Source organism: Falco biarmicus, chromosome 1, assembly GCF_023638135.1.
Source record: "Falco biarmicus isolate bFalBia1 chromosome 1, bFalBia1.pri, whole genome shotgun sequence".
NCBI classification, from domain to species: Eukaryota; Metazoa; Chordata; class Aves; order Falconiformes; family Falconidae; genus Falco; species Falco biarmicus.
In genome coordinates, this window is record NC_079288.1 from 60,035,377 (window position 1) to 60,107,465 (window position 72,089).

Below are 72,089 nucleotides of genomic sequence, written 5' to 3' on the forward strand. Positions count from 1 at the left end.
TACAAAGACAATATTGTCTTAAGCCTCTGCATTTTGTGATTAGCTTTAGTTCTTTTCCCCATTTTTCCCTCCTATGGGTCATGTATGAAGATCTGAACATCTCTGTCAATAATAGAGACATTACAGACCAAACTAGGTGGAAGGAGGGTGGCATAGCTTTTGGAAAAAAAGAGATGACCCCCCAGCTGGAGTAGACAGACACAGATCTTATACAGAAGTGCCCTTATGTCATAGTCAACTCAATGTACAATTTTTCCATATAAACCTAAGAAAATTATTAAAGTTCTGTCTCTGAGAGAGCTTTTTGTTGCTGTGTGTCACATCTTCCTCAAAAAAAAAAATTTTTCCATTCTAAAAATCACATGGAACTTACAGGTGTGAGGAGGAGTCAAGTAGATTGCACCTTGCTTCATTGTCACCCTAAATACATGCTTCAGAAACAGCTTCCCTTTCTTGGGAAAGTAAGGTATGATCATTGTAAAATTATGCTGAACAGTTTGTCCTTTGACTTTTTAATCTTTAGACTGTTGATTGCACCATAGATATAAGCTCTGATAATTCAGCTGGCAAGTGCTTTGTGTAAGCCCAACAAGTGCTCTTCTCGGCTGAGCAGATATTTTAATAGATTTAATTTAAAAGAACTTCATTGAAAGTCCTGTGTCATTATGAGAAACAAGCCAATAGAATGAGAGCCTGTCATGTAATATGAATTACACATGTTGGACTACAAATAATCAAGATTAATAACACATTCTTACCTGCCTACATGGCTATGCCGATATAACTGTTCTATCACCACATTTTGTTTTCCCTTTCCACTTTCTAGTGCCCTACTTTTTTCTTGTGTCTAATACCAGCAGATGCACTCTCTGGGCAAGAACCACGCCTCTGCTCCACCTAAAACCATTAGGCTGCTCTTGAATGTAAGTGTATAAATAGAAAAAGTTCTGTGCTGTGAGGAAGAAGCATCAAACATCCTATGTCTAAGCATTCCCCTCGGACGTAGTAATAAATGTAGGCCTGCACTTCTCTGTTCTACTTCTTGGTCTCCCTGTAGTGAATGGAAATGTTATTGACTTCAGAAGGAACCAAAAATAGCCTGAAAACAGCATATATAAGTAGTAGTATGTGTTTCTAAAAGACATTAGGACAGAGGCTGAAAAGTTGTCTTTTACATCCATTTTTGTTTATTAGGTTTGTTTGTATTTTCTGTGGTTTCTATTGCCAGAAGCTCTTGAAAAATAGTTATTTTTTGTAAAGGAGGATTTATCATTGTCTACCACTGGGGTCTGAGGAAAAGGAAAAGGAAAAAGTGAGACAAGAAAGAAGGCTTTGCAGGAAATACCTGGCTGCACAATATCCTGTCCTGTAGCTTCTCCTGCAAAACACCAGTGCTTACAGCAGAGGCAGCAATGCTACAAATTTACAAGTGTATTGGTGCATAAGATCCAATCTCATTTGACATCTCATCTTCAGTGGAGAAGGTCTTGGACAAGGGATTAAAATCATGAATTGGATCCAGATAGCTCAAGACACTGATTATTTCCCCAACTCTAAGCCTCTTTGGCTCCATTTGGTATTGGATATAAAGGATGCAACTCCTCAGCTGGTTTTAAAAGGAAGATGAAATATTGCTTTGATTGTAAGTTCTGAAGTTCCTGGGTTTCTTTGATTTTGCTTGTGCTGCTTTTACTTCAGCGCAATCTTTACCAAGTGCTAAATCTTGCTGGTCTGTGCATTTGTGTTCTTTGCAACCTGTACTGCTGCATACAAGCTCAGAATAACATGTTAGATGTCTGAAGAATAAAGACATCCTCAGCCTTGTGTAAAACACCTACAATTTTTGTTGCTGCTGCTCATAATAAAAATCAATTTAGATACGAGAACTTACTGTTGGCCAATAAAATTGTACTCCCAGATAAGCCTGGGTTTGCTAAAATACAATAAAATATTTTATAGTTTTCTTTCTGTGTGAAAACATTTGGCTGGTTGTTGCTCTGAAGGACGTGACCCCCAAATAACATCAGTTAAGTATTACTCGTGTCAGAGCCCTCTTCCTAATGTGACACTTCCTTTCAGGCAAACTTGCTAACTGGTACTCCAGTGCATATACGTCACCACCCCTCACGTACACATCTGTTTGTGAAAGTGTGTGTGGTGAGCAGTGATTTAGAAACTTGCCTTGGAATCAGTCAACTGATCTCTGTCTGTCTCCTGCTTTACCCAGCCACTGGAGCAGCTGTTAGCAGTGGATGTCGCTGAAGTCCCAAAGTCATAGCTTGTTCTATTTCCATTTTGCAGGCAAATAAATTCAGCTGAGGGGGGAGGAAGGGGAGGAAGCCATATCTACAATTGTTGACTTTCTTTCATCCCCCAATGTCTTGATTCATTTTCAAGTGCCTTAATATAACTACAATCCTGTTTACAAATATGGGACGGGGGGAGGATTTTTTTATATAATAATAAATGAAACTGTTTATGCCACTGCAATTGTTTTCTTTTACCGGCTTCATCACCCTGGTCAATAACATGAAATAGGTAACAGACTTGGAATTAACCTAAAAATCTGTTGACAGACAATTCCCCTGAAATTATCTCCAACTGAGCAAAAATGTTTCACTGTCACCTCCTCTTCCATTAACTTGGTTACATTTATGAGACTTTTCCAGTACTGGAAATCATGCAAGCAATTATCTTTCTGTGACTTGGCATGATTTCTGATGCATCTTCAGCAGCAAAGGACTGCATGAATTTATACGGCAGAACCGATCAGAAATCGTCTCAGTTCTCGGTCCACTGTTGCGCTTCTCAGTGGCTTGCATTAGATGCTTCATAAACAGCATCTATGGCTCCTCACTATGAATGCCACTACAAATAAGATATACATGTGAGATGAACATGAAAGGTTTTCTTCTGATCTGTGTCAAATTTACTGCCTTTGAAAGCTCTATGAGTTTCCTTGCTATTATATTATGGGATAGGTAAACTATCTTAATCTAAGCTACCCATTATTTTTACACTGTTTCAGATTCTCAAACACTTTGCTATTGACTGTTACAGAATTGCTCCCAGTGCACACAGTTGTAAGAGAGCAAGATTCAGTGTCTTAATCTCTTTTAGTGATTAAAAGAATGATTGATCCTTCAATTCTGTTTGTCTTGCCAGTTAGTTTGATACCTTCTTTTATTTCCTCTATATCTTTTTCAGTAAGATGAGAAACCCACAATTTACTGTAAGTGGAAACATGCCTTCAACTGACAATACTGTTTTCCACAGTAATCTCCATTACTTGCTCAATGAAGCTAGTATCATACTTGGGTTTAGTACTATCACTGCATGCTGAGCAGACATCATAACTGGGCTGACTAATGCTTCATTTTAATTTATTCAGCCTCTGAACTTCTCCCTGCTTCTAAAAGGGAAAGCTGCACAAATAAGCCTGCCCTGAAGATTAACAGTTTCAGACTGGGGCCAGTCAGGGTAGGAAGGAAATTTTACACCTCTACTCCATCAAAATGCTTTTCTTCTCATGCCTTGCTATCTAGAGGTAGAAACAGATCAATATGACTACGTACAGAATGACACAGCACTGCTCAAGGGCAGAGGTGGCACCTCAGGGAACTGCAACTCATATCAGATAGATTAAAGGTAGTGCCCTGAATTACAAGTGGAGAGAGGATGTCTTCTAGGTTATCACACTCACAAAAAAAAGTCAAGAGAGTGGAAAGCAATTTTTTCATTCTAAGAGGATAAAATGACTCCAGAAGTTCATCAAGGAATTTCCCACTGACTTTCTAAACTGCAGTATTTGGTTTTCCTATGGGCCTGCTGGTATCCCAACATGTCCTAGAGGTTACACTGTAAAAATCTTGTTGCTTTTCTCACTTTTGCTTAGGAAGTTGTTAAACAATATATATGTTGAGTGAGTTTGAAAAAATGTCTCTACAACTTAAAACTGTATTTTGCTGATACATTAGAACTCTCCTCAGGCATGTTTTTAAATACAAAAAGGAATTTTCCCATTGGAAGCTAGGCTTTGAAGTGCAAGCCACAAACTGTAACTATTTCAATGACCAGTGTTGACAAGAAATAGGGTACTAACATGAAAAATAATAAAACATGTTAGAACTGTATTCACCAGGATTCAGACTATTCTGGTTTTGTGTTATAAGGCTGGTGATTAGAATGAAAGAACACAAGCAAGCTCATCTTGGTAGCAATGCAGTGGAAGATTAAATGATATGATATGATATGATATGATATAACAAAGCAAATGAGTACTGTTTGACTTGCTTTGTTTACACAAATAGTCTAAGAAATTACATTCACTTTTCAAAGCACAGATTCTACATTACAGAATCTACACAGGCATTTGAAACGGGGGGGGAAAAAGAAAGGAAGGAAATAAAGTCTCTGCTAAATGTAACTCACAATACTTCCTTATGAAGAGACTTTGAGGTAACTCCCTTCAGCCTTGACCCTAGTCATAAATAAAACATCCAGCACTGATCTGCTGGGGGAACACAGCAGAACCCAAAATAGGTGGTGGGACTGCACTGTGCTTCAACCAGTGTGTTACATACGGAGCTCGTCAGTCTGCAGCAGGAAATAACACAGCCCTCCCAAGGCACTGCAGCCAGCGGTACCTCACAGCTGGGGCCAAATTTCAAAGTTCTAAATGGGGGAACAATTATGACTGAAGAAATCCTGACCGTCTCTCAGATCAGTTCAAAAAGTTTGCCATTTCCAAATAACATAAACCCAAAAGGACTTGTTTTCTAGTTAAAAACTGTCATAGAAAAGCTTGTGAGTGGAACAAGGATACTGCAAGCCAGTAATTACTAAGACTTGTGAAGGGATTAGTGATTGCTAGGGGGTCTTCAAAGCCAAAGAATGGAGACAAAATCAGTCATTGCAGACGTAGGAAAACACTGGACAAGCGTATTATTTCTGACACAGTTCATTTGTGACCTAGTGGAACACCACCAATTTCGCATTTCTCAATGTTCTAAACTTTTATTTGGTAGAGGGCCACAGGGGAGAAGTCTACAAGTGCAGCACTGCCAGAAAGCAGTCACTACAGCAGATTGCTTCATGTCTTCTTTTTTTGCAAGAACAAATCTAATGAGGAGTGTTAGTTTAGCATTAAAAAAAGCTAAATTCCTCCTGATGGAGGCAGAGAGGCTCCATTTATTATCCCTAGATCTCATAGCAGGGGCAGCTTAGGGAACAGAAGGAAATCAGAGGTCCAGCTCTGCTGCCCTCATGTTGCCTTAAAGTCCCTGGACACAGGGAGGCAAAGACCTCCTCAGCACAGGCCCAGTAAGTGTTTCATGTTATTCCAATGATGGACTTGGCTCAGAGGAGTTTCTTTGTTGTGAGTTGCAGCTTAGTTGGGTTTTTTTTAATATATATATATTGTTTATTTTCATGCCTCTTTTCATGCTTTCCAGAGCAGCTCTTTTCTCATTGTCAGCTTCAATTAGGGATTTTCTGGGACTATGTGACTTTTCCTTGAATGCCTACAGCAGGCCTGTGCTAGTGCTGATCTGGGCTGTCACTGCGGAAATTTCATTCCATTTTTCAAACTTAAAATTGGAAATTATATTGGAAATGAATGGCTGACAATTTGGGGAAAAAAATTAGGATTCATTTATATTCCTGGAAATTGTCTGAAAGATATCTGGTTATTGCTTCTACAGGCACATACATGTCCCCACCAGCAATGTCATGACAGAGCAGGGTGGCTTCATACTCCCCTCCATTTACAAAGCCAAAGGGGCAGGGTCAAGCTAGTGTGGCAATTCTGGTGCAGACTGAGAAGTAAATCCTAACTTAAGGTGAAAATACTTCAATTAAAAATCAACACCAAATAAATGATAGAACGTATTAGCATTGTCCAAGTGACTGATAGGTTTGTTTTAATCTCTTTTCAGTTTTCTAGAAATTAAAGTAATTTAAACCCATCCAAGCTTTGCCAACACCTGCCTGCAGTCATGCTTGTGATTTATGCTGGAGCAGCTTGGGATGAACTTTCTTCCGATTTTGAAATGAAGATTCGACAACTTATGCCCATGGGAGAGGGTAGAGAAAGTATCTATACCTTGTTGATGAAGGCCATGGCACTCACTTCTCTGAGAAGGCAGATCATGTTCCCTGCCCCCTTCTACCTGGACACAGCCAAGAAGGGAGAGCATTGGCATTGCCTTTGGGAGCTCTGCCCTCCCTTATTGCTGCTGTGTAGAGGAATTAATAGTTCAAGGTCTATCTTATCCTTGGATATGTATATTGGGTCATTGGCAGCTAGGCAGCTTCTTAGAGCTGCTAGCTGTCCCCAGTGGTGTCAGCTAGGAACAAAGCATTATTTCTGATAGGGGGAGGCATAAGTCTGCTCATAACTACCACTATCAGAAATATATTACACCTGCTTTCGGCTGCAGCTAGTCTTGAACCTTAGTTTTTATAGAGAAGATCAATGCTAGAGCTTGTGTGTAACTGCACTACTGTTGGCAGAAGCCACCAATAAGCTCTGCTACTTATTGAGCTAATTCATTTGTCACTCCTCATTAGCTTGTAATGGCTTTTGTTGCTAGTGTTGTTTTTAAGGCTTAGGATAAGAAATACATGTATTTTTGCTGTTTAGGACCAGCTCATCCAGATATGTTTTCTAGCTCTTCCTGAAGGAGGTAACAGTTACCAGTGAAGAAATCTGCAAGTCTCTTCATAATTGCAGTAAATAACCTGCTTTGCAATCTATAAGCTCAAACAGCATTTTTCATCTTCAGATTAAGAATGTAACAGAAAACCTCACGGCTAAGGAGAATGAAAAATGGGAGTCATGTAAAAATCTTGCCTGAAATCAAGACACATATACTATCTCATCACTTATGGTCTGCTCTGGCTTAAGATGTCTTATTTAAAACCTATTCTCACTCTTTTTCCTTGTCCTGTCCAACCAGAACAAAAGAAAAGCTGAAATGGTTTTAAATGTTAAAACCATGATCTTCAATGCTGGCTCTGTTGCTGGAAGTTAAATTCTTGCCCAATCCATTAAAGGGCACTGGTTTCCCATGTCATATCTATTTTTGATCACAGCAGAGAAATGGGAAACAATAAAAACAGACATAATGTGAAACAGATTTTTCGCTTTCTGCTTATTTTTTTTATTTTTTGCAATGGTTTTTCACTTTTGAAAATATGAGTAAGAGTTAACTGGATGCAAAAAAGACTTATTCTTTTACCAGTTCCTGTTGGAAAATCTTGCCTTTAAAACAAGATGTTATATAAAAAGTGGTGTGCTGTAAGAGTGCTGATACAAACTGGGTGGCTAAAGTTCCCCATGATGGCTGGCAATATTTCAAAAACACCCTTTATAAAGCTTGTGAGCAGATCGATTTCCAAACAGTCTGGACGAAGGCTGTCCTGGAAAACCTCCTTCCCTGATGCAGTGCATCTCACTCAGAGCATGTGTTGACTGATTCTAGGGCCTAAGTCAATGCATCCAGGTGAAACTTCATCCATCTCAAAAAAAAAAAAAAAGTGAAGTAGTCAGAGAGTTGTAACTGATGTGAAGAGTGATGTTAATCTGTCTGTCTCCTAATAAACTAAATCAGGAGGCATGAAGCCAAGCTGATGTTCCTGATTAAAAATCTATTCAAATGGGCTCCATAAGTGGAGAAAAAGGGTTAAGAGATCCAGGGACTGAGGTTTCTATTCTACAGTGGTTTCCTTTAGTGCAACATAAAACAAGGTTGAAACTACTGCTGTACTTGGTTTCATACTGCATTAGCAATGTCTTGCTTGCAAGCTTAGCCAGTCCTTACTTAGAATAAGTTCCCCCAGGCAGAACCAGGTTCCATTCAATTAATTTATTTTGTTGAAGTGCCACATCATGATGACATGCAGTCAACGCTACATTAGATCTTTAGTACATAAATCATATAACTGCATATTTAGAAGTGTCCCCCACAGCAAGGGTTCACAGGCAGCACTGTAGTTGCACTGACCAAGGAGGCTATCACAGGCCACCAGCTTGCATGCATGGTTACGAGCAGCCTCCTGGAAAGCTGGTCCTGTGAGAGGGGGAGAGGAATTAGACGTGTTTTAAAGTTTGAAGTCAGTGATCAAAATTTATTGTTCCACTGTGCATTCTTCTGCCCGTGACTGCCTCAAATTACTCAGCAAAGGTAAATGAGCTTAGAAAAGAGGGGAAACAGTTGAAAAGCCCTTGAAAGATGTATGTGATTTTTGCCGGATTTTTGAGACTTTGGAGATGTCATTTCACAAACTATAGGGTGGAAGTTCAAGGATATCTTTGCTAGTAAGAGGAAAAAGTAAAAAAAAAAAAAACCAAACAAGACACAGCAGGGGTAGTGGCAAAGGTTGAGGGTTTGGAGCAGTTACACGTCTATCTGCAAACTCTTTCTGAAAGCTGCTGACAGAGCTTTGGCATCTGATCATTTCCTAACTGCTGATTAACATAGTACTGCTTTATATTTAACTCAGGCCGGAGCAGGAGGGGCTGGGGGTGGGGTTGTGCAGCTTATAAGGGGAGCACGGCAGAAACAATGTTCTTCTGTGTCAGTTCCCTCGGTCTCCCAGCCCAGCTGCACTCCTTTTGATCATTCACATTTCCTCCAAATGCATGTTGTCTTTAATTAATTGAGTGTCTCATGGAAAGCGAGGTGGGGGAGACGGGCAGAGAACAGCTATATCTACACAATTAAAATACAAACTAAGTCCGCTGAGTTTACTGAGTGCAAGTGCTGAAGTGACTATTATAGTTAATGTTTTGCTCTGAGAACAGACCCGGGAGCAGAGATGGAAGGCATGGATTTTGAAGATAAGAAGTCCAAGAGGTACTGCATGAAGACAAAGCATGTGGCTGTCATCTGTGGCATCGTGGTGGCTGCAGCGCTTGCTGTGGGGCTCGGCGTGGGACTGAGCAGACCTGAATCTCAGCAACCTTCAGGGGGAACAGATCAACCAACAAACCCTCCTCCCCCAGCGGATTTGGGTCCCTGTCCTCCTAAAAATGATGAGACTGGAGACTGGAGACATTTTAGACTACCCACTTATGTCAAGCCTGTCCACTATGATCTGGAAATAAAGCCTGAAATGGAGACAGACATTTACACAGGGACAGTCAGTATCTCTATTGCTTTGGAAAAATCTACCAGCTACCTATGGCTCCACCTGCGAGAGACCAAGATTACAGAAATGCCCACACTCCGAAAATCCTCAGGACAAGTGATTGCTCTGAACGACTGTTTTGGGTACAAGCCGCAAGAGTACATAGTGATGAAGGCAGAAGCAGAGCTCTCCGTCGCTAATGAAAGTGATCCCTATATACTCACCCTGAAGTTTCAAGGCTGGCTGAATGGTTCCCTGGTTGGGTTTTATAGGACCACCTACACTGAGAACGGACAGATCAAGTAAAGCAGTTTTTCTTTTATTTATTAAACTTTCCTCTCTATTTCTACTTGCTTAGGCCTCCTCTATTCCAGTTTCAGCTTTTAAGTCTTGTCTCTCACCAACTTGCTGACATTTCTGGGCTGTTCTTTAATTTTCTCATTCCCCTAAAGAAGATGCTGTATTCAAAAACCTTTGGCTGTTGACAAGTGATCGTGGGCTGGAGAGATGAGGGGTTTGTTATTACTATTCTGAAAAAAAATTTCAAACTATACTGGTCCTAGGTTACCTTTGAGCTTTACAAATGGCTCCCTCAGAGAGCTGGAGGGATTGAGGCCTGTTTTTATCTCTGTAGTACACTGAATAGGATACAGCTCTCATCACTCTCCCCTGTCACTCCCCAAAGTAAGTTTTGGTGTAAAATCGTCCTGTGATAGTTTTCTTGACATTCTGCCTCCTTGATGTTGTAAGCCTGAGGAATATCCAAACCAGAACTTCTCTGTCCCTCCTGCAGCTGGTTTAAATTATAGGTAGGAAAGTTCAATGATGACGGTTATCTTTGACTTGGATTTTTTGTGCTCCAGCTCTTCCTTTTTAATATATCAACACTTATTGAAAGATTACAAAGCCTCTGCCAGTTCAGTTAACCCATTCCACTTCACAGGTTTGCACTATTTCTGGGTGGAATCTTGAAAAAGCCATTGCCCACTGCTCAGAGGCATTTCTTTGCAGTTAAAGTATGGAGAGGACACTTATCTATTTTCCAATATTTACATTCCTTCAGTGACTCATTCCAGCCTGTACAGCTAGAAGATAATCTTGGCTAGACTTTTCCAAGGCCCTGTAGCAGCAACATGGAGACAAACACTGCTGTGTTTTCACGGCACTTGTTTGCCCTCCTGGGACATGAGTGAGAGTCGCATCAGCTCCATTCAGCAGCTGACCGGCAATACCAGAGGAGTAGCAGCAGTGACAGACACAAGCAGCAGCAAATCCAAGAAGCAGAAGAAAAAGCAAGCATTCATTTTTCATACTTAAATATAGTTATCTGATCTGGGAAGAAGCCATGTAGAGAACAACTCGAATGCCAGCCAGCTCTTTCCCTCTTGTTCTCCTCCATCTACCATGTCAAGTATTCCTCTGACTTGGAAGGTGCTTTAGTTTTATACTTTGAGCATCTGACATCCCCACAGCACTTTTAAAGTGTAACCTCTTAGCATCTTTCTAAGTTGAGGTGTGTTCCTTCACTTTTATTGATGAAGGATACCTAGATATTAAATGAATTGCCCCAGATCTGTCACAACAACAGAACAGCAGCACCAGAACACAGGTCTCTTGAGTCACAGAGCAGGATAGGTGAGAGTCCATCCTTCAGATCCAGACAGTGTAGGAAGACAAGGGCCAAGCATCTGACATCAGGAAGAAAGGAGAAATTCATAAGCTAAAGAAAGCAGAAAACGTGAGCTCACTTTGAGAGCGTTCCTACTCCTTGATTTGAATGTTGGAAGCTACAGTTGCAAGGATGATCCTAGCCAGCAGTCTGAAAACTCTCAATACAGAAAGGAACTTGAGCATGTGAGATTTTTTGTTAGGCTTGAGAAGGGCTTTAATAAGAAGGAGTGAATGGTGACTTCTGAAATGCTTTTCATGTGGTTAAATTTGGGTAGATTGTTTGTGCGGGTGGCAGAGGCAATGTACATGGTAGTTACCAGTACAGCTTTGAAATGAAAGCAACCACCAGCCAAGTGCTACAGCCAAGTTGCTGCTGTGCAGCATGAGGGTAGGTGACAGTATGGGGTGAGGAAGGATGATGGCAGAAGGATTTTATGACTTATTAAAACTGCATTTTCCCCTGGCTTTCTGCTCAAAAACAATGCTGACTGGAATTAACTTTTTTAATTTGCCTTTGCCTGAAGCAGACATTGCCCTTGGAAAATTTCAACCCAAATAGTTCCCTTTTTTGTCACATTGTAAGTAAATACAAATCAGATCAGGTAACAGCGAAAGTCAAGCAAGTCTATTAACAGAGGATGTTAGAGAGAGGGGGGCTGAGGTGAAAATGAGAGCCAACATGTAATTAACCTGCTGCCCCATCCCTTCTGGGCAGTGTTAGAAGCAGCAGGACCTTTAGAGAGAATTAGTAACACTGGAAAGTCAGCTCCCAGGGCTGAGCTGCTCCCCAGTTGTGTCTGTGAAGGCAAATGTTTGCCAAAGCATTGCTATAATGCCTTTTGTTTACAGACTAGGCACATGTCCAGGCTCTGCTGTTGCTTAGGTTTTATTCTCCCACATTTGGTGGAAAACAGGTAGACTTGTGCTGAACATGACTGCAAGTCTGGTATCCTTGGGAGGCTTAGGGAGAAGAATGCCTCTTTTGGGAATCCTGTTCAGACAGATCACACAATCCCCATGAGGGCAAAGGTGCTTTTGGACATGCCCAGAAGTGGATCTTGAGATACCTTGGGAACACAACTATTCAAATTGACACGTATGTGCAGGTAGGGAGCAGGAAAGCAGAAGCTTGGAGAATGCAGGCTTTAGACATAGACCTACCTAGATCCTCCTGTGGATGCCTGAATCCAACCATAAGCATTGAAATCCTGTGGTAAAGCTATTTGCCTGTCTGCACATTTAATTTCCCATTGGTGAAAGGGTAATAACAGTCCTTCTCTATTTTGCATGATGCAGTGATCATAAACATATTACAATTGTGTTATTTTCAGATATTAGGGAAAGAAGCACAAGAGTCCTTGACTAGTGTAATGGCTTCTTTAAAACTCATTAGTTCCTCTCAAAGAACATGCTAAAACCCTCTTGTATTTCCTCCTTAATATTACAGATAATACAAACAATTCACAGCAGCTGGTTTTGATTTTTCACTACTATTAGTGAGAAGGTATGGCTTCCCTTTTATAGGCATTCTCTCGGTCCTCTGTAAGAGGAGGACAAGAGGCTTATAAAAGATAGCTGGGCACATGTCTAGCAGGGAGACTTACATTTAGGATTTAATTCATAAAGGAAAGGCAAAATATTCTTTAGTGTACAGAAGTAGAACTCCTAGATTTCTTCCTCAAGGACAAAATTTTCTTAGAAGCAGCAATGAATCTGAATTTAGGGAAAGATTGGGAGAAAAATGCTTTAATTAGCTCAAGGGGAGTTTTTTGCACTAACACCCTGTGCTTTGGGAAAAAAAATAAAAGGTGGGGGGAATTCATCTTGGTTCTACATGCAGCACTGTTTTATTTCAGGAGCGACATCTGGATGCAGTCTCAGCCAGATCTTCACTTATTGCTATGTTATTTACAACTGTCAGCTCTAGTTCACATTTAAAGGTCTGGACATCAACAACAAGCAGAAAGGCAGAAGCCACTAAGCAGTGAAGAAAATCTTATCTAAAAACTACATTATACAGTTTTAAATGAAATTACAAAATTTCATGTTTCCAGTGCCATTTCTGTGCATGTCATAGCCTGGAGTTCTCATCATCTACCCCATAGGAATTATAGTGCTAAGGTTTTGCACTGCTATTGTCTGTCTGCCTCTACAAATATATGAGGATAGATGGATTGTCACCTTATAAATCAGCAGAAATATCATAGTGTTATCATTCTGTAGGAACAAAATATAAATGTGTCAAAATATGTAGCCAATTTTTTAAGCAATAGCTGTGAAGCATTGCTCCAGGGACTTGACGTGAACTTAATTGTGAAATAGCTTTCAAGTCCTAGAAAAAGTAGAGAGTGACATCAAACAATTTACCAAGCAAAAGAAACTCTGTTGAGCCTGAAGTTATGTTAAGGTGAATGTTCATTATTCTTTCTGCCCATGAGCTTTTGAGTTACTATTCCAATGAACATGAATGGTAAGAACCCAGACATATTAACCTCCATCAGGCTTGTAAATGACCCTTGCTGCTACAAGTTCCTAATGACCAGTTTAGTATTTAACCGTCACAGAGAATTGCCAAGGGCAACAGAAACATTGAAAAATTGGTTGTCAAGTGAGCTTGTAGGATTGCCGCAGATCTGTAATTTATGATGTACACTTTTAATTACTTTTTGGAAAGAAAAACTACCTTAATATAGTTGGGGCAGCTGTAGAAGTGCTGTCAGAAAATGCTCAACATTCCAGATTAATTGAAGGAGCATCTGTGATCCCTTTCACCATCAATCACTGGAGAATATGCTCTGCCACTGTACGGCTCATTAATGGGGGAGCCTGATGTCACTATGAGAAGCAAGCACGTGATATGAACGTTCACAGACTTCACCTTATTTTTTTACATGATCCCTATTGTCTAACTCCTCCAGTTGTTTTTTGCATAACAGATGACTTTCTAAACTCCCCAACAGGGCTAGCGTAGCACCAGTTATATAGTAGGATGTTCACCTGAACTTTCCATGCTTTCTCCAGCAGTTTCATTAATGGAATCAGGGAAGCATAACAGCAGAAAACTGTACATGGTGACTGCAGAAAAAGAAACACAAGCAGGATGAGATTTTAGGGGCACTGAAGCAATTCCAAGGTGTCTTCTCAGGAGATGTTCAAAACTCCAAGCCAAGATATGCTCTAGTGGGTAAACAACACATGGAGTGACTTAAGTAAACATCCCTACACCAGAACCTTAATTTCCTTTCAGCAGTTTATTTTAGGCACATAAATCAGTGGGAAAGCTCATCAGGAAGGTGAGCAAAATTTTTACCATCCATGAAGGGTCATTCCTATCTTACTGCCTGGCTCCTTAAAATAGTTGATGATAAACGATTTGCTTTAGCTTTTGCTGTGAAACCTAAAGGATGCTGATGGCAGACTTTGAGGTATACATGTTACACATGGCTATACGATATTAGCTTGTACATTTCTGATGTCACCTGCTTCTATGAATGGACAAACACAAATATTTGCAGCTGGCTTTGGTTTGTGAAATTGCTAAAAAATTATGCTTAGAAATTGCAGATAAGATTTAAAAGGTATATAATGAAGGCTTGCCAATGTGTTGTTTGTTTAAGGAGCATTGCAGCTACTGATCATGAGCCAACAGATGCACGGAAATCATTTCCTTGCTTTGATGAGCCCAACAAGAAGGCAACTTACAACATATCTATCATCCACCAAGATGCATACCAAGCACTTTCAAACATGCCAGTGCAGGTATGTATTTCCCAACCCTGCTGTCTAAGTGGAATGGTTCTGTAAAGCCACTGGAAAGGTAGCACGGATCACAAAGTCCTTGCGCATTCAGCGTTCACAGACTCTACCACCCAGACACTGTAAAACTAATGTCTAATAAATATTCCATAAAACAGGACTGATTGGTTCGTTAGCACTCCTAGTAGTCCACGAGCACACAACACGGCAATACAGAGACAAATCCAAAGTGTCTCTTCCATCTTTAGCTAGCTGGCCCTCTTTTCAGATATTCTAAATAAGCATCCTCTACTAATTATAAAGGTAATGGTGGACTCTGAGAAGGAATGAGTACTCTGAAAGACAGCTGCTTCCCAGATGGGAAGTCTAAAATAATCACTGAAATTACATAACAGTACAAAGCAAGGGTCTGCTGATCAGTCTGATGGCAAAGGAACCTGCTAGCAAGAAAGTCTAGGGTTATTATTATTTTAATAATACAGAATCGGAAACCCAATCTGTCAGATCATGGGTGTGGACACTTGCCAGTTCACCGTGACTGTGATTTCCTAAATAATCTATTTCTGGACTTGGTGGGTCAAATTCCAAGTTTTGTACAAAATTCAATTGCATCAATCATCTATCTCTGGGCCCTCTGGAAGAAGATTGAATGGCTTTCAGCTGAGTTTCTAATGAATGGTTTAACTGAATGTGTAGCCCAATGTATAATTTCTAATGAATATTTTCTGAAATGGAAGATAAAATGCCAAATTTTAAAACAAGAAAAAAAAATTAAAAAGAGAACTTCCAGCCTCCAGGCTGTTGACATTTGCATCTTCCCAATCACTCCCCCACTCAGAAAACAAAGATCTCCTTTACTGTTTTATTTAAAGGCACCCCCAAACCTTAACTATCCCCTAGAAATTCAGCTGAGAACTATTACAAATCTGATACAGCTGCCTCCCTTTGCAAAATTAAAGCTCTAACCTATTGTTGCTGCCTGAAAAGCACCAGGCACTTTGAAGAACACCACATGAAAGAAAGTGTTTGCTACACCTTTCCTCACAGACCTTAGATAAGAGAGTGTACCAGCATGGAAGGTGAGGGGATGATACTAAATGTTACCAAGATTTAGTGGGTTTGGTGCATTTACTTTACATCTTTACATGTGGATCTTGCTTCTCTTATGGACACACAAAATAAGCTTTCAAAGAGCTAGCTACCACTTGTTAATTAATTTGCTAAAATCCAAGTACAGGCAGGGAAATGCAGATTATGCTGGGTTCATACTCAGGACAAATGGATGATAGCAGGGCACTTTTTCATCTGGTGTGCTCACAAGGTCAGTAGTGAAAGCTCTTTAGGAAATCTTTTCAATGGAAGGAAATGTAATAGTTTGTAAATGCAAAGCACATTGTGTTACATGTTCTGTAGTAGTTTTGGTGGTGTAGAGCTTTATAACCAACATGGCAAAATCAGAAACTGGTACATTTCATTTTTCACTGGAGTGAATTTTTTTTAAACTTTTTTTTCCCATAAAGTTCTGACTTCATTGAAAGAAGAAAAGATATCAAAATAGAGTCAAAGCGAGTCAAATAATGGAAAAGCAGACTGCTAATATCTCTGTGAAAAGGGTTTTGTGAATATATCTGTGAAAGGGTTTTGGTTTGCTGGTGGAATTATATTACCTATAACATTCACTGTCTGCTTTATTTGTGTTGTATTTATAACAAACAAATCTCATGAAGTATTGTCGCAGTAGTAGAAGGTTAGTGTCTTTTATATGCTGCTTGCTTTTGTCCTATATAAGTTAGCCATCCAGTCAGAAGCAAAAATAATTATCAGACGGGCAATAGAAAATAATAAATAGCAGAAATAAATATTTAGAGGCTGAATCACATACAGGGTTGCAGCTTTGGTCATAGAGTTCATTTGAGAGTTAAGAACATTTGGGACAACCAAGAATGGGTTTTAATTGATTTACAAAAGACAAACTATGATCAGCACTAAACCTTATGTACATTTAAACAACCCATCAATTAGCACTGCTAATTTGTATCTGAATGAGTTCAGGATAGATTCATTAGATTGGTCTTTATCCTAAGTAGCATCTCTGCAATCCCTGACTCCTACACGATGCATGTATTTCAGAGGAGAGAATCCAGTCTCTTCTCAGATCTGTCCAAACTAATGTTATTTTATGCCACCATTTCAAGAACAAAACACGCTAGCTTACACTGGAAAACTCCTACTGGCAAAATGCTTGTGCATGTGAATGATTTCAGATCCTTAATGAAACTTAGAACCAGGTAAACTTATTTAGTGCAGAAAAACAAAGTCCTGTTTCATGTATTACAGGAAAAACATTTTGTCTGTTCTCGTGCCATCAGTAATGGGATGCCAGAAGAGGTGAACCTGGAGAGGTGATTTATCATTCCTGTGTAGTTGCAGCCTTCATAGAAATATTGTACCCTTTTCTGCATGTGTTTGCATTTCCAAAAATCGAATTAATTGTTTTTCCATTTCTGCAGCAAACTGTACAGCTGGGGAGTGGCTGGAATCGGACAACTTTTCAGAAGTCAGTTCCCATGAGCACTTACTTGGTATGCTTTGCGGTGCACCAGTTTCAGTGGATAGAGAAAATATCTGCTAGCGGAAAACCTGTAAGTGCTGTTGCAGCCTGAACATGGTTCAGATGAGAGATGTACTGTGAATTACTTTTTTAAAAAAATTAAATATATTTTTATAATACAAACAGGAACATATTTTTCCCTTTCCTATACTCTATTTTATTCAACCTGTTTTATCAGATTAGGTGTTCACAATGGTCTCTATGACCTTGACTACATACAGTGTTTTGCAGTCCTTCCCTGGCCCCCATCTTGGTGAGATCCCAGTCAGTAAATCCCATACAGGCACACGGGTGAGGAAGGTGTACTATTTCTCCAACCTCATCCCTGACTTGAAGCCCGGAGTCTGAGGGAATGCACAAGTCCAGGGGGACAAGAGATTCATAGGCCATGGATACAAATACTTAACAGTTTTTGTGAGTTAAAAGGTGTGAATCTGTTCACCTGATGTCTTCCTGTTTACAGTCATGGAGACATAGAACTGCGATGCTATGTGCCACTGTGTATTGGCTCTAATATTCTCTATTTTACAACAGTGGCTAAAGGCAACTGCACAGTCTAAGTTCTTTACAAATAAGTATAGAAGTGAAAGTGCCTGCCTAAACCGGGGGATATTTGGTAGGTGCCCTAATGAAGCGAGTATGTTTGAATCTGACTCCATAAAATTAAAATAGCTCCTTTATTTAGATGCAACAGGCAGTCCAATCCAGTTCTCACTGAGATTCAAATCTCCTGAAGGTGCAGCCGATCAGGCATAAAGAGATCACAAGACATTAAGTTGAATCACAACCTGAAAGACTAAACACAATTTGCCCCTCAACACATACTCCTCATTTAGCCTAAACCTAGTCGGGGACACCCAACCACTGTTAATTACTTGTTGATTTACATATCTTTTTTTTTTTTTTTTTTTTTCTCCAATCTGAGACAAAGGATGATCCCAGAGCTGTATGCCCTTGCTGCTTCCCCCTCCTTTCCCCTTAGGGGTGTAACACATGGTCTTGCAGTTCAGCTGAGCTGGCAGCACTTTCCTCCTCTTCTGGAGGCAGCGGACAGGGCAGCTAGAGCAAAGCCCCAGCCAGACCACTATTCCCCCAGCAAGTAAGCTCTTCCTCAGTTTCTCTATCTGAAAAAGCTCAGCAAATCCTTCCCTACTTGAGGCTGTCCACTGATGTGAAAATCTGCCTTGTTTAAATCTCCAAAGTGCTGATCCAGTTCTTAGCAGACTTCCTGGCACAGCGCTGTGCTGAGGCCTCCCTCCTCTATGCCTCTTGCTAGCATCCTGCTGTACAATTATTTCTTGACGGATAACTAAAGCTGAAATACACTTACCCAAGCAAATGGAGCTGGTTTGAGATAGCAATGCGGTATTCTTAGATCCCTGCTGTCTGAGTAATTTGCAAAACAGGAGAATGTTTTAGGCCACACAGCCATAAAGTTTTGTTAACCAGATGCTCTTCAGCATGGCTGCTCCATTCACTATCACGGACAGGACTTTGGCTGTTTGGCCTCAACAGATATTTTCTAGAGTTTAATTATTTTAAGAATCAGAATTTGTGCAGCTTTTGTAGAACGCAGTGTGGTACCAAAAAAAAAAAAGTGCTGAAGACATAAAACTCTTTCTTTGCACATGCAAAAGTTAACATTCTCTGCTTGTTCATGCCACGCTCCAAAATATGGCTCTGAGGTCAATATTTGTTTTTTTCCCCCCAAGCAAAACAGCAAAACCCACAATGTTCCTGACTGGCTGTAGCTTTTCTAAATAGAAGGGAGTGTTCACTGAAACATGGTAATTAAATGTGTGTGTAGAAGCAGGGGTATTTGTGCTAGTACAGAGGTTGCCTGAATAAACATATTCTAATTCAAGTTTTGGTTACTACATATTTGATTAAGGCTATTCACTAAACAATGTCTGAGGACTTGCCTGCGCTGGAAAACTTGGGGTTTAAGTGAGGTTAAAGTCATAACTGTTTCCTTTCTCTTAGCACTGACAATAGTCTTACCAATATAAAGTATATGTGCAAGATTGTTTTTAATTAAGGGAGCCACATAAACTCACCACTAAAAATTACCTTTTCCCCAGGAAAACCAGGCTATCTTTAGAGGTTTTAATCAGGTAATTTGAAAGTCCTTCTCCTAACCAAACAGTTCTTTTCCCAAAACTCTGAAGCCCAGCCAAGCAATTAGTTATTTAGATTCACCAACTGCTGAAAGGAACATTCCATAGTTTGCTGTATAAATTGCTAGGAATAAATCCCTCATCCAACAGTAAGTGTTCATGTGATCCATACATTGCTTTCATGAACAACAGCAACATCATACAGCTCACGTGACATGGTAAATTATTTAAAAAACTCTGCCATTTGCTTAGAAAGCCATTGCCCCAACAAAGACATTAGTGGAATCAATGGTGGGAAATGTCCCTACAGCTGGAAATGATGCTTCTGAGCTGACTACCTGTCAGGTATCAAATGCCTGGTTTGGAAAATCACAGAGGAGATTATACAAATGAAACCCAAAGTCAGTTCTAGTGCATGCTGAAGGTTTTGGAAACCATTAATATGGATCAGCTAGGGGACCAAAGACTGCTAAATGGGGTAAAGAGCTTACTGAAGTGGAAATTGCAGATTGTAATTGCAAACTGACCCTGAGGGAAATCCCCTGGCTGGAATGGATTCCCGATTGAATTTCATAAGCTTTTTTTGGTTTTGTTTTTCCATTTCAGCTTTACCTCTGACCATTTTCCCATCCTCCCCTGTCGCTGGTAATTTCACAGTAGTGAAATCGATGTGTTGTCAGGCTCCAAGAGGCTTCTAGAGTAGGCCAGCTCCTTTGCTCAGTTTGGACCCTAAACCCCTAGCTGTAAGACAGCACTGAGGACCAAACAAGCCACACCAAAACACACAGAAGAATGTGGCCCATTCATTAGAGACGCAGGGCCTGCAAAATGAGAGGATCAGTTTTTCTAAAGTCAGAAACTTCACTCCATCTAAAGATCTCTTACTTCCCACACTGGAGATTCTGGGAGACAGTGAAGAGAACAGCCTACAGCTCCTGCCAGTGAGTGCTAAGGCTCTGCTCTGGGGCAGAGATCTGTGTGAGCTTCGGGACAAAGAGATTGAGGGAAAGACCCCCAAAAGACTCCATAAATTCTGAAGTCAAACTTTGTCTTCATGATGTGGAGATAACATACCAAAAGGTTTTTTCAAGCTGTAGACCTCCTCATCATGGTTATGGGTACCATAAGGACTCTAGCCCTCTGGGGCTTGAGGTTTCCTAGTGCTTGACAGTAACAGCCAAAGCAGTTTCAGGCACCAAGCCCCAGGGATTGGAGGACAGCACCCAACACACCATCTTTTGCATTAAGGGAAAAAGCCACTCAGATATGCAACAGGAGCACTGAAACAGTCACCTAGTGCACACAGGGCTACCAAACCTGCCAGTTTTCCTGGACCTGCCTAGTGGGAAGAGAGAGAACTGACTTTTGTCTGGCATTTCCAGAGGCGCAGCAGCCCAGCAGGCATCATAGCTGTGACTGGGTGGCTGCATGGCCTGAGGTCCTGGGCAAGCAGCCACTGGATGGGTCAGCATGTCTGGGAAGAGTTATAGACCTGGGAAATGTACTGTCAGATCTTCAAACATACAAGGATAAGAGGATATTATGATGATAGAAGGTAGGATAGGTAGGAAGAAATTGAAGAAAGTAAGTTGTTATGCGCTTCAGACACATTTCAGAACAGATGCGCTCCTAAAGATTGGTCTGATAGGATCAGTCCAGATCAATTAACTGTTCAGAACAAGTGGATTCCCTTCGATTGTGCTTGCCCAGGCTTCCTTCTTGGGGAAAAAAAAAAAGGCCTTGGGGAAGGAGGGGCTTGTATGCACTCAGGCCCTGCTCCAAGCTTGGCCACTGTTTGCTTCTGGATGTGGATCTTGCCACTTTTACAATTCAGGCATGCTGTGGAAAACGTGCAGAGGTTATCTGGACTTGGTTTCTTTTATGTATAGCATTTGAAAAACTTTGTTGAATAAATGTGTTGGGAAATAGAATTTAGTGTTCAGGCCGTTCTTTTAAAGAAAGCACGCAGTGCTATAGGTATGTATGTTAAATGACTTTTCAGTGCTTGCCACCTAACTTCTTTTAACTGAATACTGCTCTTAATTGTCTCTGTATTTTACAGCTGAGAGTTTATGCACAGCCACTGCAAATACACACGGCAGAATACGCAGCAAATGTAACAAAAATTGTATTCGACTTCTTTGAAGAGTACTTTAATTTGAGCTATTCCCTTCCAAAACTAGGTGATTATTAATACTTATATTTTTCATTTTGTTAATTCACTGTCATGGTTATGCTTCTACAGGTCTCTCTGCTTTGGTGGAAAATAGCATGAAAGCATTTGGTTGCTAATTCCTCATACTGTGCCAGGATGTTTTAAAACTGTACCCATGTAGTTCAAGATGTTCTTACATGTCATGATGGGAGAGTTGTTCTCAGTAACAGTTTAGTTACCAGTTCTCACAGTTCAGTTTGCTGAACTGAAGCACTGATCCTGACATGGTTCTCTTAAAGCGTCCTGTGGAAAATCACAGGAATCATTGGTGTCATCAGCAAAGGAACATCATGAGCTAAAACAGAGCCAGAAGAAGTTTGAGAACAGTATGTACCACTTACATGGGAACTTCTGGACAAAAGTCAGTAGTGAGATAAGTGAAGACGTAAACTGCGAGAGAGTATGTCATACTATTTATTAACCTTAGTGCAAAGTGGGTGTGTGTCCTCTTCTTAGAAAGATGAATGTGGTCCAGCATATAATTTGTAGTTTCTGCTGCTGGGATGAATAAAGACCCAGAGCTAAACAAGAGTGAGCACACTATCAAATTTTGCCCGTGGTTACAAAGCAAGCAAAGAAAGTAGTGCAGCTGGGCGTCTTTTAGCTTGGACTATCTGGACTCTGGATCTGATTTGTGCAGTTAGTAACGTAATGTAATCAGTTTTGGAAATGCACCCTTCTAAGACCTCCAAAGAGGTAATTCAGTTAGGTTTATGAACTTAAAAGGATGGAAAAATATTAACTACAAACGAGTTAAGGCAATGTAATATGGAAGGAAAAAAAACCCAACAAAAACCTTTGAAGATGATCAACAATGTTATGCAAACCTTCTGCTGGCTATTTTCACATGTACCTATCAGGCTAACCTGTATTACTTTAACAACAGAATTTCACCTCCTTTCAAAACATCATCTGAGCTTACTGTAAATATATTTGCATTTCAATGACAATGAATTAGGGAAACCAGTACAATGTGTTGTTCTTTAGCACACTGTTCCCCCTTTATCTCACCTATACTTCATATTCAAACTTTCATTTCCATAAAAGTTGATGATTTTACCACATCAGCATATAGATAGGGGCCTGTCTACTCTATAGGGTGAACTGGTAACCCAGGTCACAGTATCAGAACATAGATGCTCTTGTAGATTTTACACTGTTTTTCTTAAAATGTTGGATCACAACTCTTCACATACTGTGTTGTTCCTTCAGTATTAGAAGTCATCTAGATCACACCTGACAAATCAAATATGTTTCTGCACAATGTTTTATTTAAATATTGTATTTTGCACTGATTTGTGGCTTCTGGCATCGCCATTCTCCTTGTGATCCTCATCTGCCAGTGAAGCCCTTGCCAGACTATCAGCTTTGATTCTGTAATCAAGTTGTTTAAATTAAAATAAGTAATTCCTATGTTCTGTTAGGAGTGAGGGTTGTTTGTTCAATTCAGTTTTAAATACATCTGTACTTTTTCACTAACCCACATAGAAAGGCTGTGGTCATTATTTGCAGAAGAAAATGCCAGTCCAATTGGGTCCTCAATTCTCATTTAAACCTGTATTGATTACTGACCATAAATGAGTGACCCCCACAAATTGCCAGGAGTAGAAGCAGATGTTTTTCACTGCATGGGGGATTTACTTCAGTTACCATGTCAATAAATATTTTTAATACAACAGTGTGACAAACAATGACATGCCTCGTTATGCTACAGTTAGTTTCAGGAGGTTTACCGCCTACAGCATATCCCCAGACAATACTATTAATTTCTGGAGGCAAAACTAAGTAATGTATGATATGCATGCTCCCAGGAGGTGGTGTAGCATCACCTTGCAAGACAGATTCTCAGCTAGTGCAACTGATCCTAGCTCTATTAATCTCAGCAGAGCCAAGGCACTTGCTATCAGCTGCTGTAGACCAGTTTCTTGCTTCTTAAAGAAGGTTAGAAGGTTGTAGACTACAGTGCAGAGTAGTAAGCCAGAACCAGAAATGGTAAGGAAAACAGGCTGTGAATACACAGAAAAAGGACAAGCTAAGTGGCTTAAAGGATACAGCGGTAATCATGTTCTCTTTCTTTCAATGTAGATAAAATAGCTATTCCAGATTTTGGGACAGGCGCTATGGAGAACTGGGGGCTGATCACATACAGAGAAACAAACCTGCTGTATGATCCCAATGAGTCGGCCACTTCCAACAAACAGAGAGTAGCTGCCGTGGTAGCCCATGAGCTCGTTCATCAGGTAAATTTTTGGACACGATTCATTCATACAGTGCTTCAACACTTTATTTTCAAAAATACTGTGATTAACTCTGTCTCAGGACCTTTTACATGTGCTCACATTTTAATCGCAAAATATTGTGTTAAAACTGTTCCCCGTTAGAGCTTCAAAGTACCATAACTACTGCCTTTGAAATTTTCTCAGGAAGTTAGATGCTTGGGTCCAGACTGTGAGCCAGCTTATGAAAATCTGTCTGAAATATCTTAAAGGAACTAATTTGCATGTGCAGATGTCTCTTTTGGGCAAGAAAATAGGGACAACTATACACTGTGGAAGCTGTCTGAAAACATCTCCTTACAAGCACAAATCATCAAATCAAGAGGAAGAAACTAAAAATATTTTCAGTGGCACAGGAATCATTAGCAATCTCTCCAGTAATATGTAATTTTATAATAAAAGTGATGTTTTAATGCAACGCAAGGACTGAATTCCTACTTAAACCCCAGAATGATGATAATTTTCATCTGGCAACAGGAAAAAAAGTGAAAAAATGAATGTTCTATGTGGAGATGTGAGATACTGAAATGTACATTTACCATTTAGCTAACACTACATCTTTCAATGTTTATAACTGTAGTGGTTTGGAAATATTGTGACCATGGACTGGTGGGATGACTTGTGGTTAAATGAAGGATTTGCCACTTATTTTGAGTTCCTGGGAGTAAATGCTGCAGAACCAGACTGGAAAATGGTAATTATTTCTGTCTTATGAAGGGCTGGTGGGGCTGAGGTAGCATTTTGGAAGGGAGTAAAAATTAGACAAAGATGATGAAGACTTGAAGTATATACATAGAAAATTAACATAGTGCAGTGAAACATAAAGTTGGTTTAAGCTTTTTCCACCTACCTAAGTTACAGTCTGAAACTAGTCAAAGTAAACTTTGTAGTTTTAGTCATTCTCTTTTAACAAGCGAATCAAGTGTTCAGTTGTTTTTGTTATAGCAAATAATACCTAGGTGGATCCTGGATAGAGCCTTAGGAATTTTGCAGGGTTGTTTAAAGGTCTAACCCTGGCACATGGCAATTTCCCTTTATTTAGTTACGTGGGCTGCAGTGTCTCTTTGTGGGATTCGTCTTAGGATTGTTATCCGACCTGGTAAGGGTTGGGAACATGTGCCTGTCTCTACAGCTTGGGCTACTCATCAGGGAAAATATCCGATGCCCCATTCAGCTGCTGCGAGCATTTTAAGTGTCATTTCAAATGCTCCAACTCAGACAACCTCTACTCCACACAGCACAAAAATAGGTAGTGATAGTGGATGGCCCACAGCACTAACTGCGCAGCAAAACAAATTACAGTCACTTTAAGGGGGCTGAAGACAGAGGGTAGCCTTAAATACACGTTATACTCTGAGGAACAATAACAATATGTGAATAAAGGGAGGTTTCTTGCTCTCTCTCCCCTCCCATATCATAGCATATAAGCACATCACATAGATGTGATGGTGCTTAGCATGCATGTTTCCCCTAGCTGTCCAGGTGTAGTGAAATTCTGGCTACTAGAAAATATGTAACAGACTCCAGTGGAAGGAAGCAGGGTAGGTTTTTCATAGATGAACCCATTGTCAAAATCTGCTAGCCCCTGAGCCCAGTTACTTTAGAAGCAGGCAGTGCCTACTTGGTGGTTCCCCTGCCTCCCTCCCTGCTCCCCATAAATATCTCTTATCATCTGTGTTACGTAAGGCTGAGAACAAAATCATCCTTTATAGACTTTGAAGTAGAGGACTGTTGTGCTAACTACTTAAAAAAAATTTTAATTACTGAGCCTAAAATTTAAAAGACTTTTTTGTGTATAGACACAATGTTCATTTAAGATCTAGAGACATTTCAGTGTTGTCATTCTAAAGAGTATTAGAAGAGGAAAACTAAATAGAAATTTAGTCAGTTTTGGTCAATATTTATTAGGAAGTAAGGGGATTTTGACTGCAGGCCACAATCTTTTTAAAAAAATTATAATCACTTTTTAAAAAGTACAAGCCTTGGGATGGAGCACGCTGCCTTCTTCGTCCCTCCTTCCCTTCCTCTCCAGTTCCATTTTTGCAAGAGGAGCCCATAATGATTTGCAGATATTGTGACACTGCTGAAACTGGTAATATAGACTCCTTTTTATGCATACTGTGAGAATTTTTGTGTTTTGGTACACATGGGAAAACAGTATTTTCAAAAGGCAATTTATCTTAGTTAAGGAAAAAATATGTCCCTTCCCCCCCAGATGTAAAGTAAGAGTTAGCAAGTCCTTCTTTACAGGAGGTGAAATTTCATTCCATTTCCAACTGCCTCCCCCTAGAAAAGCTGTAGTTCAAGCTACTTATTTTATGAAGTTAGGCGTATAGTCCTGCATTTGTTTCTGTTCTAACATCTCTTTCTCAGCTTGAACAGGTTTTAATTGATGATGTGCTTCCTGTAATGAAGGATGACTCTTTGTTGTCTTCCCACCCAATTGTGGTCGACGTTTCATCTCCAGCTGAAATCACCTCTGTGTTTGATGGGATATCCTACAGTAAGGTAGCATACCCTCCTGTCATGATTTTGGATGCAAAGAAAGTAGAGGCTTGGGAGAGGAGGTGAAAGTCAGGGGAGCTTGCAATCATAACTCCTAACCCACCTGGGCTGTGTCTAAGCGGATCTTTCTTCTGGGACATTCCCAGCTGTTGTCAGTGATGAAACCAAAAGCAACCGTGAGAGAAGCAGTGCAGCCAGAGCCTCAGTCAGCCACTGCATGCCGTACAAACCTGCTCACAGCACGCAGAGGTGCAGGGAAATCGGCGTCAACAGCTTCTGCCACTAGAGTTGTTTTTAAAATTATCCTAAACCAGACACCAAGCATATCCCTCTCCTGTCACCTCATGTACTGATGTGGCCCAGTTATGTCAAGCCTCATAATCAAATGCAAGGGCAGATGTCCAGGTGTCCGCTCCCTCACTTTCCTATCACACCTTCAGGGCAGTATAACTTGTTTTGAGGAAGCAAGGCAGGGAACCAAGCAGTCAAAACAGGAAAGTAACTTTTTGTCTCATGTTGCTCACACTATCCCAGCCACCCAAGAAGCCTTAGCAAAGATGGGCTACACTAGCCTCTAATGGCATTGGCCTAAACTGGGAGATAAGTTAGCTCCACATTTCACCGAGTTGTGAAGCTCAGGACTGACTAGGAGTACAATAGTCTGTAGACCAGGAGGTGGTAGAGGACACCCCATTAGGTATTTGACAAGCTTTTTGCCCATTCTGGGGCTGTCCCTGTCAGTGGAGGTGGAGACCTGTGCCTATAAAGGCTCCTTCAGGAGCCAGCTGGAACGGAGTGGAGGAATACCCTGGGTCTGTCTGAGCAGCAAGACACTGGGATGCTGGTACTATCCAACCACTGTTCTGACCAGGGCACACAGAGGCCTCCCTGAGCCCATGGCCTCTGGCAGTACTAGCTGTGTGGGGTGGCAGCCAGGAGCTCATCACTTATGGAAAAGTGCTTTGAGGTGCAGAGCATTAGAGAAGCCAGCAGACTTGCTGAGGGTCACCGCCTTGATGTGGTCACCAGGATCCAGGCCAGGAGTATGAAGCCAACTTGTTTCTCTTCATATCAGGTATAGCCAAAGCCATTTTGTTCTTAGACAACCTTTAGACATGAAACAAAAAAGGTGCCCCCAGACTCCCTGTGTCTAACCATGGAGTCCCTTGACTCAAGTGCCCTGAAAACACTGTTGCTTCTAGTTATTTTTTTTGGTGCATTAAGAGACAAGTCAGAAGAAGCACAGGAGGAAACATCCCTGTCCCTCCTCCCTCTCACCACCACATATGGCACCAAGGTGAGGAAGGAGCTGGGACTCGGCTCACTCTCTCCTCAACAACCAGCCATGTCCCACATTGCTTCTGACCCTGATACACCACGTTTGTGTTGACAGCTTCTCGTGTGACTCTCAGTGTTTCCTATCTGAATGTTATTGCATCGTGCATAACAAGTTTCCACTGAACACACAAAATCTACCTTTATTAAATCCTGCTTGTTGCTTTCCCTTCAAGCTCCCATTGTCACCTAAACATAAAGAATGTATTGCATTGACTTTAGCTTTAGCTGGGCTAGTCTCTAGCCAAAGATATTAATTTTATCAGCTAGACTTGATCCATCCATTTCCATCAGTTTTCTGTTTTCAATTGTTAGATCCTCTGTCCAACAGTATTTATTGCATCATAAATGCCTCACAGTCAAATCATAAACCATATGAAAACCTGCATCGTGTAACACTGTTCTTAAATCAAACTAACAAAAGTCAAGAAACGTACAGAGCTAAATCAAATACTCTGGGCAAAAATATGTTTTAGTGGTGAGCTAAGGAAGAGACATACTTTTGCATGGTCTGAAAAAACAACGGAACAAAAAATTCCTAGCTTTTACTCATCTCTTTGTGCCTAGATAATTGCTACATGAACTCGTATTTTTTTAAGCAAAACCATTTGAGGATTCACGCATTGTTGGGAACAGTCTGCTTGGGATATAATTTGGCTTGGGATATAATTTGGCTTGAATGAGAAAGTCTTCACGTAGATTTAGCTCAAATTACCATTGGTATTTATATATAAATGCATGACAAAATTAACTTGTTTCTTTTTGGCTTTATTTTGGCTTCTCTTTTGCATTTTTCTTATAAAAACAATCTCCTCATGATAATATTCATCACTAAACAAATAAAGCATAGTTTGGAATGCTCTCCATTAGTTTTACCAGAGCAATTACAAGTCTTATAAAATCCTAAAACTAATGAATTGCCTAAGGGTCTATGGAGTCATTGCAGTGTATTCTGTAAGGGAACTTCAAACTGCTGTGTGATCAGTAGGACATTATGCACCTAGGAAAGCTGTATTAGAGTAGAGCTGGTGACTACACAATTAATGTATATAATTCTTTTAATCTTCTCTTAAAAAGTAAATGCATTTCACCTCTTTTCCAGTGTAATTCTCGCTCTTTGTTTGAAAAATTGTATTAAAGTAACAATGACGTTTTTTGTCTTAGACTGATTGCCTTTTCAGAAAACAGATACTTAGTTTAAGTTCTGCTAGAAATTTGCTCTTGGACACCTACATTTTTGGAACCTCCCAGCTAAAGAAGTTTAGGATTAAATGTTCCACATTTCTGCCACAAACAATCTTGTCATATACTTGGCAATTATTACAACTCTCTAGAAGTTACGTGGGTGTTGATAAAAGACTCCCCCCAACATCCCCATCAGACAAGGTCAACTACTCAAATCAAGGTCACTTTTCTGAACCTCCCCAAATAGCTGAAAGAAGGGAAATTTATTAAAACATTGGACTTTGTTAGGATGAGTTTTACTCAAATGCACTTTATCATGGACTACAGAGGAATGACAAGAGTAGGGGGAAGAGACTAAAAAAGAGTAATTGAAGATGCAAATAGCTAACTATACATGGCAATTTAAAGCAAAAGAAAGCTCTTCTGTTCCCAAATGCATGCACTAGTGCGTATTTCTACTCTGACTTTTAATATAAATGGGAGGGGATAGTCTAATCAGGTAAGAAGTGGCTGATAGACAAAGCTGAGGAACTGAGGTACCCTAGTGCATACATGTGGCCTTATGATCACTATTTATCATAAGCTGCCTTATGTTACCACTAATACATAGCTGTTCTACATTTTACTGAACAGTTTTTGAACATATTCAATGGAAACCGTATTAAATTACTGTATCAGAAAAAAGTCACCTGCTGGCCACCTTGACTCCTTAACAAGTCGGGAAAGCATTTGGAGGCATATCTGTTCAAATAGTCCCTCTGCCATGACTCGTGCAGTCAAGTTGTTATTCTCAGACACATAAATAGGGAAGACAGGATTTACTGTGAACCCAGATAACATTCTTTTTTTTATGGGACAACTGGATTTTTAAACCATTCATAGCGTTAGGCTCTCCGCTGCCCTTTGATTTGGTTTGGAAAATGAAAACATGCTAATCCTAAAGTTGTATTCTGTGTTTTAGATTGGGTTTGCATTGCTTTTGTTTTTCATCATTTTGTGCCCACTCTGGTCTTTGTTCCACATGACTCTTCTACTTCTCTCTCTTCCCTTTGTTTCTTTCTTCTTTCAAAGTCCTAATTGTTTTTTCTGTGACACCCAATGACTTCTCTGATCCCAATTCTACCCTGCTTCAGAGGCCAAAGCTCTTACACCAGTCCTCAACAAATCTCATTCTGAATCCCAAGATGGCATCCCCAACATATAAAGCCCCAGACTTGGAGCATTTTTTGAGTTTCCTACCTGCTGAGCATTCAGCTGAAGTCCATTCCTCTATCAGGCTGTGCTGCTGGACAGGGATAGTTCCCCAATGAAATTGGGAGCCCCGCTCACACAAACTGACAGAGCAGCAGGACAGTAACTCCCAGGAGCAGGGCTTGGGATCCCTTCCACTGGCACAGCTGAACTTAGAAATGGGCATCTGATCACAGGTAAAGACCAGCTCTCGCATCCAGAATTAAACTCCTGCAGGCAGGCATGACATGCTGTGAAGGAATTCAAAAAACCACTTCCTTAATCAGAGGGATGGTTTCTATTTTTGCCTTATAAAATACTCACATATTGCTTTTCTAAATGAATGGAAATTCAGTGTTAGGGCACCATGGAATGACCTTCTCCCCTCTTCCTTTGTCCTCAGGGTGCATCAATCCTCAGAATGCTTCGAGACTGGATTACACCAGACCTCTTCCAGAAAGGCTGTCAGGTAAGGGTTCCACCAAAACACGCCAGAAATGCAGCCTATCCTCCTGTGACAGTGGCAAAGCCTTTATTCAAAAACTGAATGTCAGAGATCCTGGTATTAGTAGCAAAAGTACTTAATGCATTTCAGTACTGACTGGACAACATCAAGGGGAAGAAGTTTCACGTTCTCACAGAAGCAGGAATGTGAACTGCATTAAGATTTGATCGCCTGCCAGTGAGGACCTAAATTCATGATACGTTTTAGTGGAGAAACCTCTTCCACTTCAGTGTATCCTGTTGTAATATAGGATCTCCTCATTCAGCTGTAAAGTATGTCTGCAGCTTCATATAGCCATGATCCTCCAACCCACTCAAGCCTGCTATGAAGGGACAGTTACAGCTATAAGCTCATCCATGCCCTGATGCAGGCGCACTCAGTCCTAGAGAGACAAGGTAACAGGGAGCAGAAAGGGGAGATATTGCACAGTTCATAGTCCTTTCTCATGGAGGAAAAAACCTGATGCTACAAAATTATGGAAAGAAAAAATGGGAGAAAGGAGCCCTCCCAGAAAGAGGAAGGTTATCTGCTCTTTCCTCTGAACCAACATTTGCTGTCTCTGAAGTGTTACAGAGCAGGTTTACCGCATTCATTCTTACCTCCCTTCATCCTGGAGAGCACGTTTATGGGCTGCTACAAGTCAGTCGTATTTTCCTTTATTTCTCCTTTCATATATTCAATCAGGACAGTTCTACAAGACGGGAAAATACAGCCAACTTGTCCACAAGGGACTAATACTTCCCCCCTACTCAGTCTTCAAGAACATTACAGGTAGCTGTGGCTAACAGCGAAACAAACAGCACCATCTACTGACTAAACATCACCAGGATCCAGGTAACAGGTTAGGAAAGCACTCGCTAAGCAACCAGGGAAGGCACAGGACAGGAATAGTGTTTAGGAGGTGGAAACACCTAGCTGAATACCATTATTCCTTGTAATACTAATTTTGATCACAACTTAGAGGTGACCAGACTTTCCTGCTTCCACTGTGAGTCCACACAGCTAGTGAAATCTCCTGAAATTGCTTCCTCCTTCTAAACAACCTTTTACATTAGATAGAAATTTGCAACAGGGTATGCTGATGTCCATTCAAGCAAAATACAAAGAACTCTTCAAGTACAGTTCTATTTTGTACTAACAAATCACACTGGGAAATGCTGACTTTTAGTGTTATGGGTTGCACTGGAAACCCAAAAAAAACTTTATCAGCTTAATATTGATCCATTTAACCTCCTACTCACAACACTACTGCCCATGGATAGATACTCTGTACGACATCTGTACTCCCTGTATCTCTGTACAACTGAATATGTGGATTGTTTTCGTAGGCAAAGAAGGAAAGACCTGGTAGTATTTTCACAGTCTTCTACCTTTCTCTAGGCATATTTGAAGAAACACCATTTCCAGAATGCCAAGACACAACAATTTTGGGAAGCTCTGGAAGCGGTATGTTTTGCAGCAACATAAACCCTTGCTAACAGATGTTTCATATCTCACCCACTGATTTCAGTTTCCCAAACTTTTTATAATCTGTAGGTTTTCTGTCAATGAGAGATCACAAGCTAGGCAGCCTCCCAGTATATTCCAACACACCTTATTTCTAGCAAATATATATTATTTCCTCATTTTTTGGCATGAGACTATGGGAGTGGCATAAAAGATAAGAAAGGAGGCCCTGCTAACAAATAGCTTGTTACTGAAACATTCCCCTCACAACTCAAGCTCATTTAATGGGTGAGTACACACCTCATCCACCACACATGCATCCCATACTCTCCCTTACCTCTAACCAGATTCAGCTTTTTGAAAGCTCCCAACAACATCCACTCCCAAGTAATTTTGGTGCTTATCTCTGTCTCTAGCTTCTGAGGCCCAGCTGGGCCATTCTCTGTCAACCATTTTCTGACCTTGCCTTTTGCTTGAGGCTCGGCTGTTTCTTTCCATCCGTCTCATTACCCCCACAAAGGCCACCTGCATACTACCAGGTCCTTCTCCTGAAGATACTTCCTTCCCTTCCACCACTGTGGACACTCACACAACCCTAGTTGCACTTTTGTGTCTCCTTTCAAGTTCCCATCTTCTTCCTGCTCTGCAGGACTGCTTCTTTCTCTCTCTCTGGTGCTCTGCATCTTCACCTCATCTGCCTCACCTGAAGAAGGAAACAGTGACCCTAGCCCCCTTCCTTCACAGGTGGCATCCTGGGGAGGCAGCAGCAGTTCTCTCCGTCTCTAGGACAGAAGTTCACGGTCCACAGAATGGTTCAAATTTTACATCAGTGTAGTTTCTGGTGGTTAATACTGGCTCCTTCTTCACACCTAAACAGGGCATACTGCAAAGATACTTCTGGCTTTGAAAAGCCTCTTTATGTCCTTTCTGTGCTGTTTGGTTATTTCCTCAGAAAAAAAAAGAAAGGTCTTAGAGCATGCAAGGGACCTCAAAGATTCCTTAGTTGTCCATGTTACTGCCCAGTCTCTGCACACATATTTCCTCTGTCCATGTTCAAGTTTCCAGCTCATTGGTTCTTTCAATGACAGGCACCATAAAGATTTAATTGTGTATTTTTTGTACTGATCCTGCTTTTTCCTCTGCTCCTTTCTGCTCTTCTTTCTCTATATATGCTGGCCACCCTGTTTTGGATACAAGCCAGGATGCTATTGGCCTCCTTGGCCACCTGGGCACACTGCTGGCTCATGTTCAGCCGGCTGTTGACCAGCACCCCCAGGTCCTTTTCTGCCAGGCAGCTTTCCAGCCGCTCTGCCCCAAGCCTGTAGCGTTGTGTGGGGTTGGTGTGACCCAAGTGCAGGACCCGGCACTTCTCCATATAAATACCTCCAGGGATGGTGAGTCCACCACCTCCCTGAATAGCCTGTTACAATGCTTGGCCAACCTTTCAGTGAAGACATTTTTCTTAATATCCAATCTAAACCTCCCCTGGCACAATTTGAGGCTGTCCTGTTGCTTGTTATCTGGGAGAAGAGACCTACCCCCACCTCCCTTGGCAGTCCTGGATTAACAGTTGGACTTGATGATCTCAAAGGTCTTTTCCAACCTAAATGATTCTACAGTTCTATGAATATCAGAGATTTATTTTTCTTCCCTCTTTGGACTGAATTTACTTTTTCAATGTAACCTCCTCCCATCATTCATAGGCAAGTAATAAACCTGTGAAGGAAGTCATGGACACATGGACCAGGCAAATGGGCTATCCTGTTTTGGAGATGGGAAGTAATTCAGTATTCACACAGAAACGTTTTCTCTTGGATCCCAATGCAAATGTTTCTCATCCTCCTTCTGGTCTTGGGTAAGTTCTTACTACAAATGTCTATCCAAAACAGGTAAAAAAACTGTACAGATACTCTCTTCAACCAGTACACACATAGGCAGTGTAATACCCATTCTTGCTAAGCTTACTCTTAGCATTTGTTTTTAAAAAGAAAACAGCAGAAAGTTAGATACAAATATTTCAAATTTAGGGCAGGATCAGCCTTTTGTCTCAGGGTTTCTTTCTCAGACACAGCAAAGGAAAATTGGACCGGGTCTCTCAGAAAATCTTACTTCCACACACAGACACCTCAGATGACTGCAAGTCATCTGTTGAACAACTGCAAATTATAGTCTGCCAGGCTAAGGAAAACTGACACAAAATCGTCTCTCCAGAAATCAGAGACTATCATCCAGATACTTTATATCACAATAGTTTATTCCTTTTCCTATATTGTATAGAATCCATAATACATCACAGGGTCTTCACATACAATACAGGGTCTTCTCTACATGTCTTAAAAACATGAATTACTGTGAAATTGCTAGAAATGTACAAATGGGGGGTTTTGCCTATTTAACTCAGGACAGTATTGCTTAATTCTACCCATCTAAAAGACAGTTATCTAGTTAAAATTAGCGATCTTGGGGTTTATGTGGCCAGAGAGCCAGCTGCAGGCGTTCATGTACCCTATTCTTCAATCCATCCCACTTCTACATCTTTGATGCCAGTGCCAGCAGTAGATGCTCAGAGCCTGGAAAGCTCAGCAGGAGAGCACCTGAAGAGCAGAACAGAGGAATTCCAGCCAGTAAGTAAGCTTAATCGAGGGGCCCAACTTCAATACCTCTATTCAAATGCCTGTAGCATGGGGAATAAACAAGAGGAGTTAGAGATGTGCATACACTTGCAGAGCTATGATCTTGTTGGCATCACAGAGACATGATGAGATGGCTCCTGTGACTGGAGTGTTGGAATGGAAGGATGCAGGCTCTTGGGGAAGGACAGGCAGGGGAGACAAGGAGGGGGTGTCACCCTCTATGTCAATGACCAGCTGGAGTGCATGGAGCTCCACCTGGGGATGGATGAGGAGCCAACTGAGAACTTATGGGTCAGGATCAAAGGGAGGGCAAGGACAGGTGACAGTATAGTTGGGGTCTGCTGCAGGCCACCTGACCAGGAGGAACAAGTAGATGTGGCCCTCTGTTTGAGGGAGCCACCTCATGTTCTCAAGCCCTGGTCCTCAGGGGGGGACTTCAACTACCCCGATACCTGTTGGAGGGACCACACAGCAGGGTATAAGCAATCCAGGAGGTTCCTGGAATGCATCGATGGTAGCTTCCTTCTCCAAGTGATAGAGGAGCCAAGGAGGAGAGGCGCTGTGCTGGACCTTGTTCTCACCAACAAGGAGGGGCTCATGGGGAAAGTGAAGCTCAAGGCAGCCTTGGCTGCAGTGACCATGAAATGGTGGGGTTCAAGATCCTTAGGGCAAAAGGAGGGTGCACAGCAAGATCGCTACCTCGGGCTTCAGTAGAGCTGACTTTGGCCTCTTCAGGGATCTGCTTGGTAGAGCACCATGGGATAAAACCCTGGAGAGAAGAAGGACCCAAGAAAGCTGGTTAATATTCGAGGGCCACCTCCTCCAAGCTCAGGAGCGATGCGTCCCAACACAGAGGAAGTCAGGCAAAAATGCCAGGAGGCCTGCATGGATGAACAAGGAGCTCCTGGACAAACTCAGACACAAAAAGGAAGCCTACAGAGGGTGGAAGGAAGGACAGGTAGCCCAGGAGGAATACAGAGAAATTGTCCAAGCAGCCAGGGATCAGGTTAGGAAACCTAAAGCCCTGATAGAATGAAATCTGGCCAGGGACACCAAGGACAACAAGAAAAGCTTCTATAGGTACATTGGTGACAAAAGGAAGACTAGGGAAAATGTGAGCCTACTCCGAAAGGAAACTGGCATGGGTTACCTGGGACATGGAGAAGACTGAGGTAACTCAACAATTTTTTGCCTCAGTCTCCACCAGAAAGTGCTCCACCCACATCACCCAAGTCGAAAAAGGTAAAGGCAGGGACTGGGAGAATGAAGAACTGCCCACTGCAGGAGAAGATCAGGATCAAGATCTTCTAAGGAACCTGAAGGTGCACAAGTCTATGGGACCTGACAAGATGCACCCACAGATCCTGACGAAACTGGCAGATGAAGTGGCTAAGCCACTATCCATCATATTTGCCGTCATGGCAGGCCAGTGAAATTCCCACTGGCTGGAAAAAGGGAAACATAACCCCCATTTTTAAAAAGGGAAAAAAGAAGACCTGGGGAACTACAGGCCACTCAGACTCGCCTCTGTGCCTGGCAAGGCCATGGAGCAGGTCCCCCTGGAAACTATGCTAATGCACATGGGAAACAAGGAGGTCATTGGTGACAGCCAACATGGCTTTACTAAGGGAAAATCATGTCTGACAAATCTGGTGGCCTTCTATGACACGGTTACAGCACTGATGAATAAGGGAAGAGAAATTAATATCTACCTGGACTTGTGCAAAAGTATTTGACACTGTCCTGCATGACATGCTTCTGTCTAAACTGGAGAGATATGGATTTGATGGATAGACCACTTGGTGGATAAGGAATTGGCTGGGTGGTTGCACTTAAGAGTTGTGGTCAACACCTCAATGTACGAGTGGCAACCAGTGACAAGTGGTGTTCCTCAGGGGTCAGTATTGGGACTAGTGCTGTTTAATATCTTTCTCAGCGACATGGACAGTGGGATTCAGTGCACCCTCAGCACGGTTGCTGACAACACCAAGCTGTGTGGTGCAGTTGACACACTGGAGGGAAGGGATGCCATCCTGAGGGACCTTGATAGGCTTGAGAGGTGGGCCCGTGTGAACCTCATGCAGTTCAACAACACCAAGTGCAAGGTCCTGCACGTGGGTCGGTGCAGTCCCAAGCACAGATACATATACCGGCTGGGGGATGAAGGGATTGAGAGCAGCCCTGTGGAGAAGGACTTGGGGGTGTTGGTTAATGAGAAGCTCAGCATGACCTGGCAATGTGCGTTTGCAGCCCAGAAAGCCACATGTACCCTGGGCTGCATCAAAAGAATTATGGTCAGCAGGTTGAAGGAGGTGATTCTCCCCTTCTCATGAGACCCCACCTGGAGTACTGTGTTCACCTCTGGGGTCTCCAATATAGGCAGGACAATGGACCTGTTGCAGTAAGTCCAGAGGAGGGCTATGAAGGTGAGAGGAGGACTGGAGCACCTCTCCTATGAAGACGGGCTGAGAGAGCTGGAGCTGTTCAGCCTGGAGAAAAGAAGGCTCCGGGGGGACCTTATAGCAGCCTTTCAGTACCTAAAAGGGGGCCTACAAGAAAGCTGAAGAGGGACTTATTAGTAGGGCCTGCAGTGAAAGGACAAAGCATAATGGTTTGAAACTAGAAGAAGGTAGATTCAGATTAGGTATTAGGAAGAAATTCTTTACTGTGAGAGTGGTGTGGTGCTGGAACAAGTTGCCCAGAGCAGCTGTGGATGCCCCATCCCTAGAAGTGTTCAGGGCCAGGCTGGATGGGGCTCTGAGCAACGTGCTCTAGTGGAAGGTGACCCTGCCCATGGCAGGGGGGTTGGATCTAAATGATCTTTAAGGTCCTTTCCAACACAAATCATTCTATGATTCTATTCAGGACAGATGGGATACTGTATAGGAACATATTTGTTAATTAACAGATGCCTAACCTGATGGGACATGAACACTACCCAGTGGGTTGTTAGACCTGCACAGTAAAACGGCTCGGCTGCACTATGGCATTGACCAGCTGACTAACTGTTCAGAGCTTGCATTGTGTTATATTTAGCCAGTTCCAATTTTTAAGCAATGCAACTTTGCTAACATTTCAGTGAAAGAGATTCAAATTAACCCATATTAGGAAGGTTTCATTCCTTGAACTAGCCCAATCAACTAAACCAGTAAAATTTCCTGTGTGAACCAGAACTAAATCTACCCAAATGCACTTTTCCATTACTTCTACTAGGTATTTTAATCCAAAGAGAAGAAGAAAAAAAAAAAAAAAAGGAGAAAATGAAGAAACAGCTGTGGCCAGTTTATTTCTTTTTGATTAAAAGGAAAAAACTCGAGCAATGAGAAGGCCCACAGTATTGGCAGTTTTGGAGAGGTATCAAAAGACTTGGGATGAGGTAGTTACCTGTTTATTTGCAACACTGTATTTCTCCCAACATAAGCAGAGGAGTGTGCAGGCTTTTGAAGCAGCTTTAGCTGCAAACTACAACATCGTGCCATATGAAGGCTGGTGTTACAAAGTATTCAGGCAAAAATACTTCTTTGTGTTAAAAATTTTGACTCACTGCACTATGCTCTAGGGTAGCAGCCTCAGGAATCCTACTTTTGTTTGACTTCAAGACTTAAAGTACGTTGCCATTTCTTGAGTAGAAATCCCAGCACTGTTCCTACCTTAACCTGTCAAGAAGCTGAGCTGTGTGCTGCCCCTGCTATTCCCAAAGTAAAAGGGGAATTTTTTTTCTGAATATGTAGGTTTTATAAATGACTTCAAAATAAAATGCATTAATATATACAATAATGCTGATATTATCTATCTGGAAACAGACTTACTCCCTTGACTAAAAGTCAATCCACTGAAAATCAATACCTCCTCCTTCCACCTTTACAAATGGGGATAAGGAAGCTCCTGAAGAGATCCTACCCTAGATGGAAAAGGCCTATTTCATGTCCAGGTGTGGAGTTTTGATTTAAGCATTGAAAACTCCAGGCCTTCTGTATGCTTTACTCTCTGAATCCTGCAGAGATAGTCTCCTGAGCTGCCTGCTTGTTTCAAGCTTGTCTGTCTTGAGACGTCCTCTCCTGCATGATGGCACTCAAAAGAAATAGAAATTCAAAAACTTGTGCTCTTAATAGAGCTGCTGTACAAATATATAGCTACAGCACAGCATGTCAGGAACACATCCTCAATACGCACAGTCAACAGGACAGTTATTGTATCTTATGCTCAGGAAAAGTACTTATGTATGTAATCCCAGGAACATATAATGAAAACTAAATAGAATCCCCTTCATTAAATGCATTTACAAAACCAGGGTTTAAAAAAAAACTTTTATGTGCTTTCTCTTGGGGTAACACAATACTGGAGCTTCTGGCTAAACAATAACCTCTCTAAACTCCGTGGCAGTAAGCTCCATAAGAGAACTAGTAAAATCTAGAAGCGTATAAATCTTTTAAGATATTTTTGTTCAGAAGATGCAAAACAATAGCTGATCTTTCTTCCCAGAGGCATCAGAGAGATCATAGCCTTCATTTTGATATGTTTTGGAAGTTAATGACAATTCACTTAATTCAGGGTTGTAAAGACAACTCAGGTTTTCCTGTAGTGTTTGTCACCAGGGGGTTTAAGATGGAAGAAAAATCTCCCTGGGATGGACTGTAATATACTAACATGAACAGCAGCTGACTGCTCAAACAGGCTTAATAATTTTAGCAGGCCTATGCAGGTACATTCATGGCGTGCTCTTCCATCCTACTTCCCTGACTGCCTGGTTACGATCTTGGTCAGGCTGTGCTGTGGCTCCCTTCCAGGCCAAACATCTCAGCTTTGTCCTGGGCATGCCCCAGAGCAAGGAGCCTGCACCTAACCCCTGAAGGTGTTTATGAAATTGAAGAGCAAGAGGTAAGGACACATTTGACTCCCAGTGCTTTATCATAGAGGAATTAGGGTTGTCTTGGAGAATGAAAACAGGCTGGAAAAGGCAAGAGGTCCTACTGACTGTATGGCAGTGGTTGCTTAAGCTCTTTCAGTTTTCCCATCTGTAAAACAGGTTTCATAATACTTCACCACTTAATTCAAGTCAGCGTTACAAAGATTAACTGGTGTCTGCACAAAGCCCTAGACACATCAACATTAACACTGACACCAACCATCCACACATGATCAACTTTTACTAAATTAATTGTTTTGTACACTGTTAGATTATTATCTGACATGACATGAAGATACTGCTTAGCAGGGCTGCATTTTCCAGAGCGGTAGTAATAAGCTACACAGTATAGCACAATGAAAGTTCATTCACGTGATCTCTCTCTCATTATGGCTAAATGTTACCCTTTCCAGCGTATGGAGTCACCAAGAGGTGACTGAGAGCATTCAGAAGGACATGGCCCTAAGTTCCATTGATTTTCAGGAGAAAAAAAAAAAAAAAAAAAACCTAGATAAATTGTGCAACTTTCAGACTTAACTTTAGGCACATAATTAACACAGTGCCTTATTAACTCGACTAATACATCAACATCAAACACTGGAAAAAATCCTACTCCACTCCCTTGCTCAGTCCACAAGATGCCTTTTGAGAACTATTGATAAATACAAAGTATTAAGACAAGCTACTGCTATTCTTTATCTGTAGAGCATGAACACACTCAGGCACTTCATGTTTTTTATTTTGCTTTTCAGGGAATATAACTGTCCCAATCATACCACACCAATATCTGACATTTTGTTGCCTGAATAGAGTATCCTAACACAGAAACATCTTTACAGCATAAACAACAGCTACTGGTAAAATGCAGTGCTTTGTTACAAGGGATATTTAGTAAATGTGTATGTACCTAAGTACACAGTTGGCTTCATAAAACAAGATGTAAGCATTAAAACAAATAAGAAGATACACTGGAATTTTACCTTTAGCATTTGGTTTCAAATGTCATTTGTTTCTCTTTCCCTTTAAATAATTTCAGCTACAAATGGAATATACCAGTGAAATGGAGACTTGGGAGTTCAATAAATTATACTTTCTACAACACATCAGATTCTGCAGGTAAATTTCCCCTTCTCTTCTTAGAATAATGAATGGATAAAGCTTTTCAATGTCCTTAACGAGAAATAAAATACAGAATTAACTTTCATACTCTTCTGTTTTCAAATCCGGGAACCAGCACACAGCTTGGTTGGGCTGAAGTTAGTAGTCATTTCTGCAGTAAGCTGATTATTTCCCCTGTACACACATTATGTCAGTTTAGGCTCAATTCAGTAAAGTGCTTAAGCATGTATTTAAATCCAGTCCTATTCAAGGAAGGATCTAAGCATACTTTTAATTATGGTGTACTAAAATCAATGGGACTTAGATACACTCTTTGTCTAGTCTAAGAGGTGAAGCGAGAGGCTGATGAATACATCTGTGGCATGCTAAACTGGCAATCTGAATTCAGTTAAAGAAAAAGATCTATAAATGATTACAGACATTTTCTAATGCTGATTTCAGGAATGAGGAAATACCTACAAGGGTATTTTTGATGATTGTTCTATTATGCAGTCAAATCTGAATTTCTTATTCTACAGCTCTAGTGGCTAAAAATGGGGTGGGGGGGAGAAAGAAAAATTACTGATTTTTTGAGTTTTTACATTCTGTCACATGCTGGAATTTCAGAAATATCACAATCAGCTCTTCTGTTCTTGTACTTGTTTGAATGTTACCTATTTAAAATGTAATTTGTCTTGTTATTCTGCTTTTTTTTTACCTGGTTGCCTTTAGTATCTATGCAAAAGCAAACAAAAAAGCCTGTGTCATAGAATCATAGAGTATTAGAATATCTTGAGTCGGAAGGGATCCATAAGGATCATCAAGTCCATGGCTTGGTGCTGTGGGGAGCCTGTTCCAGTGATTTGCCACCCTTTCAGTGGAGAACCTTTTCTTAATGTCCAATCTGAACTTCCCCTGATGCAGCTTCATTCTGTTTCTTCATGTCATGTCATATGGCTGGTCGCCAAAGAGAGGATATCAGCACCTCCCCCTCTGCTGCCCCCCTTGAGGAAGTTGTAGGTTACAACGAAGTCATGATGAAAGTCAGAGATTAACATAAAGAAATTTTCCTTCTCTAACTTCCACATGACATTACAGTGGGCTGCAATGGGCTGTTAACTTGACTTGCAGAGGCATGATCAGGTGCTTACTTTTACACCAGTAAAAATCTTAGCTAGTAGGGCAAACAGCAACTGTAGGGGGGGGAAATGCCTTTTGAAATACCTTGTCTGTATGAGTCATCCAAAAAGAAAAGTGCTTTTATCTCCAGCCACTCTCAATCCACAAACTTAAGAAAACTGCTTTCAATAGGCAATAGAAAAACTTTCATAACTAGCAGCACCAACTGGACCAGGACAAACTTCTGAGATAGGAACATTTTTCAAAGATTCATTTTAAATGGGAAAATCCTTAATTATGTGTGCTAGAGTAAAGTCTCAGGCTATTTTGTAATTCCTTTATGTATAGCTAAAAAAGTTGAATCAGGGAAGAGTACAGGGAAGGAAATCCTTAAAAAATTGGTTGAAAAAAACTGAAAAATGAAACTAATGGAGAATAAAATACAAGAAGTTTAAAACTAATAGTAAACATGAGGGTGAAAACCTTTTTAAAAGATATTTGCAAGAACTCATTCTTTATGATTTTTTGCTTTTTACAATGACACTAATTTTCACAATGATCTCCACTTTAAAGCTAACAAACTATCTAGCCCAAGTAATTACCACAATTCATTAGTCTAAGACAACTGCTGACACTCATTAAAGTCTACAATAACTCATCTTTACTCACAACTATTTAAAAAATAAAATTAAGGTTTGGATCTTATTTTTGTGTTCATTAAAACCAAATACTACTTTTAGAGTCAAGCAATCTCCATTGAGTTCTGTGTCATAGAAGACGCACAAACTGATCACTGTTTGTTTTTCAGGAATTGGAATAGCATCACCTCCTAATACTTTTGTGAACATTAATCCAGGCCACATTGGATTTTACCGGGTGAATTATGATAGTCAAAACTGGGCCAGGTTAAGCACTCTTCTGGTCAGCAACCACACAGTGAGTGTTATAACATTAACTGTCTGGTAGGTCTCTTACAGAGGTCTGTAGAGGCTATTTTTTCTGCAAATACTCTATATATTCTTGATCACTCTTTTCCTCTTTTCACACAGGATTTTTCAGCTGCTGACCGTGCAGGGATTTTGGATGATGCCTTTTCTTTAGCTAGGTAAACTCATTCCCTGCAGAGATTTCAACACAAGCTCTTCACTTCCCATTGCCTATTAATTAGAATTAAGTTAGGTGGTTGAAAGAAAATTTCTGAATTTGTTACAGGATTTTATTTGCTTATGTTGTCCTTCAAAAGGGGCAAATTCAAGTAGGCATTGGCAACTTGCAGTGCCAATGCAGTCAAGAGAAACGCCCCCCTTCAGTGGCAGAAAAAAAGAGGGCTTTAATTGCACATGTCTTAGAAAGGGGAAATTTTGACATGTAAGTAACAATAATAGAAGCACTCCAGAAGAAATCGGGTGTCCAGAAAATCAGAGGCATGCCTACAATGCATAGCATGGCATTAGGAAGTTACCATCTCAGCTATCTCGTTTAGAAACTTGCCTGGAAACTTCTAGTTCTTGTACCCAGCCATGCTGTCACAGATAAAACTTTAGGCGACCTTCTGTGACAGCCTGTAAGTCTGAATCTCCTTAGCCTTTCAGGATGTCTCCAGAGCTAGCAATTCGTTCTTGTGTGACAGGGGTTAATGTAGTCAGTTGAGGACTACCCGCTTCTGGGCACACTGGGCTGCTGCACAATGTGAGCAGCCTCCTCACAGCAGTGAGAGCTCCTGTGGTTAGGCGTTGATCAACAGTGGTCCTCAGTGGTCTCTTTGGAAAACATCTCCCAAATTACATTCCAGACTATTTTCCCCCTCCCAGGATTTATTATTTCAGACCCTCTAAAGTAAATAGTGTTCTAATATCTTCAGTTCTTCAAATTCATTAAAATAACAAAAGTTATGTTTCTCCTTTCACAGACCTAGACTTGTGAATTATTCTGTTCCCCTGGAGCTCACAAGATACCTAACAAATGAAACAGACTATTTACCTTGGCATAGAGTTATATCGTCTGTAACTTACGTCGCAAACATGCTTGAAGATGATACAAATCTCTATCCCCGGTTTCAGGTGATGAAGAAAAAAAATATTCCTGCATGGTACCACTGGATCTGTAACAGTAATAATATCATGTTACAAGTGATTTTTCAATGTTGCTGAGCTATCAGTATTTACTTTTTGTTACTGTACTGTTTTAAAAAGTGCTGAAAACTTCTTAGTACTGTTCTGAGGATCACCTGGATTCTCAATTCAGGACTATTCACTTGGAGGAAAGAAATTATGCCTAATTATTCTTATAATCCATCACCATAAGTCATAGTACAGACTTTTTTAGTCAAGGCTGTCCTGCATCCAGTAAAGTACGTATAGGGCAGCACAATCTCTGACACCTGTCCTCAGCATAACGGATGGCTATAGCTCAATGTGACAGTAAGCAGGTTTGTTAGTTGACTTAACGTGCTGAACATGATTTAATGGTCACCAAAATAAGTGCGTCATGAACTCAGTATTATCTCAGGAAAACAGTTGTGGCAGTGTGTCCTTGCTGCATCCCAACCTTCATTTGAGTACACAGATAAGGCTGGAGAGAAGCAGGTTACCTTTGTCATAGCTGCATATCGGTATTGCAGGCATTCAGCCTTGGCCTGCTGTGGTGATCTGGAAAGATTGTGCTTGTGTGTGTTTGTGTTACTTTTTGTTGAAGAGGTGCTAGTTCTGGGAAAAATGAAGGAAAACAAAATATGAATACAAATATATTATTCTTTAAAGAAATCTACACAAGTAACCAACCCTCCTTTTCTCTCTCAGGAATATTTTCGCCAACTGGTAAAACCCACTGTGAATCAACTGCAGTGGAATGATAAAGGAGGCCATTTGGAGAGGTTGAACGATCTTTTCTTTTTTTCCTTCTCAGATTATTGATGGATTCAAAGAATGGTAAGCAGTAGGAAAATATATCTCTCTCTTTTAAAGGCTTCTTCGTGCATCTGTTCTAGACTTTGCCTGCAGTATGGATGACACAGAATCTTTGAATAATGCTTCTCAACTATTCAAGCAATGGCTACAAGGACAAACGTGAGTGCTCACAGCTTTTGGGGCTGGTGAAGAACACAGCATGTGACTTGGTCACAGATTTCAAGCAGGAAAGGGGAAAGAATATTCAAGTACCGTTTCTTTACTTTAGAATTCCTGCAAATCTCCGACTGCTAGTATATCGCTATGGGATGCAGAACTCAGGCAATGAGTCATCATGGAATTACATGTTCCAGAAATACCAAGAAACTTCACTAGCACAAGAAAAAGAAAAGCTGCTGTATGGCCTGGCATCAGTGAAGAACATCACCCTTTTGGACAGGTGATTTAAATACACAAATGTTTTTCTTTCCCTACAGAAGCAACTGGTCACCGTTTGGTCATTCGCCTCTCCTCTCTGCTGAGCTGTCATTTTTGTCAGATTACACCATGAGGAATGCAACACATTTGCAAGATCAGTTATCTAACACCCCTCCTCTGACAGTGTACTATAGTAGAAAAAAGACTTGCTCCTTTAGTGGAAAGATATTGGACACATGGTAGTTTCTGCACACAATCAACAGCCTTCAGCTCTTCCAACACTGCCTTCACCCTCTGTACTTTTAGCTGCCTAATAGTTAAGCATTAGGAGAAAATTAGCCGTCTATGTTTCCACTATAATCAGTGAAGGGAGGTAGGACCGCCAGAGCACTGTTTACCCCAGACCAGGAAAGCGACTTAAGGGTTGCTTTTGGGTGTTGACAGTCACTTCCCATTGGCTACAGAGGGAGCTTGCTTAAATTAGATGTCTACCTTCTAAGTAGCCAAGATTAGGCAAACAACTTTAAGCAACTGTCACTATCAGTCCTATGAAGACATCCATGTGAAGTCACAATGCTCCCTGAAGTGCTGTGCAGCGGTACTTGAGCTAGAACCAGAAATTATGTATCCATGCTGCCATGGTGACGAGGAGTCTGGATATTGCCCCAGGCTGGTCCAGCTGTCAGACTGGGCAAGCTTCTCCCCAAAATACTGCTCTGCATAGACACACCAGCTTCTTTAAACTTATCTGATAATTTTGCATGTAGTTGTATCATGTAGCAAAGATGCAGGCAAACATCTAAAAAAAACCTAGGGCTTTTCACCACTTTGTTGGAGCCTTATCTAAATATCATAAGATCATAGAATCATAAAATCATAGAACAGTTTGGGTAGGAAGGGACCTTAAAGATCATCTAGATCCAACCCCCCTGCAATTGGCAGGGACACCTTCCACTAGAGCACGTTGCTCAGAGCCCCATCCAGCCTGGCCCTGAACACTGCCAGGGATGGGGCATCCACAGCTGCTCTGGGCAGCCTGTGCCAGCGCCTCACCACCCTCACAGTGAAGGATTTCTTCCTAATACCTAATCTGAATCTACCCTCTTTTAGTTTAAAACCATTATGCTTTGTCCTTTCACTACAGGCCCTACTAAAAAGTCTGTCCCCATCTTTCTTATAAACACCCTCTAACTATTGAAAGGCTGCTATAAGGTCCCCCCAGAGCCTTCTCTTCTCCAGGCTGAACAGCTCCAGCTCTCTCAGCCTGTCTTCATAGGTGAGGTGCTGCAGCCCTCTTCTCACCTTCATGGCCCTCCTCTGGACTTACTGCAACAGGTCCATTGTCCTGCCTATTTTGGGGACCCCAGAGGTGAACACAGTACTCCAGGTGGGGTCTCATGAGAGCCAAGTAGAAGGGGAGAATCACCTCTCTCAACCTGCTGGCCTTGCTTCTTTTGGTGAAGCCCAGGATTCAATGGAACAAGATAAGATGGAGCAGTCTCTGCCTGGAAGAGTTCCAAGTGTAAACAAGATGAAGCAAGGGTGTATAGTAGGCTCAGGAAAAGTAAACATAGGAGTCAAAGTAATTAGAATAGTGGCAGGAGGCGGCTGTATTCCTAAATTCTTCTGACCGCAACAGCCATAGTCTAAAGCCATTCAGTAATCGCTGACATGATCAAGACATTAATTAATTAGCTAGATGAACCTGTACTTGAAGAAAATAAAAATAGCCCCTAAAGCAGGGAGAACTTGTCTCTAATTTACTATTAAAATAACAAGGAAGGATAAAAGAGCAAACAGGTTGAGGAAATTGTCCCTTACATGTAGGAAAAAAAAGAGACAGTCCTTAATCCCAGCACACAAGAGCTTAAGGGTGTTCTGCAGCTGACGCTGTGAAGCCATGACCATGCTACTCATCTCCCTCTGCAAATGTGCATGCTGAGGGATCCCTCCACTCTGTCAGTCAAAACCACCTGTGCTGCAACTGGAACCATAACTGCAGCACTTGCAGGCATGCTATGCCCAAATGTATTTTAATTTTGTGTGGATAAGAGTTTCAAACAAACATCACAGATGTCAGTGTGAGCAAGCCACCTATGTGTGTACTTATGGTCACCATAAGATCTTGTAGCCTGGACTACTACTTTTTTGGCAATTGGCTACACAAACAGGCTGGACTACTGACTGATCCAATCTTCTTTTCACTACTTGATTAAAATATAGGAAAAATCATGGGGGTTGGCTATTTTCAAGAAACTTTGAGCTATAAACCCTACTTACTTTCTAAAGAGATCGCTAACTTCAGGTTTCTTTCAATACAATTATCTCTTAACACAGTTATCAATGGATGCTTACGTTTTAGATCAGTGTGCTTCACCTTTAAAATGATGTAGACAAAAATAATAATCCTGTTTGGCAATGAGCTGTTGACTGGTGGCAAATACTTGAGAAATACAGACATTAGCATTGCATTATTTCTCATTATCGTAAGTTAAGTCTACACAGAAAGTGTTAACTTTCATGTTGCTTTCCACGGACTTTATGAAAGGCTCTCATTGATTTTTATGGCTTTTCCCTTAGGTATCTGAAATACATTTACAACACCAGCCTCATCAAAAGCCAAGATGTGTTTACAGTCCTGAGATACATCTCACATAACACCTATGGAAAAACGATGGCCTGGGACTGGATACGACTTAACTGGCAGTACTTGGTTGACAGGTATGCTACTGAACTCAGTGGAAACGTTAGGTCTACATCCATCTGTATATCTCATTATATGCCATGCTTTTCTATATTTTCATTATACAGCTATAATCACTGGCCTTTGCATAATGAAAACTGAAAGCATATTCAACACAATTATATCCATCTGCTGTGAAAAAGTACTTTGCTGTTAACTTGAAAACCATTCTTTCCCTAAATGATCACTAGCAATAAATGGTGATTAAAAAGTACAGAAAGTTGTATCAAGGCCACAGACATCTGATTACTGCATGGAAATTAGTCAGTCATGTCTCCATTCTTTCTATCCATTTCATAACAAGACAGTGTATAGAATATTTTAAAATTCCTTCTACTGGTAAAAGCAAGCAGCAGATGTACAGACAAGCAGTGGAAGTAAGAGCAAACGTTTTAGCTTTGCTCCTCCCTACTTGAGTGACTTCTCTCTCCTTCCTTCTTTCTAAGCACAGAAACAAAGTGCGGTGAGGGCACAGAAACAAAGTACACCTGCAAGCCTAGAACTGTGAACTGGACAGCATTTGTTTTGCTGAGCAGCAATATACCTAATTACCATCACGAGACAATAAGTCATTAATTAAAAAAAAAAATCCCCCAGAATAGGTCGCTCCATTAGTAAACATACTTGAAAACACCACAGATATTGTATAGGAGTACTACTTTTCAAGTATTTCCAAAACCACTGAAATCTGAGTGCCTCTGTTTTATTGTAGTGGAGTTAGAAGTTTAAGCTTCCAATAACTGTTTGTGCCTTTTCTTTTTTTAACAGTTTTGCATCAAACATAACTTATTAAATTGTTTCTCTAGATTCACTATCAATGACAGAAACCTTGGCCGAATAGTAACTATTACCCAAACCTTCAACACTGAGCTCCAGCTATGGCAGGTACGGTGACAGCTTTTCTCTTGGTTTTAAGTCAATCTATTTAACAATATACTGGCTAGGAAACTTGGCTTTTTATCCTCTAAATGTGTAAAGCAGCATGAGTTATTGTAAAACTATCCCAGTCTCTGGGATACTAGCCTGAGCTTAAATATCTTTCCCAGCCAAAACTGCCCTTGACCAGGTCCCTATAAAAAGCCACTTGCCCAATAGCAGTGTTATTTGCGTCAAGTCAATTCCTTTTCTCTCTCTTTTCCAGATGCAAAATTTCTTTGAGAAATATCCTAATGCTGGGGCAGGAGAATTGCCCAGGAGTCAGTCAGTTGAGCAGGTGAAGAACAACATTGAATGGCTAAAAGTAAACAAGAAGGAAATACAGATGTGGCTAGAAGCACAGTCAGGCCCTTAAAGTCTTTGTTAAAAATACCAGGCACTCATGCTGGGCACTCAGATCCTCAGAGATATTTAGCAATGTGGATTTCTCACCTAGGTACCTTAAAGGACCAAGGCCTAATATTTTTTCTACAAAACTCAGGAGACCACTGCCAGGCAATGTTTGTGTAGCTGCTGAGCAGGAATAGCTTTATATTTTGAGAGATGAATTTGCCTGAACAAACAGGACAAATGTTTAAAGCTACTCAAGGCAGAAGTGATGACAGAACCGGGATCCTCACTAATCAAGCTGGTCTCACTGCTGAAAAGCTACTTCTTGGTTCACACAGAAGTATACCTAGTACACTCAGGGATTCCTTTCCAAGTGCACCTCATAGGAGCTTTCTCCTGAAGGAAAGGGAATCAAGCAGTAGTTTCAACATTGTCTGAAAATCATCCCCTATATTTATAGCTGTAAAAATTCTACATTCGGGGTTCAGCTTTGCATTCTAATACTACAGAAAGGCCAGTAAAGCTTCTCTCTGCATTGATTTCTGAAGTTCAACTACCAGTACACAAGGGATCAATATTATCATCTTTTTCAATGTAATTAGCTGGGATTCTGTACCTTGAGGTAGGGGTTGTCTTGGTTATTTTTGTCTTATTACTAAATCTTCTCAAAAGAAGAACTTGTGGCAGCCATTACTGCAAATAAGATGTATGGTACTGTTTCCTATCTTAGGGAAAAAATAAAATTTAAAATTTACCTGGAAATCTCAGTGTCTTTTTAATAAGGTGGTAAAACTGCCTGGCATACAGAAAAGCAGCTGTTACTTAGCCCAGCTATGCTATGCATATAGCCTCAGTGACTTTTGAGGGGGAAAAATCTATTATTTTCTCTGAGAAAATTATTTAAAAAAAAAAAAAACGCAAATTCAGGCAGAGGGGACAGATGAGTCCCACTGCTGCAATTCAGTCTACTGAAGAAGTACAGGCAGCAAAGAAACAACTCTCAGTCCCCAGTCCCCCTGCCTCTGTGATGCTGGAGAAAGCAGTGCCTGCCCCTCCCAAGCTGGGAGCTAGGGTGCCTTGGAGCATCCAAGCTTCCATATGCTGTGTCCTGACACAGTATGGGCAGCAGACACGATCAGCAGCCCCATCTTCCTTGCCTTCTTGCCGGTCTCCTGAGTGGAAAGGCAGAGCAGAAGGGAACCAGCTAGAGGCAGTCCCTGTCCGGATGCCCTGGGAGCAGGACCACAGAGCACTTCACAGTAGGTAGCCCTGCAAGAGTTAGGCATAGCTGTCAGGAAATTCTGCTGCGGGATGGGAGAACAGAAGCATGAAAAAGCATTTCTTTACTTTTCATCCTGCAATGCTATTCAAAGGGAAAGCTAGAGATGTTGAGGAGATGGCTGTAATGTACAGAAACCCTGGGGTACAGGCTCTGCCTGCTCTGGGCCTTAGTACAGCACAGAGGGCTCCAGAGAAGCTTATACAGCTCCAGATGGAAACACATTATCCCACTCCCCCAGGAGATTCAAGGCTGATACTGTTTTGGGTCTCTCCCTAGATACGCAAAGAGCTGTAACAAGCCCAGACAAATCTGGTGACCAAGTTAGTTGTCTTGTCAAAGGAAAATGTCAGTCATTTGCCTCCTGCAAACAAAACATGACAGGATTTTGACTAACAGTGGTTACAGCTTGCTACAGATGCCAGCTGCTCTTTAAGGTAAAGAGGTGGCAAAGGGCCAGGCAATTTCTTCTAGTTTTTCCTCTTCCTCAGATTCACACACAGAGGACAGTGAAAGTGAAGCAGTTGCCCACACCCAAACTACGCTCAGTACACAGGGAGCGGGCTGTCCTTGGGTAGCTGCCTGCTCAGTAGGACATATGCCAACTTGCCTTCATGATTTTACAGTTTTGATGAGTGAATTGAAGAAGCAGGAGCCAAACAACTCTCTTGGTTTCAAGGGTCACAAACTGGTTTGGTAACATCTCACTGTAATACTATCAGCATGTCGTATCACTGTGACTATACAATAGTATGATCAGCTCAAAAAAATCTTCTGTGCACTGCCAGTGCTGTATGTTTTAATTGAAGGGTTTTAACTAGAGCTGGACATGATGTGCAACAATGCAAAACCAATATGAAGATGTTCAAGCACATAGCTCAGTTGTTTTCCCTTTCAGAGAAGATTCAATAAAATTTCACAGAAAGCACTGGTTCTCTATTCATATGCTTCTACCACAATTTGCTGTAGAAAGAAAAGTATGAGTACTACGGGAACGGTACAAGACTAAGTAGCTCCTTTAAGAATTTTATATCCTTTCTTACATGTAGCCCCTACTACCACTGAGTGGGATCAGGCTGGCCAATGTTGTTGGCTACAGTAATAGACTTTCATCAAGGAAAACATAACAAGCAATGAAAACTTTCTGTGGTGCTGGGAAGCTATAGCAAAAGCAGCCTTCATCCAAACCACAGACATACCACTGTTCAAGACAAGACACATACTGGTAGCATTGTGTACTGCTGTAGTAGAAAAAAATTTTAGATCAATCAGAGAGAGACAACAGAAAAACACGACTGAGGCAAAAAAAACAAGCAAGAAGCCAAGAACAAACCTGAACAACGACTGGCCTCATGACCCTGAGTGAACGGAGGAGAGAAGGGGACTTAAATAGTGAACCAAGCAATTGCCACCTGTCATTTGATTCTTGCTCTGTTCAGGAAGATGGGACCACATGCAGCTTTTGTGCCTGAGCCACACTGGATCGGAAAGACATCTGACTAGTGCTTGGATACTTTTGATGTTACAGAAAGTTTAGATGGATTTCTACGCTGATCTTAAGCGGGTAGGTGACCATGGAAGTAAATCCAAAAGCCCTAGAAGAAGGCTGCTTTTATGGTAGGGTAAAGATTCTGTCAATTTAAAATAATGTTCTCTAGATTATGCAGTGCTCTTGCTACCTTTAAATGGCTCATGGAGAATGTACTGTATGGCATGTGCCTCTTTCAGACTGTTTGTCCTAGACGGATAACAAATCTGGTACATGCTAAATCTTTTGGTCAGGAACTAGTGCATTTACAAATGGTCTGTGATAAGCTTAAGAATGCCAATTTGAAACTGAATCCAAAGAAATGTGAACTGTTTTAAAAAGAGATAATTTTCCCTCGGTCATTCGATCAGCGAGGAAGGAATTTCCACTGATAAAGCCAAGTGAGGGAGTGCAGAACCAGCTGGCCCCTTAGATCCACACAGCTTTTTGAGGCTCTGCTGTTCCTATTATACTACAGCAAAAGCTATTGCACACAGTGAGGTAGACGAACACTTTGAGCGCAGTAAAGAGGGGCCACTTGTGACTGTTGCAGTGTTGCCTTACACTAGCTCTGCAAATCCTTATATCAGCCACAGCTGTGCGTCCTATAGAGCCTGAGCCCGTGTGCCCCAGGAGTCTGTAAGCCTGATAGGCACATAAAAATGCTTTATCTTGATGATTCAGGTAAAAAAACAACTGAAAACATTGTATTACTGCACAGAACAAAAAATGAATAGCACCAATGCAAATACCAAGGTGTCTACAACTTTCCAACTGAATCAGTTTCTAAAACAGCAGTTAAAATCACTACAAAGTATGCAGACATAAAAAAAAAAAATCATATACATATGGTAACTCTCACTGTTGAAATAGGACATGAGTGGGAAGTATCCTGCAGTCTTCCCACAATGACCAGTGCCATTTCTTGGCTACCATCATTTTGGGTGACAAAGTCTTCCAGCAGCTTTTGGGACTCATGGTGAGAGGGGAAAAGCTAGCTTGTGATGGATACAGGAGAGATTAGTTAAACAGGGTCAGAAGGATAGGACCTTATCCTGTTGCTAGCAGCAGCAATACCATACTGCCAGATTAAAACTTCACTTTGTGTTATATGTATCCAGTTATGAAAGTTAGTTGAACAAGGTTGTGTTTGCTTTGCCAAGTGTTTAGGCAGAAACCAGCTGACCTGGATACATTACAACTTAATATGCCACAATCTATGGCAGCTGAATGTATGCCGGTATGTGGAAAACTGGTACAGAAAGATACAGCTGTCTGAGACTAAGGAAATGTTCTTCAGCTCACAGGTACTACAATGGTTCATATGGCTGTCCAGATACCTGAACTTTTCCAAGATGCACTTCAGAAAAAAACACAAATCTATTTATAAAAGCATCTGAAATGTGTTTGATTCAGATAAATGTGAGAGTTTCTGGCTTCCCAGCATATATTCTAAAGAGTTCTGAGAGAAGAGCAGATCCTGAAAAATATGACCATGCCATAGTATCTGAGAGACACCGTTCTTAAGTAGCACTCACTAGTTGTTACAGTAACCCCCCGCCACAGAAAACGATTCTGTATCAACCCTCTCTTCACAAATTGATGTCCAGAGACTGCTATCAAGCTGGCACCTGCTTGCTGGTGGTTTAATGATGCTGAAACAATATGTACAGATGTTCTCAAGTATCAGGCAGTTAGGGAAAGGAAGAGATGCAGGCATGAGAGAGGACTGGAGCCTAACTTCAAAAGAAAGACTGGGTGTCCAGGGTCATTATTCTTAGTAAGAATCAAAAGTTAACTTGAAATAATTGTTGCAGTTATATGTGTTAACCACCATATAACCTTCACCCTAGCCTAAACCATCAATGTTAGTCTTCATTTGGAGATGGATGTGATGTCCAGGTGACCACTAAATATCCTTTCCAGCACTTTTGAAATTTTTAAATTGTTTGCAGTGAGCAAGAGACTGGTCACTGAAATGGTTTCTTCCAAGGAGTGCAAAGCCAAGAACAGATCATGAAGTTCTGCCATTCCAGAGTTCCTGTTCTGTATTGCCTGCTGCCAAATGCATTCACCCACCACAGGTCAGCAATGAAGCCTTCTGACCAGGAACTGCACACCACAGAGCTACAGAGCTCATACTTGTAGCAGCTCTGCAACTCAGGGGTATTTTTTATGTCTTTCACAAAAAGGGAGCCTGAAACCAAACAACTGCAGGATGCTGTCTGGAGGGTAGTTAACATAGCTATTAGCCAGAGCAAAAGTTGCACAAGGTTTTGGCAAAAAAGGTGTTAAGACATAGGTCAAGTTCTTATAAGCCAAAGCAGTTGCTGTGGTAGTCTAAGAAGCAGATTTTCCAGGTGTCTGGTGGGCAGCCAAAAACTGATTTGATTCATTTATTTTAGCAAATAGTCACTTTCAGCAAACTGAAATTATGGCCCACCCAGCTTTGTTAAGCAACTTCAGCTGGTGAAAGCACTATGGACCTCAAGTTACAAAATCACTGATGAAAAGTCATTGTCCCCCCTGTTTCTTGGGCTGGAGCACTTGCAAAGAAAGGAAGTAGAACAAGGCTCAGTTCTGCCGCCTCCTCCTCCACAGAAATGCATATGAACTCTTCTGCACAACTACACTGGGCCTGGTCTTCCAAATTCTCCTGTGGTACTCAAATAATAGCCAGGATCAAAAGCAAATTAGTAAGTTTCTAGTTTGATGCTTCACATGGGCACCTGAGAACACAGGACTGCCAGACCCTTATATTTTATTATTACTTTAAGTAAAAATGGATGTCTTCAACAGAGGCTGCTAATAAACTCAGATCTGTATTAATAGGCCCTAAGTCTTACACCTCCCGCACGAGGTCTCCAACCACTGCATGTAAGGGACATTCCTCTCCTCCAGTGCTCTTGTAAATGCAGCCCTTCTTTTACCACCTCAAGGACCCCAAACCAAAAGGCTTAATTCTGTGAAAGGGAACATTTTGGTGTCAGGCAAGACAAGATTTCAGCTTTTCAATTCCTCAGCAGAAAACAAAGCTTCATTCAAGCTGCACAGACTCACTCCCCTCCTCCCTTGCGCAGGAGAAAAACAAACAAACAAAAATGTGCTACCCCAGCGAATGCCCCAAAATAACAGAACTGTTGGCTTCACACACAGGCTGCTGCACTCCCCAGCCAGACTGCAGCAGAGGAAAGACAAGCTCCAGACACAAAAGCGAACCAGTGCAAACTGGGAGGTGAACCAGAGCAAACTACACCCTCAGGTATCACCCTAGCCACAAAACAGAAGCACACAATTGTGCAATTTAAGAAAAGCTGATGCAAGCAGGGACTGGTTTTAATGAACACTGAGTCAATCACCGCTATTACAAAAACAGAACAGCCAGCAGAGCCAACAACGTGTAACTAGCATTGAAACAACACAGCCGAGGGGATTGAGGGAGGGGAAAATCAGGTACGTCACCGAACAGCATGTCTTAGCTGGCTCTAGAGCAACTCAGTCCGAAAAGTCAGGGCTAGGACGAAGGATGTTATTCATGCAAGTATGATGCTATGCTAACATGCTGATACAGAGCCTTCTGCTCTGCTATGCACCTCGGCCAGACCACTCCCCACATCCCCTACTCATGTCCGCAGAGGCACGGCTAGCTAGAAAAGAACAGAGCAGGGCAAGAAATATTTGGCCATCTTTGCAATTTGGAAGACTGGAGAACACCTCATTTGGCCAAAATAAACTGCTCATTCTGATCTAATGGGTGGGTGGGTTTACTCAGGAAAAAGGCATTTTTGGTGTACCTTCTGGGCTGTCCAAATGGACATGGAAACAATGTGCAGGACAGGGGAACAGAAAGGAAGTTCAGTTGCCAAAGCCAGTTGACACGCATGTCCTAGTGACACAAGCAGCCTGTGTTTTGTTTATTTAAACTCACCTGGTTTAGATGTTAACAGTTACGCACAAAATACAGAGGAGCTCTTTGCAAAATATTGAAGCGATTTGTATTATTTTAGCTAGGACTTCTTATGTAGATGAATGAAACCTATCAAAGACAACTCACACGGGGAAGATTAAGGACAGAAAGCATCAAGCATCAGAAAACCTATTAGTGAAGTATCATTAAGTTTTTACTATGGGAAGTATGTTACTGCAAAACCATATGTAAAAGTAAAACATAAATTTCCAACTATAATCAGGAGCTATTGCTCAAATAATTCTCAAAATGCAACTCAAAATTTTTCATCTATTTTCTGTGTGCACTAAGAAAAAGTGAATATTGGTAGTCTGGGAAATGTGGTTTTTCTGTGTATTGCCTAATCTCACAAGACTGTAATAGCTAGAATGATTTTACGGTTAAGAAAATGGTTTAGCAATGGAAATAAATAGGATAACCATACAGATGCATCATGATGAGGAACTTTTTTTCCTCTCGTAAAAGAAAGAAGAAAAATATCTCCTTTAAGGGAGATAGAAAATGTGCCGTAGTTTCCCCCATTTTTATTTCTCCACAGTGTATTAAGAGCAGCCTCTAGTGACAGTTAGTAGCCATTACATTTAATTATACCGGCTTCAACACGACGTGCATGCTTACGGAAACACTTCCTTAAATATTCGTAATAGATCTTAAAAAAACCCACCGTTGCCTCACAGATCTCATGAACAGCACCAATCATTAAGCACACAGGTGCATCTTAGTAACATCACATAAGACTACTTAACCTAAAATAAACAGCAATCATTAAGGCTAAAATTTGTAGGCATATGCATAAAATAAAATAAAACAAAATAAAAACCCCACAAACCCATAAAGTAAGCTTCTTCGTCATTTTTGAAGATTACATTTAGCCATTTGAGTCATAGAATCATAGAATGGTTTGGGTTGGAAGAGACCTTAAAGATCATGGGGTTCCAAGACCCCTGCCATGGGCAGGGACACCTTCCACTAGAGCACGTTGCTCAGAGCCCCATCCAGCCTGGCCCCGAACACTGCCAGGGATGGGGCATCCACAGCTGCTCTGGGCAGCCTGTGCCAGCGCCTCACCACCCTCACAGTAAAGAATTTCTTCCTAATACCTAATTAGTTTCAAACTATTACCTTTGTCCTTTCACTACAGGCCTTACTAAAAAGTCTGTCCCCATCTTTCTTATAAACACCCTCTAACTATTGAAAGGCTGCTATAAGGTCCCCCCGGAGCCTTCTTTTCTCCAGGCTGAACAGCTCCAGCTCTCTCAGCCCGTCTTCATAGGAGAGGTGCTCCAGTCCTCCTCTCACCTTCATAGCCCTCCTCTGGACTTACTGCAACAGGTCCATTGTCCTGCCTATATTGGAGACCCCAGAGGTGAACACAGTACTCCAGGTGGGGTCTCATGAGAAGGGGAGAATCACCTCCTTCAACCTGCTGACCATAATTCTTTTGATGCAGCCCAGGGTACATGTGGCTTTCTGGGCTGCAAACGCACATTGCCAGGTCATGCTGAGCTTCTCATTAACCAACACCCCCAAGTCCTTCTCCACAGGGCTGCTCTCAATCCCTTCATCCCCCAGCCGGTATATGTATCTGTGCTTGGGACTGCACCGACCCACGTGCAGGACCTTGCACTTGGTGTTGTTGAACTGCATGAGGTTCACACGGGCCCACCTCTCAAGCCTGTCAAGGTCCCTCAGGATGGCATCCCTTCCCTCCAGTGTGTCAACTGCACCACACAGCTTGGTGTTGTCAGCAACCGTGCTGAGGGTGCACTGAATCCCACTGTCCATGTCGCTGAGAAAGATACTAAACAGCACTAGTCCCAAAACTGACCCTTGAGAAACACCACTTGTCATCAGAAATTGCTGAAAATGCATGTTATGTTTCAAAAAGCAGCGGGCATGGCTACAAAGAACCAGAAAGCCACTCAGAAGTCAAGACAGTCATGACGAACTTGCATACATGTCTGTAAGCACCAGGCACACTGGACTCTGGCATGATGGCTATTTTACCTCAAGTAGTTGTTTGCAACTAAAAAAAAAGCTTCCTAGCAACAACAGGATGTGTAATTTGCAGCAATCATAAATCCCAATAAACTCCCTTACACCTTACCAAGCTAGGTATTTGTTAGGTTTTTTCACCTATAGCAGCTGAGGCATTAAAAAGGTATTACCCCTCCTTGCAAACTTGACTTTCTTTACAAACACGCACACTTGTGCTTGGAGGGGTTGTGGAAACAAGCATCTTCTCATGATCATGCCGGGTAACTTGCTGCACTCAGCAAAACGCTGAGGGGCCACGGCAGGACCCACGCTGCAGTTGGGAACAAGCTCCCACTGCCGGAGGCATGGCAGGGAATGGCGGGAGGGCTGCAGAGTCGCTTCCCCCCAGAGGCAGTCTCCCCCTCAGGCCTGCCAGTAGCCAGCAACATAGCCCTCAACGTTTCCAAATAGGCCTTGTGTTTGTTTTTCTTAATCCATTGCTTTTGGGAGTCATATGTTCTTTTATTCCTCGCTGAAAAGAAGTTAGGAAATATTTGTTTAAGAAACCTTAGCACCTGCCTTTAAGTCATTACTTCATTTACAGAACAAAATCATCCACCGCTGCCTGTGGCAGCTGCTCTCCTGCAGCCATGGGTCTGCTCAGACCTCCGGAGAACTGCTCTGGCCAAGAGCTTTGCTTACAGAAACAGGACCCCAGCTCATGATCATGACTGCGTCTCCAGCCTCAGCGATTTGGTGATGCTTTCACAGTGTTAAAACATGAAGCTGGAAAGCAAGAGTGAGGCTGGGAAATGGTGTCCCCGGCAGGCCAGCAGCCAAGCCTCAGGGACCTGTCCCCTCAGCGCCATGGAGCAGCACCTGGCACAGGTGGTGCAGCCCCTCTCCTTCTGGCAGCCAGGCGGGGAGGAGAAGCTGCTAGAGGGACAGGCCTGCCTTGCACAGCCAGCTATCCATGGGCTATGGTGAACAAAGCCTTGTGCCCAGTGCTGGGGCAGAGTCTGGCCTGCCAGAAACAAGGGTTTGGAGCAGGAGGTCCCTGTATTCAGGCAAGTCTCCTGCCTCCCCTCACACCTACCTCCTCTGGTGGGGTGGCCTTGCTCTCATGCAGTCTGAGGGGGCTGAGGCCTCTTCGAGATGCTCATTTCATGCCAGTCGAGCCAACGTTTTTCTCTTTGAAAGTAAAAAGCCTCTCCCTGATAGCAGGGGTGGGTCCGGACCCCGACTCTGGGTGACAGTTGAGTTGGGCCTCTGCGGCATGGCGGCCTGCTGCAGCTGCGCCCCACAAGTGCCCACAGTGGCTCTGCCTTCACCTCATGCTGTCTGTTGGGCACTGAGGTCCCTTCACAAACCCCAGAGACACCGCTGCCTCAGCTCTCCTCATGGGCTTTCCCACAGCCCACTCTGCATCCCCTCTGTGGTGCAGGATGGCGGCCACATCCCTGGCCGACCGTGAGAGAGACCTCTCTTGGGGCGCCGGGAGCCTGCCAAGTGTTTGTATCTTCTCAGTGTAGCAGGCAGGGCCACGGTGTGGGGGGAGAGAGAAAGGCCCTGCTGCCATACTGTGTGGTCCACAGTGCTCCCTCCCCTCTGCGTGCGGCTGGGCAACACCCCAGCCCCCGGCAGGTCAAGCCCCCCACACCGCTGGCACGCAAGGGAGGGCAGGGGCAGGTGGCTGGGGCTGCTCTCATTACAGCCACTCATCGGCCGCTAATCCAATCATCCCGCTAATGAAATCAAGCTGTGCCGTTAATGAAATCACCCTGCAACAGCCAGCATTGCTTTGCAGCGCTGCTGCTCTCGGCATCTGGTCGGCCGTGCTGGCAGGTAACCTCTGGTGAGAGCCCCCAGACCCACGGCCGCTGGGGGGACGGGCAGGCCCGCTGCCCCGGCAGCACAGGCTCCAGGCCTCTGCCAGCAACAGCCCCTGCCCTGCCCAGCAGGGAGCAGGATGGCTGGTAACAAGACACCAGTTACTGATTTTTCACTTTGCCAGCACAGGTTTGCTTGGCAAGCTGCCGCCCGTGCGTGCTGGGAGCGGGGAGGCCGCCCGGGCCTGGCCTGGCCTCCGCGGGCAAGGGCCTCCCTGGCCCCTGGTGTCTGCAGTGACTGCACAGCCAGCTTCAGGGTAATGCTGCTAATGAGCAGCATGTATGAATTAGCAGAGAAGCATCCCAGCACCCTGGTCCTTCCTTGTCTGGGAGTTATTCCCAAGCGCTCCCAGAGTAGGTCTATTAATCAAGAAGTGAAAAGGCACTCATTTCCTTAGGAAATGCTTTACTTCTCATGCTGACATGGTAGAAGGTGCTGAAAAGAATGCTAATGCTGTTCCTTTTTAATGTCTTTTTACTGAGGAGCCTTTTGAAGATTCCACAAAATACACCATATTAATATCTTCTTAGTTGAAAAGCTGCTGGATGTAGGGGAACATCCTGAAGCACCCAGCTCATGTTTGGAGTGAGGTCTACCTTTACCTGGAATTTTTCTTCCACAAACAACTTGGAGCTGAAAGAAACGAAGAAGATGGTAATAACAGTATTGTTTGTATGAAAACTATTCATAGCAAAGGCTTTAGCGTTCTGCGAGCTAGCGTGCTTCCCCAAAGGTCTGCTGGTTAATTGGCGTGCTGTATAAAGGAAGGTTTTAATGGTGTAGGAGGCATAAGCCTTTGTAAATAATATTATCTTAAATGCAGAAGGCCTTATCACGCACTCCTTGCTCAGGCAAGTCTCCTCTTGAGATCATCTGGAGTTTTGACAGAGTAAGGAGCGCAGAATCAAATCCGTAATGAGCCAACCACTTTATCAAGTGGTACCGAAAAACATATTCAAGCAGTTTTCGGTTGCATCTGCTAGACATCAGTACTGCTGCAATCTCACTAGAGGGAGCAATTTATTTTGAAATATTAGTCAATATTAGCTTAGCGCTTACCCAGGCCACCAGTGGGTCAAAATTAAGACGACTTTTCTGAAGCACATACACATTCTAAGATAAAAAGACAAACAAGGGGAATAGAGAAATTAAGACAGCAGTAGTTAAAAATCCTAACTTCTGAAACAATGAGTTGTAAACAGAAAAAGGAATCTATGTGACACATGGAAATGATCTTTTGGGTTTTTTCCTGCTGAAACATCTACAATAGAGGTTTTGTCCCTGTTTCCAGCATAGAATCCTGTTTTCAAATCATTTTGGTTGGCCCTTTATGTGAAATTTTGTTTTTATTTCAAAATACGGATAGAGCAATTCTCTTTTTTATCATGGGCTGTAAAAGGAAATAAATTCCCAGATGCATCAGGATTCTTGGAAGTATTGCTAAGCACTCAGATTCTGTCAACATTTCCATCTTAAATCATTTATTTAATGTTGAGTCATAAACACCTTTCTGTAAACATTTATTTAGTGCCTGACAAGGTCTCCCCTCTAAAGGGGGGTGGGGGGTGGTGTTGCTCAAAAAAAACAGGTTTTTAAGGTATTTTTAATTATATCTTTAAAGACTGTGTTCTAAATCTGTCATAGTTCAATACTGTCCTTATTCAAAGTCTATATCGGGGTAAGTTTGTTCTGGACTTGTACAGTGCCTGGCACAGTAAGGTTCTCAGAGACCCAAGGCACTGCAGCAAAAGCAAATAATACAGATTTAATACTGACTGTGTTTATGCAGTCTGACCCTGAGTACCACTTAGCTCCTGGGTCCTGCTGTCTGCCTCAGCTACATCTTGACTCTATGTTGGGATGAAATGTGGAAACGTAGCCCCTCTTCTTTGCCCCCTGCCCAGTCAGGAGGGAGGAAAGGGAGTCTGTGGGCTAGGAGTTAACCAGAGCGATCTCCACAAGATGTGGTAATATGGAGCACCCCAGTCCCACAGGCAAGACACGGCCACCAGGAATTAATCCCTCCTTATAATGCCAAAATGATCAGTTTTGTGCATCTATGTGAGTGCAGAAGCTAGCTCTTTGTTTCATGTGCTCAGCAAAGTCACTGGATGTAAAATGACCGAGTCTGCTCCGATGGGTTTTGGATACAGCCTTTAAAAGCCCTAAACCTGCCATCTGGTCTGCTAAAGTGGAGCTTTCTCTATGGAACACCATGTGATAGGATTTGCACGATGGAAGCTGAAAAGGTTTACATGTTAGTAAGCAAGATAACATCACTACCCCACACAATATGTACTAGACTGAAGTTATCATTATTAGCAGAAATTATCAGCATCACAGTTAGTTTTGGTGACAATGTTGGCCTCATGCTTTATACAAATAAAAATCGGTTATTATTTTCCAGATCTGATGTACACAGAGGATAGCTTATGCCCATTTCCTCGCTGCATTTCAGGAGACTGGATGGAGGTACGCACTCTGCACTACCGCAGGCTCTGGCTGCATGCCGTGCTGGTACAGAGCACGATGTTATGCTTTAGGAAGCCATGCTTGTGATACAGCAGGATCCGCCTGGATCCAAGTGCCGTTTATCACAGGGTAAGAAACTGAAACAGAGCTGGAGTAAGGGAAGTGGAAAAGAAGGGCCATGCAATCTTCATCTCTATTGCAGCCTGGAAGAACAGCCTCTTTTACTGCTGCTGACATTTTACTGTTAAGAAAATCAAATCTTAATTTTCACTGGAAGATTTTAAAAGAATGCAGCAAGCAAGTGCAGATTTGTGATTGAATAGTGGGAGAAAATTTTCGGTAGTTTTAATCTCTACTAATCCACCAGGTTTTTTATTTTTGGTTCCAGACTGAGATTTTCTGGTAATTATACAAAAATATCAGGTTTCAGTTCATTCTACTTGCCTTACTCTACAAGTGAATGGAGATTTAGCAGATGAGGCATCAAGCAAGGAGGAAGCAAAATCTGACAGATTGACAGAATGTGACTAATAACTAGTTCATACAGAGAGTCTTTTTGTTAACACCAGTGTAACTCCTTTGCTGAACAATCAGGGAAAAATCTGTTTGGTTCTTTCGGCAAAGTAGTGAAGCACAAGCCTAACTAACTATGTGAATAAAGTCACTGGCTAAGTTCATATATGTATACCCAGTGTAAGAAAATTTTAAATACTTGCATCTATATTAAATTGCTGAGGGATCTCCCAGTGCTTTGACAAAACTTCCAGAAGGAAAATTCTGAATACTAAAGATTTTAAAAACTTAAACAAACATAGGTACAAATTGCCCTCATATGCCTCCCCTCCAGCTTATGATCTATTTCTGGTGACACCTGCCACTCTGTGTGTGTATATATTTCTGTTCTCTTAGAATTATTGTAGCACCTATCTTTATCACATTAGGACAAATAGTACTGATGTAACTGAATGATAGGTAGTAGATAGAAGACCATGTAGTAGATAGAAGACCTCATTGTATCTAAAAATTCCTTTAGCACCTTAGCTCAACTAAGGCAGCAGCAATAGCCTGGATTCTGAATTGCTTGATTTCTATTAGTGAAAATCCTGAGTGGCCTAAAAATCAATTTAGACAAGTTATGTATGGAAAATATACAAAATCCTTTAATATTTAATAAACACATCATATTTAATTGTTCATCTCAAAAGAAACTTCTTTATGGACTAAGTCTCCTTTGGACTAGCAGTGATGTTAACAGGCCAAAGTTATCCCTTAACAACAAATTTACGATTTTTTGTTTGTTTGTTTCCCATTAAAATGTGTTGTCAGTTTAACGGAGATTGTGATTCTTTGCATAACAGACATTTCAGGAAAACTTCAGAGGGTTCTGTATTTCTGTTATTTTAAAAAGCTTGGTATTAAGACATAAAACCAAAACTGTTATGTGTAAAAAAACCCACACAGAGCTGTTTTATTTTTTATCATCCTAAACTTGAACACAAATTCCTTCCTTCTGCACATATGGTTGGAGAAAGAAGGATCAGGCTTTCACATTCACCAAACTACACCTAATTCACACGACCAGGGTGCTGTACAAAACCCACAAAGACATCCAGTAATCAATTCTTTGGGCAAAAGTGGGTTCATCTATATTTGCTACAAGAAAAAGTTGTGCTTTGCAAAAACCCCTTTGCCATGTGAATTAGCAGTGCACTGCTGTTAATCTAAGTGGATTAAAAAAGGGTAAAGACTCCTGGTCCATGAAAGCCTACTCTATAGCTAGCTTTCGTACAAGTGTAACTGTGTCAATTGTGTGGGAGACCTAGGGGGGGAAGCACAAGGGGGGTCTTTTAACTGCATCTACAGCTCCTGGTATCAATTCACTTACAGTGGCAGGAAGGTGCTTGCAATTCATTCCTTGTCCTGGCGAGGAATAATAATATCAGTATGGGGTCTTTATATTGGTATAATGGCAGTAACAACGCGGGGGAGAAGGGAAAGGTTGTGTTGGTGCTCTTATGCCCGAGTGGTTGAAGCAACACAGCTTCTGTGTGCAGACCCAGCCAAAATAGTGCATTTCCCAAGAAAGACAACAGTGCCATTCTGCAGTTATAAAGCACTGGGCTTAAGAATTTTGCTTGTGAGCGTATCTAGGAGCTTGGCATGCTGACTAGATAAATGTTTAAAAATAAGCACTAGCTCAAGCTGACAAGCTTGTGCCTTTTTGAATATATTCATCTGAAGAAGAAAATGGATTTACCTGGAAGTCTGTTTCATTTGCCTGAGGTTCTCATCAGGGATGTAACACTTGCCATTTTCCTTACTCAACTGAATATTTTTGGTATCTGGAGACAAAGAAGATAAAGAAGGTTGTACTGTATTAATCACCCTTCTCTTTGTTCTCAAGGTACCTCTGCTCCTTCTATCCCTCCTCCAAACACACCTCCCTTGCCAAATCTTTAGAAAAAAAATAATCATGCTATATTCTTTCAGGGACTCTAGCACTTACTGGTACAACATGTAATACTTGTGTCTGATTTGTTTTGTTGGTATCTGAATGGGAGCCAGTAAAAAAAAAAAAATCACATAAAAATGGAATTTTATAAATAACAGATGTGAGGGTTTTTGTGAAAAACATTTGGTTTTTAAATGTTCGAAGTTTTTAAGGAAAAAAACAATCTAATTTTGTTTGCTTATTTTGTTTTTCCTTTTTTTCTTTTGTCCCTGTCTCTGTTTCCCTGAGGGTAGAGGGCAAACAGAATTTTCCTGGGGAAGACAAAAAGGAAAAAGATTGTCTTCATTTTTAACATGATGAAATGAGCGCAGAGAGGCTAAAGTCAAGAAGGTTCCACAAAACTGGGATACCTCAGAGGTGACACACTGTTCTAGGATGCACCATTACACGGTACAAATCCCAATGGCATTATTTAATTGTAACATGTTTAACAATTATTTCCATTGGACAAAATAGGGTTTGAAGAAGGATTTTGCAGAAAATTGCATTGTTTGGTGTTACCTTAGAGCCAGCAGTTCCGCTATCCTCCTGCTCTGTTGCCCAAGGATGTGGGGGGCACTGATCACAAACCTCCTCAAACTCCAGCTCCCCACATCTCCCTTCTCTAGCTATCATAACAACAAAAAATAATCTCCATGCTTAGGTATAAAACTGCTCATGTATAGAAATACAAGCTACTAACTGCCAATGCTGACTTCCAGCGGACCCACTGTGCGCCCTCAGTTCTCCATCCTGGCACCTATTGCAGCTCCATGCCAGGCACAGGGAATATTGCACAGCAAAGGCCTGACCCAGCGTGGGCTGGGGACATCACTGAGACACGTACGTGAACTGTGGAAGTCTGAAGTGCTGCCAGTCTCAAGTACATAGGCACCGTCCCAGGAGCTGAAGGCTGCACACCAGCACTGCTCTTTGGCCCCCTGTCCCCATCCATGAGTAAAGATTCAGCTTGAGGCTTCTCAGCTGTGTAGCAAACCACTGTTTTCCTCTCCTGGGATAAGAAGACAAAGGCAGAGGCAGCCCACTTTGCCAGATGGAGGGAAGAGAAAATGAGATGTGCCAGAACTGGGTTCCTGTGTGCAAAATCCTGGGGTCGGAGGCACGTCACTCCCAGTCTGGCTGACAGTGACAGCCCTGCTTCCTTGCCAGCCACAGCTGCTGCCACCTCAGCCCTGAGCCCTTACTGGGTGGGAGCAGCAGCCACCTGCCTCTGCACAGCTGTTGCAGAGGTGATGCAGGCAGCGGGGCCCAGCCACTCGGGCTGAGCTGCTTTCCCCAGCGTGCTCTTCACCATGCCATGAAGGACTCCTCTAACCACAACCACTGTTGTTGCCTTCCCTATCCACGCCAATCGCCCACTGCTCATGCTTACAAACTCCAGAGGGGATAGAGCCCATTGCAGTTCTTCCTAATGCCACAGTGCCCTTGCCTGGGCTGTCTCTCATGGTCTCCAGCGGGGCATGCCCTGCTGTCTCAAGCAATGTTTAACTCTCCATCACCTCTACGGAGAAAGTGCTCAGCCCTCCCCAAATTTCAGTCTGGCCGGGATGACTTAAGTCTTTTGACAAGTTCTGCTTTACAAAAAAGTGATGGTTCCAGCCACCACTTGGCCACAAACTCTCCTTAAGACCTTCAAAGCTGGCCAAGGATGAGCCTGCCCAGCCCGGTGGAGCCTAGGCTGGATATCTGGGGTTCAAAAGTGCAGCCTGTGGATTTGTTTGACAGATGACTGGGTGGTTCCAGAAAGTGAAGCAAGCGGCAGCCCCCACCTCACCATCATCATGGAGAACCGGTGGGGACATACTGCAGTGTTTTGGCTTTGTAACACATTGATGCATGTTTCCTACAGCAGCCATAGTCTGATGAGAGCTGGCAAGGGCTACAGCACATGTAAGCTTCAGAGAATTTAGCTGCCCAACTCTAACAAGTTTTTCCAGAGTATGTCCAAACTAGAATTTCACAAATTTGGCTGATATTATTTAGGAAAGCAAAGGGCACGTTCCTGACGTCAGAGTAACCCTGTCAGCAAATTCACATCCCTGCTCCTAAGCGCGTACAAGCCAGTGCTTTGCAACGCAATGGAGGTGTTTTTCTCCCTTTGGAAAATGAGCCAAATGACAGATTAATTTCATTATCCCTGGAAATACTGGCTGAGCCATTTGTGTTGAATCTTTAACCAAAAGATAATAAACAAAGATAGACATCCTTCGTGGATGTTTTTAGGATGAAGTTTTAGTATGGAAAAATTTTAAGCACCTAAAACATTATTTTGCAAAAGGCAACTTTACATTCTTATGGATGCATGTAGTGCCATGTATCTCAGTAACAGCGTTTACTATTACAAGTATGTGTGTCACACCTTTTGCCAAAGTACGTCTTCAAGGAACAGGAAAAATGTTTCACAAGTAGTATGTTAAAAATAATCTCGCTCTTCTTTAACCATTAGTATGAAGTTAAATATGCTTCAGTGTGGGATCTTCCCCTAGCTGCTCAGATCCCGTTACCCAAAAGACCTCCTGTGTGCTGTCTTCCCCTCCCCTACAGAAACAAATTAAGCTGTCCCTATCCCATTCCCATCTTCCCCTTCACACAGCTATTGTGAGGGTGGTTTACAGTCCAGAAACCAACTGAGCTGCAGGCAAAGCTACCAGTGGCTCCTCTCCTTGCTTGGAGGCATCTAAGAGAATAAAGTGTGGTCTGGGGGTTCATCATGGACCAGCATCATCCTCCCCTTAAGTGTCTTCAAAGCAGTTGTGACCAGCAGTGCCCCAGGAAAGTCATCTCCATGCAATTCTTCTTTTTGACAGTAACATATAATCTACTGAATAATACAGTCCCATGGTAGTCATAGCTCATTGGGGATTACCTGGATTCACTGAGAAAAAAACTTCTCCCAAAATCTTCACAAGCACACCCCCGGAAGGGTCAAGGACCTGTGTCTACAGCAGAAGGAGAAGCATCTTCCAGTGAATTAGAAATCATCATTGCCTTTTGCATATGGATGCATTGAGGTGGTCAGGTTAAGTGACATACCCAGGGTTACAAAGCAACCGAGTAGCAGAGCAGAAAAAGAAATCTGGGATCCTGACTCCTATTTGTCTCTAGTTTCTATGCTCTCATTCACCGATGCTTTCAAATCCGTAATTAACATTGCTAGAATGCATTTAGAAATTAATACAAATAAGTATTTCGTCTTGTGGGCAATAAAGATGAGTTGATTTTCCACAGTTGTAAAATTCTGTTATGTATAAGGGATTCTTTATTTTATAATAGCTATTAGAATGTTTGTTTGTAGGATTTTCTTGGGCTGGAAACTTCAGAAGAAGCATTGCTTTGAGCTAATCATTTAGCAAAGGACAAAGATACCTTTGATTGCTGACTCGTCCTATAGTTAATGGTTCTCTCAGGCTTTTCTCTGTCAAATGTGGCAACTATGACATCAAATGTTATCTCTGTAAACACATGCCAACTCAAAATAGCACATGGGGGGGAAGGACAAAGGGTTCCTTATCCTATATTTTAGCCAAGATTATGGTCACCAGCATGTTCCTCGCACCACAGAAGAAAACGGCCTTCAGTTCAGCTATGCTTTCCAAAAGTTAATTTTTAAAAATAAATGCCCGAACCATCAAACCATTTCACTTTCAAATTAGTCACCTTAGGGGATCCTACTCTGAGTGCATAAAATATGGAATTCTTATTTCTGGGATGCCAGAATTTCAGTTATGATGTATTATTTGCAGACACTCATGGGCATGAGAATAGCTACAGCTATTAGAGACTTTTTTCCAAAGATTTCACAGAACAGTAGACCGGCACTTCAGACAACCAGACTGTTTTTTGATCTGCCACTGATCTGCCATGTGACCTTGAGCAAGTATTTTCACTTTTCTCTAGCTCTGTTCCTCCTCCTACAGTTTGCCTTATCTATTTAAATGGCAGCCTTTCTGAGCAGGGAATTTCTCACCTTGTGCTAGCTAGCAGTGCTTAGCTGAATGCGGACCCATCTGCCTTGGAATTATTGTATTGCAAAGCTCTCACAAGTAACACTACCAATTAAAAGCACTAGCATAAAATACTAAGAAGCTATTTTTCCAGAGGGGATTTTCAGAGGAGCAGTAATGCCCCCTCCTCCAGTACTTCCCTTCTGCTGTACTTCCTACCTAGGAGCTGAAGCTGTGACGTAGCCACCAACACTGCCACTTTATGGTCAGGTTTTTGGAGGCAAGCCTCGAAACCATGAAGATGTGGGGTGCAGCAGCGCGAAGCAGAGCTGGTCAGGCTGTGGCTGCTGAGCTGCTCTTCGTTTAGGAGCAGGTTCAATCCACTCCCATGCTGGGTTTTATCAAGGCCTAATCCTGGCCATGAGTGAAAGTGAGCCTGCAGAGCTGCCAAGGTTTTCCTCTGCCTGTGATGCTGGACCTCAGCCATCCACGCCTGCAGCCCCAAGCTGGCAGCATGCACCATCCCAGAAGTCAGGGACCACCAGCAGTTGCCAGCTCCAAGGCGAGTCAGGCTCACAGGCAACAGAGCCCTGCTGAGCCACCCAGAGCAAAGCCACAGGCATTACTGTGTGCAGAGCTCTCTCCCTTCCTTTAACCTGCACATCCAGCCTAAGGTGGCAGAGGACAGATAACCCAGGTGGTTCGCAGCCTGCCAAGACCCCTGTGCTGAGGAGGCGATTTAGACACAGCTGAATGACATGCCTGCTCAGCAGGGAAAAGCCACAGCCTGCTCTAGTTTTCTGGTGTGGATAATTGCCACTGGCCTTGTCTCATAATGAAATGCGCTGTGAATAAGAGCAGGTACAGCGTACAGAGGCTTGCCATGCATGCCTTCAGAGTAATGGTGCACGTCTCCAGAATTTATATGCGAGACCCTCGCATATCCATTTAGCAGGACATTTGCATGTGTGGCACCTGTTCCTGAAAGTTAGAAAAAGTATAGAATAAAAACCACCCTAAAGAGGGGCTTTTCTTCCTTCTTCATGGCACATTATCTGTAGCCATGTCCAAGCAAGTCAATCTGTACAGCCTGTGGAGCCGTATCTCGCCAGGCCCTTGGTTAGGGACTGTGACCTAGGGACCAATGGTGCAGGGAAACTTCGTCTTCCCCCAGAATCAATGACATTAAACACAGGTTGTAGTGGGGAGGTTTTCTGAGGCTAAACCATGATTTTTGGATGGAAAGTCTGTTTTGGTCAGGCATATAATGTATGCTGCAGCTTATATTGACTTTGGCCAAGCAGCTTATTATCCTAACCAGGAGATGTTTGTAAATATGTCCAGAAGTATCTAATGTATTTTACAAGCCAGGCACAAGCTGTCAGCCTGCAGCACATCCATAGCAGAGCCATTTCCTTGGCATTCTTCCTATAAATTAGACAAATGCCCAGACTATTTAAGGCAGCAGTTCACTTCACAGAGCAGGATTTCTTAGTATAGGTCCCAGGAGAAATGTGCCTACCTACCTCATCAGCATGATTTTGGGAGCTGAGGCTTTCTCCTGAAAGGGTTGTCTGGCACACGCTCACCATCCTTGCAGCATCCTTTTCCTAGCCAAGCACACACCTCCCCCTTCCATCTGCAAGCTCGGGAGAGTCAGCGTAAGGGAGTGCAGGCTGTGCCTTTCTTTTGCGCACACACAGCAAATCCCAGAGCTTTCTGCTTGGAATCCCCCTGAGTCAGCGAACAGCTGGGATTCTATCCCAGTCAGGAGGCAGCTCTCAGAGGAACATCTGGCTCCGGTCTCTATCTTGTCTGCTGCTCCTTCACACATCTACTTCCTTTAAAAGAGCTTACTGGCGGGAGCGGGAGGGGAAACTGGCTCCAGGTTCTTTTGGCTACTTAAAGAGGACCACCCTGTTGCACTGTCAAACAAAAGTTATATATTTCCTACAAAAAATATAACACTTAAATAAGGGAGGCAATTAGATGTAGTTGCATTTGCCTATTGCAACGCAGCTCCAACATCTTTGGGATATCTGGGAGGTTTAGGTGCAAGAATGTTGTGTGCTGCTCGCCTTCTCTTCGGTTTGAGCTCCCAGGGTGTTAAAGAGGGGGGTCTGCACAGAAAGGGCTGAGCAAAACCTTGGGCATTTGGGGGAATTGTATCAAACATTATGCAGGGATGTCAGTGCACCCAGCCTTCCAGATGAAACCCTTGTTTTGCAAATTGCCCCAAAAGCAGCGAGTGGCAACCTTCTTAGAGGGTCATATTGCTTAGTGCGAGTAACAGCAGTCAAGTGTCTTCTGCGACAATTTCCAAATAAGTGCAAGCCAAATGAGAGAGAAGAACAAAGGATGCTGCTGTGGGACAATAGATTTGAGGGAAAAAATTGAGATTTTGTGGTCAGTCAAATATAGAATGTGCTGATGGTTCCTTAAGATTTTCTAATGGAAAAATCATAAGCTGCAAATAGTTAAATCAGAGTCTCTATTTCTCAGCAAACATCTTAAATTACACATAAAAATCTCTTAAATGCTTCAGCTTAAGGGAGGCCCTGGCTAGCTCTAGATCCTTTGCCTTTGGGGGATTTCACAGCAGACCACCCACTGGGAAAATGAAAAGTTGGCATCCCTACCACTGTGGCACTTTTTCTGGAGATGAGTCCCTAAAATCTTGTACTCTTTTCCCCAGGGAGACAAAATGAAGAGATCTAACCTGGTCAACAGGATTTTACAAACTAGGGAGGTATAAATCACCCATGACATAACTTTCTCTAAACTATTAGGTACTCTATTTACATGTATTTGGACCAAATGTCCTGCTTCACCCTGCTACTTACATGTAATGTAATCAGCCCACACTTGTGCAAGTAAGTCTACAATTTCACACAGACACATGCTATATGCTGTAGGTGCCTTGTCTCAGATAATGAGCAAGTTGTATTAATTATTATAAATCTGTCCAAGCCTATTAAAGTCTTTCCTTAATGATGTTGCAGTGAGGTGGCTGCTTCATTCTGAGTCGGTTTCTCCTGTAGCTACTCTTGCCTTTTTGATTGAAACCATCTGTGGGTGGCACTTAGTGGAGGAAGGCTATTTCCAGTTTATAGACCAACAAGGCACTTTCTCTCTAGAGACTTTTTTGAAGATTATGCTCTTCACCTGAATAAAAGGCCTGGAGTTGGAACTGCTAATCTTACATCTGAAAAAAAAACAAACAACAAAAATGATTGCATGCATTATGCCTAGTAAGTGTCCACTGCCAGGTAGAAATTAAGGATTTAGTTTGCTGTCCATGTACAGAAATTAATCTTCCTCACCAAGTTAGCTGAGCACTTCACAACAACCAATGCTTTATCTTCACACCACATGGGACACGATTGTTTCTCTAGTTAAGGTAAGAGCAGCTGAAAGTGGTACCTGAGCAGCTGAAAGTGGTACATCT

General features: G+C 42.1%; 1 protein-coding gene across 1 annotated transcript; it reads left to right on the forward strand.

Moving 5' to 3' along the window:
* Positions 1-8,571: 8,571 nt before the first annotated feature.
* ENPEP (glutamyl aminopeptidase) lies at positions 8,572-49,828 on the forward strand. Its single transcript, XM_056326638.1, has 20 exons — positions 8,572-9,434; positions 14,421-14,562; positions 17,070-17,201; positions 21,350-21,470; positions 23,588-23,742; positions 24,359-24,472; positions 26,152-26,286; positions 30,437-30,502; positions 31,919-31,984; positions 33,688-33,839; positions 40,560-40,639; positions 42,549-42,676; positions 42,790-42,845; positions 43,650-43,800; positions 44,539-44,612; positions 44,704-44,805; positions 44,915-45,085; positions 47,644-47,784; positions 48,613-48,691; positions 48,948-49,828. Exons 1-20 carry the CDS (start codon positions 8,821-8,823, stop codon positions 49,095-49,097), a joined length of 2,829 nt encoding a protein of 942 aa, XP_056182613.1. The 5' UTR covers positions 8,572-8,820; the 3' UTR covers positions 49,098-49,828.
* Positions 49,829-72,089: the final 22,261 nt, after the last annotated feature.

Excerpts from the sequence above, each read along its gene's own strand:
- ENPEP (XM_056326638.1), top strand. The coding sequence starts at position 8,821 with ATGGAAGGCATGGATTTTGAAGATAAGAAGTCCAAGAGGTACTGCATG. Across the intron at positions 17,202-21,349 it reads TATCTGCTAGCGGAAAACCT|CTGAGAGTTTATGCACAGCC; the intron begins GTAAGTGCTGTT and ends TGTATTTTACAG. Across the intron at positions 48,692-48,947 it reads CTGAGCTCCAGCTATGGCAG|ATGCAAAATTTCTTTGAGAA; the intron begins GTACGGTGACAG and ends TCTCTTTTCCAG.